Source organism: Equus asinus, chromosome X, assembly GCF_041296235.1.
Source record: "Equus asinus isolate D_3611 breed Donkey chromosome X, EquAss-T2T_v2, whole genome shotgun sequence".
Classification (NCBI taxonomy): Eukaryota; Metazoa; Chordata; class Mammalia; order Perissodactyla; family Equidae; genus Equus; species Equus asinus.
Window position 1 is genome coordinate 107,783,301 of NC_091820.1, and position 71,005 is coordinate 107,854,305.

The following is a 71,005-nucleotide window of genomic DNA, read 5'->3' on the forward strand; positions in this document are numbered from 1 at the left end:
AACAGAGGAAATCTGAAAGCCATTCTTCTGAGAACAGGAACAAGACAATGATGCCCACTGTCACTGCTCTTATTCAACATAGTACTGGAAGTTTTAGCCAGAGCAATTAGGCAAAAAAAAGAAATAAAAGGGATCCAAATTGGAAAGGATGAAGTGAAATTCTGCCTGTTTGCATATGATGTGCTTCTCTATATAGAAACACATAACGAATCCACCAAAATTTACAAGAAATAATCAATATATACAGTAAAGTTACAGGATACAAAATCAACATACAAAAATCAGTTGTATTACTGTACACTAATGACGAACAGTAAGAGAAGTCAAGAATACAATGCCATTTATGATCAAAACGAAAATAATAAAATACCTAGGAATAAATAGAACCACGGAGGTGGAAGACCTATACACTGTAAACTATGACGTTATTGAAAGAAATCGAAGAAGACATAAAGAAACAGAAAGATATTCCATGCTCATGGATTGAAAAAAATAAACATAGTTAAAATGTCCATATTACCTAAAGCAATCTACAGATTCAATGCAATCCCAATCAGAGTCCCAATGACATTCTTCAGGGAAATAGAACAAAGAATCCTAGTATTTATATGGAACAACAAAAGACCCCAAATAGCCAAAACAATCCCGAGAAAAAAGAACAAAGTTGGAGGTATCACAATCCCTGAATTCAGATTATGCTACAAAACTATAGTAATCTAAACAGCATGGTACTGGGACAAAAACAGACACACAGATCAATGGAACAGAACTGAAAGCCCAGAAATAAAGCCATACGTCTATGGACAGCTAATTTTTGACAAAAGAGCCAAAAACATACAATGGAGAAAGGAAAGTCTCTTCAATAAGCGATGTTGGGAAAACTGGACAGTCACATGCAAAAGAATGAAAATAGACCATTGTTTTAGACCAGACACAAAAATGAACCCAGAATGGATTAAAGACTTGCATGTAAGACCTGAACCCATGAAAGTCTTAGAAGAAAATATAAGCAGTACACTCTTTGAAATCAGGCTTAGCAGCATCTTTTCGAATACCATGTCTTCTCAGGCAAGGGAAACAAAAGAGAAAATAAACAAGTAGGACTAGATCAGATTAAAAAGCTTCTACACAGCACCGGAAACCATCAACAAAACAAAATGACAACACATCATTTGAGAGAAAATATTTGCAAATCACATATGCAGAAGGGGTTAACTTCCAAAACATATCAAGAACTCATACAACTCAACAGCAAAAAACTGAACAACCTGATCAAAAAAATGGGCAGAATATATGAACAGATATTTTTCCAAAGAAGATATACAGATGGCCAACAGACACATGAAAAGATGTTCAACATCACTAATTATTAGGGAAATGCAAATCAAAACCACAATGAGCTATCACCTCACACCCATCAGAAGGCTATAATTAACAAGACAAAAAACAATAAATGTTGGAGAGGGTGTGGAGAAAATGGAACCCTCATACACTGCTGGTGGGAATGAAAACTGGTGCAGCCACTATGGAAAACAGTAGAGAGATTTCTCCAAAAATTAAAATTAGAAATACCATATGATTCAGTTATCCCACTGCTTGGTATTCTTCCAAAGTATATGAAATCAACAATTCAAAGAGATTTATGCACCCCTTATGTTCATCACAGCCTTATTCACAGTAGCCAAGACGTGGAAGCAACCCAAGTGCCCATCAACAGATGAGTGGATAAAGAAGATGTGGTATATTAATACAATGGAATACCACTCAGCCATAAAAAAAGACATAAAAAAATCTTTCCATCAATCTTTTACCTAAATTTTATTAAATTGATGCACTGGTTTAGATTTTTATTATTGATATGCCATTCACATACCATATAATTCACCATATTAAACTGTGCAAGTCACTATTTTTTAGTATGTTCAGAAAATTGCAGACATGTGACCACAATAAATTTTAGAACATTTTCATCACCCAAAAAGGAAAGTCCATACTTCTATCAGTCATTCCCCATTCTCCTGATGGGACTGATAATCCACCTGAATGGTATAAAGATTACTTCAAAGTGAAAACATCTGAGCTACAACAGAGGCAGAAACAAGGCTTTTCTGAACTCCCCTTATCTGACTAAACCAGAGCTTTACAAAACACAGCTGCCACAACCCTCCCTCCCCCAGTTCAGGGGGTCTCTAATAATGGAAGCCTGATCTTGGCTATTAGAACATTCAAAAAGATTGTGTAAACAAGCCTCACCAGAACCTGCCAAACTTGGAAGTCCTGATCCACCTCCCCTCCTTATGAAGTTGGTGTATAAGCCCCCATCTCTAGCTGTTTAGGGAACCTCTTCATCTGACAGTTCCCACATAGTAAATAAACTTTTCTCCTGTTAATATACTGTTAATTAATTTTCAGGACCCTAGCTACTTGAACCTAAGATGGTAGAGGAAAACTTTTCCTCCCAACATCCTTCCTTCACTAGCCCCTGGCATCCACTAATTGACTTCCTATCTCTGTAGATTTGCCTGTTCTGGACATTTCATGTGAATGACATCTTACAGTGTGTGTTCTTTGGTGTCTAGCTTTTTTCATGTATCATAATTTCAACGTTAATCCATTTTGTATCATGTATCCATACTTCCTTTCATATTATGGCTAAATAAAAACCCAAGGTATGGATATAGCACATTTTATTTAAACATTCATCAGTTGATGGACATTTGGGTTCTTCCTTTTTGGCTGTATGAATAATTCTGCCATAAAGATTCATGTACAAGTTCTTGTTTGAATATCTGTCTTCAGTTCCCCAGGATATATGCCTAGGAGCGGAATTGCTGGTCACGTGGTCACTCTATGTTCAACTTATGGTGGAAAGGCCAAACCGCTTTCCACAGCGTCCTTACCATTTCATATTCTCACCAGCAGTGTATGAGGGTTCCAGTTTCTTCGCATCCTTATTACCCTTGTTGTTTTCCATCTTTTTATCATAGCTGTCCTAATAGGTGTAGAGTGGTATCTCCTGTGATTTTGATTTCCCTAATGACTAATGATGTCGGGCCTTTTTTGTGTGCTTATTGGCTATTTGCAAGGAGAGAGCAATGGCTTTGCAGCATGGGAGCCCCAAGTGTGTTAGTCCGTGCTGTGCAACCCTGGTTGACAATGGCAAAGCCATTTAGACCTCGGTTTCCTGGCACAATGAGTAGTTATTGAATCTGCGTCTGTCCAGGGGACGGGGACAGAAAAAAGTCTTTGACTTGGATCTCCACGTGAGGAAATGGGCACTACTCCCTAAAGTGAAGGAAAAGAAACACAGGGAGGAGCCAGAGGGGCTGAGATGCGGGGCCCAGGGAGCAGTCAGGTAATTCCACCTGGGGAGGAGGTGGACGCTCTCTCACTTTGCACCCTCTCCTAAGGTGGGGAAGTTGTGGCCCAACAGGCACCCTTCCCTTCACCCCCTAGCAGTTGAGGATGGCTGGGCTTTGAGAGATTTCCTGTGTTGACCTGAAATGCAAAAAGGCAGCTGCCTGGCCGGGACAAAGCACCTCAGGGTCCTCATTGTCCTCCTCCCTCCTGCCCTGGAAATCCCCCCACCCCTGCCCAAAGGGCAGAGAGAGAAAGGGGGTGAGAGAAAGGGGCTGTGAGTCAGAGCCCGAGCCCAAGGCTGGGAGTAGCCAGACAGCAGGTGGTCTCGGAGGGGCCTGAGCTTTCGCAGGTCCTCTGTGGGGGAGTGGAATGGTGGCGGGAAATTCTGAGGAGTTAGGGGCAGTCAGCAGTCAGCAGTCAGTTACGCTGCCCTGGGGCTGATGCAGAGCTCCTGGGTGTCTTTTAGAAGGGTTTCTTTTAAGGGTGGTTACACTGGGGAGTGGATGCGGGCAGGGGTAACTTCAGTTCTCCCTTGAAGCACTTCTGCATTCTGATGTTTTTTTCTTAAAAAATAAGCAAGTGTTACATTTGTCAAAGGAAACAATCAGCAAAAATATCTTCAGAGTTAATTGTTTTACTCACCAAACAGCTTGCAGTTTACCCCTGGGCCTAGGGAACTCCTCAGACTACTGTTTTTAAAGGATCTTTATTTGCATGTCTCCCTTGCTCTCTCTTTGTCCTTAGGGAACAACCTCCTGGGATGATACACGCCCCAATGTAACACCCCTCATCTCTATGCTGGGGTATCACCTGTTATCTTCCTTTTCCTCTCTAGACTACACGTGTCTCCATTAGCAGAGCATTATTTTGCAAGAGAAGCGTGTTCCTTTTCTCAATAGGAAGGAAGAAATAAATGAAGGCACCAGCCAGGCCGGAGAAACTTGCGAGTCGCTGTGACTGCTTCGGATCCAGCACACCCCACCCACCTCGGGCTGTGGACGCCACCTGCAGCAGCCCGGGGAAAACGGAGGAAGAGGCGCTGGCTGCGGAGCAGGTCCTTGGCAAGGAGCGGAAGGTGACGGGGCGCAGGGAGCGCCTGCTCTCAGGATCCTGCCTCTCAGCTGAGGAGGGACCAATTCAAGTTTTAATAATCTCAGGCATATGAATGATGCAAACTTGCAACAGCGTTTGAAAGTGCACTTATTTAAACTTCTTTTTCCTCTAAATAGCTTTGCGACTGTCGACCGGTAAATTTTCCTTTTTATTTCATCACATTCATCGTTTGCCCTCTTGCCAGCAGGGACCCCACAATGGCGACAAATGGGTTCTCCGGGGCAAATGGCAAAAGAGAGGAAGTTTCCCGTCCGACTTTCCCAAGCCCCCCTCTCCCCGCCCCTTCTTGCACCTGGACCTTCTGAGGCTGTCGCACCCCTCCCCTGGGCGGGGCCGGCACTAGGGATACTGGATTTCTCCTACTCTTCCCGCCCCTGGATTCTTTCAGCCCTCACCCCCTCCCAGGAAAGAGGAAGAGAAGCAGCGGTGATGAGGACAGGCGGTGGTTGCCTACCCAGGATCCGAGGTGAGGCGGTGCCTGGGGTGCCCCACGGCTACATGACGTGGTGCGGGCGGGTTTTTCCCGCGGGTGCGTGGCCTCAGCCGGTAGGTGCCTCGCCTGCCTTCCCCTGACGCGGGGCGCGGGGCTGGGGGCTGGGCTGGGGCGGCCTTTCTGGCCTCTGGCCCCGGCCCTGTCCTCCACGTGTGGGCAGCCTGTGCCCCGCGTGCGACCGAGGCCAGTGGTGGCCGCGGCGGCGGCTCGGGGGGCGGGCGGGGCTGGCTGTGCGCGGGCGCGGGCTCCGTACCGCCGCCTAAGGTCTGTGCCCTGGCGCGGGATGGGCGGGCCCCCGAGGAGAGCCCCTCCGGCCTTGCCCCGTCGGTGGGCCCGGAAGCGTTCCCCTGTGGCCAGAGGGTGGCCTGGGTTCCTCCTCCGTCCTCCCAGCCCTCCCCGTGTACGTGGCCGCAGGTGGGTCAACCGGGTCGGTTTGGATGGAGGGCGCTGCCGTCAGGGCCTGGGTCCCCGGAATCTGTCCCTAGAGAAGCAACATTTAATGAATTTTTAACCTAAGAAAATTACAGCTCCATTTCTGCGTATGCGTTTAACCACATGGAAGAACAAGCCTCCAAATTTTCAGGGGCTCTCCCTAAGTGATGGAAATACTGGTGGTTTATATCTTCATCTGTTTACACTTCTGTGAAATAGGAGGATCTGAAAGGAGGATGCCTCTTATTAATGAAAAAAATGGAGCTTTTTAAAGAAATGATTTTTGGGTATCAAAGATAAAAGTTATTGGTAATAATACAAAATATGAATAAGGTGAACAAATTGTATGTGGACAAAATGTCCAAAAGGAAAGAAAACCCAATTATGTTAGTTATTTTTCGATGACATTGTTAAGGGGGATGTGTGGTGCTTGCGTGCATGCTCGTTTCTTGTTAGATAGTGAGGCAGAATATTGGTTTTATTTCCAAAATTTAAGAAACTCAACTTCTGCAAAGAAGATTTGATTGCATGAAAGGGCAATCGAGATATAAGGGGCAGGCATTTTCATATAGAAGACTATACTTGGTTTACAGTGGGATTATAACCGTTTCATGGGTTAAGGGAACTTGGGGCCACTTGAAACAAATCAGACTCATAAGAGGTCAGGAAATGGCAGGTAATACAGGCCCTCAGCTGGGCACGTCTTGGTTGTGCATTCATAATATGTAAGAAATTATGCAATAGTGTAGTTTTTGTTTGTATTTCCCTTATATGAGTGGCTGGGGAATCTTTCTGTATATTTAAGAGCCTTTTGTGTTTCTTTTTCTGGGAACTGTTAATGTCTTTTTCTTTTGGGTTGCTACTCTTAAATGATATCTAGAAGCCCACACTATATATATATGTGTTGGGAAGACTAGTGATGTGAATTGAAAATACTTTTTCCCATTTATCACTGCTTTGCTAACTGTGTGGGTTTTTTGAACATGATGAATTTTATGTGTTCACATTTATCCATTTTTTTAAATGGGCTTTTGAGTCAAAGGTATGAAAGGCTTTTCCTGCTCTGAGGTTATAAAGGAATCTGCACATTATTTCTTCTGGTAGTTGTATGGTTCTGTTCATTGTACATTTAATTCTTGAATCCCTATAGAGTTTATCCTTGTTTATTGTGAGAGGTGTGAAACTAAGAGCCTATTGTAGATGGCTAGCCCTTTGTCCCAAGGCCATCCTTACTCTGCTGATGTGGAAGACTGCTTTGTTGTTTACTCAATTCTTTTTTTGTTTACTAAATTCTTTTGTGTGTGTCTGTGTGAGGAAGATTGGCCCTGAGCTAACATCTCTTGCCAGTCTTCCTCTACTTCATTAAGGATGCTGCCACAGAGTGGCTTGATGATTGGTGCTAGGTCTGTGCTTGTGATCCAAACCTGTGAACCCTGGGCCACCGAATCCTATTACAAGAACTTAACCACTACGCCAACGGGCTGGCCCCTGTTTGCTAAATTCTTGTATGTCTTCAGGTTTATTCTTGGACTTTCTGTTCTACTCTATATTTTCACATGTGTTAAGACTGGTTCTCTCACAACACTGCTGTTCATCGTCATAACTCTCTTAGGTATTCCTGGGTGTTTATTGTCCCTTATGAACAATGGAAAATAACAAAGCCTTCAAAAGCCTTTTGGATTTTCCTTGGGATTGCATTAGATTGACTAACTGATGAAGAATTGATATGTTCATGAGGTTAAGTATCTCTACTTGAGAATATAGTATATCTTTATTCTTAAGTCTGTTTTTCTGTCCTTCAGGACTTCTATAGATTCCCTCGTGTAGATTTCCTAGATTACTCCTAATCATGTAATCTTTCATTATTGATATTTTAAAATCCTGTTCATTTTATTTCTAACTGGATATTTATTCATAGAATTGGCTTGTAAAAAGTATTGGTAAACACTTTGATTGTCAAGAATCTCATTAACTTTCTCGGTATCACTGAATGGTAGATTTTCCATATTCTAAACAACTCTTCAAAAGGTCAAAAAAATTTGAAGCATACCCCTCTGCTTGTTGGATTTTTGAGCACTGAGTGGGTAAGATTGGAGGAAAAGAAGTGATAAATCAATGTCTCTGAAATTTTTTCCCTCTTACCTGCAGTGTTGCAAACAGAGATTAAATGTCACTACTTTTTTTAAACACCTCATTGGATGGGTGTGAAACCCTTGAACTTCCACACTTTTACACATTCTGAGATTCTAAGCATTGTGAAAGTTAGTAACTAGGAAAGATGCTGTCTGAGACCTTCTTATTTATTAAGTCAGCGGCTAGATCCTGATCCACACAAACTTGTGGGCCATACCCAAGGCTGTAAGCAAGGTGCTCACAGTGAGTCCTTTTGGCCAAAGCTCACACTGGACCATGATGAAAATAGACAAGCTAGACTACCTGCTTGAGGACCCAGGAGGCTTTCCAAACAAAAGGAACTTGAAATCAACTGGAAGTCAAGGAATTTAGGGGCTCAATCACTGTTTTAGACAAGAAATGTGGACAACAGACTTTGATCAGACGCCAGAAGATGATGAATATCTCAATTAATATATAATAAAAGGGTCACCCTTACTAAAACATAACAAGATGGGCTTAAGAAACTGCAGACTATGACCCAGACACTGTTAAAGAGCATCAAAAGAAAGCAAAATGTAATAGGCTTGTGTTACCCTTCATTTCCAAGGACTAGTAAGAGGGATAAACATTTCCACTGAGACGAAGGGTTACCAAATGCTGATCGTTTTCTTCTTGAAAGTCTTCCATTGATATTATTCATCCTTTGACATAACACAGACCCTTGACTGGTAAGTGAAATAAAATAAAATACATAAAATATTTTTAAAGGAGAGACTAGTTCAAGCATTGCCTAGAGAATAAGGCTTTTTACACTGATTTGGAGCTATTTATATTTGATTTCTGGACTTGTGTTAAAAGTAATAAACAGAGTGACCCTCCTTCACTTGCTAATTCCCTTTGGTATCTCTGGTAGGGAACCCGGTTCCATTCCAACTGAGAGGTTGCACTGACCCGTGTGTAACACTCATGCTGTTCTCTGGGTGACTCCTGAGAATATGCCCCGAAGGCCCAGGCGTTAGGGCTGCGCTGGCCTGCTCTGCGCAACAGTCAGGCAGATGCGCCTGGGTCCCTAGACTCCAGAGGACCATGTCCTTCTCGGGTTGCCGGTCCCGAGTGGTACCGACACCCTCTGTGTCACAGGTCATAAGACAGGTGGTAGGGGATACTATGGGGCCTGACCCCGAGAGCCCTGTGGCGCGGGGGCCGCGACCCCAATCCCAACCCGCTGGAGATCCGATGCGCCTGCGGCACCGTCCCTTGTCGAGGACGCGCGCCGTTCTCCAGGCAGCTGACCCCTCCTCCGGGGGTCTCCCGTTGCTCCCGCTTGTACTCTGAGGGCTAGACGTGGTCCTTGGCGTTGCGGTCAGAACCGAACCCAGAGGGATCGTGGCAGACCTTGGAGAACGGAGACTCCTGGTATCCGCGGGCGGGAATGCGCACTCTGTGAGCCTGCTTGCAAGTCCGGGCGGCTGAGAGTGTCCGGAATAAGCCTTTGGACCCGAGCCGGGCCAAGGCCTTCTCCGCTTCAGAAGGGAGCGCGAGGGCGCAGGCAACCCAGAGAGGGGCGGCGGACACTTGTACCTTCATGGGGGCGGGCCCGCGCAGCTGCACCTCCCTTCCCGGAGGCGCCCGAGGCTCGCGGACTGGCGAGCCTGGACTGGGAGAATCGCACCAAGTCCCCCCCGGCCCGGGGCCGGGCTGTCTCCGGGAGGACTCATCCCTTTGGGAACGCTGGGCAGTACCCATGTGGCAGTCCCGAGACCCGGGCCCTTTTGATGCGTGTTCTTGCACCTCCCCCCAGCAGTCAGGGAGCGACTGTCCCAGGTGAGCAGAGGAGAGTGTCCAGGGCGTTGTTGTGAATTCAGCCAGAGTTCGAAGGACTGAAGAGTGGGGAGGGAACAGAAGGACCCTGCAGAGGTGGTAACCTGAGGGTGGGAAGCATTGTCTTCCCGAGGTGGGACGGGATATTCTGGATATTTGTTCCCTGCGCTAGGAGGAGCCAGGTGGTGGGGCTCTCGCGCCTGAGTCCTTGGGAGAAGCGGGTCCGCTTTGGAGGGAAAAAAGAGGAAATGTTCTCTAGGAGTTGAAGTGGGAGGACTGTAACACAATAGGAAACCAGGGAGATGGGTCCCTCTGGCTGAGGTGCACACACGTCTCTGCCCTGGGGCGCACAGACGGGGGTTCAAAAGGACGTCCACCTTCCGCCTACACAGGCTCTTGCTTGGGTTTGCTCTTCGGCGCCGACCTCCTGTGGATGAAAAGGATGACATCCAACTGTGACCTACCTTTTCCCCAGCCTGGGTGTGTCTGTACATGCATGGGGGTGCATGTGTGTATGCGCGTGTCTGTGGCAAGGGTCCTGTGGGGGGAGAGTGAGCTCTCTTGAGGTTCACTTGATGCTTCTAGGCCAACACAAATGTGTTCTAGCGGCTTCCCGGGGCCTCCATGGGACTTGTGGGGCGACACGTTCACAGTTAGCCTGGCAGGGAAAAGAATGAAAAACCCAACTGACTCCGTCCCCCCCCCCCCCCAACAGGAAAGAAAGCACAGTTTTGCCGGTTCTCCCAAAAGGGCAGTTTTGGAGGTGGGCGTGGCACCAGTGCCCATGGAGGCAAGGGTGGCGGCCTGCCTACTCTTGTTGTCTGAATCACACCACATTAACTGGTCAGTCAGTGGGTTCTTGCCACGCATGTGGGGCTGTTGGGGCGGGGGGTGGATGCACTTCTTCTCCCTTGGAATTCGCCCTGAGCTTTGGGGGCATGTTCTCAGGGGGTCCTTGTTTTGACGGTAAGGTGCTCCTCATAGCAGCTGGGCAAGAAGACCACAGGCCCTGTGCGCTGGCCCTCCCCCGCTCTGCCACCAAGTGCACGTCTCCACCCGCAGAAGCCCACCGAGTCATTTCCCACCCTGAACCTTCCCAAGGCGGCCCAGCTGTCAGGAGATGGACCCTGGGCCAGGCGCAAGGACGCCTTGGACTCTCTGGGGCAGGCTGCCAGCTGCCCTCCCGACTGAGCCGCGAGTGCCACAGTCCATATCTAAACTCTGGGGTCCCGTGGGAGAAGAGCCAGGTCCCTCGGGGGCCGGCAGCAGATGCACCTCACTCGATGCGACCTGCCCGGGACCTGTTGGCCGCCGCCTTTTGTGTGCGGCTGCTCGAGCCATCGAGGTAAGGCTGGCCCTGGGGGCCTCGTGAGAATGCCGTGGGGAGAGTGAGCCCCGACGGGGCAGCGGCTGGGGCTGGTGGGGACCCTGCACCTGCCCTCAGTTCATCTCTAGAGGTCTCCTGCGGGCCTGCAGGGCAAAGATGTGGCTAGGACGGAGAGGTGCGCCTCCACTGTTGGGTGCCTCGACCAGGAGCCCTTGCTTTCTGACCGCAGAGGCAGGCGGAGAGGACCCACCAGGGACCAGTGCTCTGCCCTGCGAAGCGCTCGACGGGGAGGTGCTCCCGGAAAGCGGACAAGTTGGGGAGCCGCCATGTTGGAGGCACAGGCCAGCTCCACATGGGTTGGCGTTTTTTCGCCAGCAAAGGGCGGAGGAAGAGGACTCTAAGTGAAGGCAGGCTGACATTTCTAGTGCAATACTGCCATCCAGAGGAAGGCGTTGGCGAATCCCGCGCGCCATGCTTGCTGGCTTCCCGCGGAGGAGCGGCTGAGGAGTAAAGGCTGGGTCCAGGGCAGCTGGAGGGACAGGCCATGGCCTGGGTCTGGTCTCAGGCCCTGGCAGCTCGAGAGCCAGGCACTGGGAGGAGGCGCGCGGCTCGGGCGCCTGGTGGGACGGGTCCAGGAGGCCAAGGCTCGTGGACCTGGAGGCCGCCATGTCTGTTCTGGCCTGGCGGAAGCTGCTCCGAAGGCGCTCAGTGTCGCGGAGTTGTGGCTTTTGGTTCGCATGATACTTCCCCTCGGAGCAAGAGCAAGTTCCGCCTGGGGGCGCCCGGGGCCTTGAATACCCCTGGTTGGCCACAGGGCAGCCCAGCCAGACCGCAGCTGGCACTGTAGGTTGGCCGTCATTGGCGCAGGGGGGACCCGAGATGTCTCCTTGGCCGGCTCTGAGGATCGGGTGTTGTGAAGCCTGGCCGCCCAGCATCAAGGAGACTTGGAGTGGTTGCTGGGTGCGGGAGGCCGGTCTGGGGCGGCGTGGGATTGGGGGTTCCTGTGAGCAGGGTCCCAAAGGTACAGGCCCTCATGGGGTGAGCCGGTGCAGAAGCAGCAACAGCCCCCTCCTCCAAGGCCTGAGCTGAAGAAGCAGTAACTAAGAGAGACGAGGCGGCCGTGGTGCCCTCGCACGGGGTTTCGGAGACTCGGTCTCCTCAGTGCTCCCGAACTCCAGTCCAGGCGGACTGGTCCCCCACCGCGTGCTGCGTTGACAGCATTTGGCTTCCCGGGCCACCTTTTCCAAGGTCCCGTGAGAGTCTAGGGGCCACGGAAGGAATGGCCCTGGCTGCTGTGCCAGAGTCTCACGATCCCTTAAGACCTGGTCTCTCATGATCCCTTCAGACCTGGTCGTCGAGGTACCTGTGTGGAGAGAGCAACATCGAGGATCAGGCCAGTTGGACAAAGGCTGCTCGCTCCCCACGCCCCCTACCCGACCCTACACTTTCCATACATCCTCCAACCATGCAGCACTGACCCTGGGCCATGGGCTCCCAAAGAGGCTCCCATTCCTGGACTCATAGATCAGATGTGGAGACCCAGGCTGTCCTGATAGCCCCCTTGTGGAAGAAGCTCTGGGGCACATAGTGCCTTGCTCCCCACCCCCACGCACCAGCCTGCCCCAGTCCAGTGGGAGCTGCCTGGGGCAGTGCTTCCTGCTCGTGTGCTCACCTCCGCCCTGCCCCTGCGTCCTCCAATGCTGAGTCCTCATGAGGGCCCCTCAGGGATGGGCGTTCCATCCCCTTCTGTAGACCTCCTGGAAGGGTGCCAATTGCAGCCCCTGTCACTCTCCAGAGAGCCCTCCTGGGGGAAGAGGCTTTAGAAGGGGATGGAGTAGGGGAGCAGTGGGAGAAGAGGCTTTGGATGCCTGCCAGCCTCCTTTCGGATCCCCAGGGCATGGTGTCGACTCCTGGGTCTCCTGGTTCCCAGTGCCTATCCCGAGAGCCTGGCAGCCTCCCGCCTTTTGGGCCTTGGCACAAACAGCAGCCCCCACAGAAGGTGCACCCCTTAACGCCTCCATAACCGTTGACCGCCCTGCTTGAAGTCCCAGGTGCCTTCCAGAAAGAGAGGACCTGGGTCACACTGCCCAGGAGGCCTGGGGTTAGGTCTGCGCTGGCCTACTCCTGGCAGGAGTCAGCGAGATGCGCCTGGATCCCGTGACTCCAGAGGACCATGTCCTTCTTGGGTTGCTGGTGCCCAGCGGGGACCAACACCCTCCGTGTCATAGGTCACGAGATGGGCGGTAGGATATACCGTGGGGCCCGACCCCCGGAGCCATGTGGCGCAGGGGCCACAACCCCAAGCCCAACCCACTGTGGATCCGGTGCAACTCCTGCACCCTCCCCTTGTTGCGGCCATGTATGGGCCAACGCAGGCCATTCTCTTGGGGCTAGGCTGTTCCCCAGGAGGCTCACCCCTCCTCTGGGGGTCTCCCATCGCTCCCACTTGTGCTCTGAGGGCTAGACGCGGGCCTTGGCGTTGCGGTCAGAACTGAACCCAGAGGGATGGTGGCAGACCTAGGAGAACGGAGACTCTGGGTTTCAGCCGGGCAGGAAGGCGCGCTGTCTGTGAGCCTGGCTTGAAGTCCCGGCGGCCGAGAGTGTCCGGAATGAGCCTTTGGACCCGAGCCGGGCCAAGGACTTCTGCGCCTCAGAAGGGACCGCGAGGGCGCAGGCAACCCAGAGAGGGGTGGCGGACACTCGTGCCTTCACGGGGTGTGATCGCGCACGGCTCCGCCTCCCTTCCCGTGGGCCCCCGAGGCACACGGACGGCTGAGACTGCACTGGGAGAATCAGACGAAGTTCCACGTGGCCCTGGGGTTGGGCGGTTTCTGGGAGGACGCATCCATTTGGGAACGCTGGTAGTACCCATGTGGCAGTTCCGAGGCCAGGGCCCTTTCGGTGCGTGTTCTTGCACCTCCCCCTAGCACTCAGGGAGCAACTGTCCCAAGTGAGAAGAGGAGGGTGTCCAGGGCAGCGTGGTTCAGCCAGGGTTCGAGGACTGAAGAGTTGGAAGGGACCGGAATGACCCTGCAGAGGTGGCGACCTGAGGGTAAGACGCGTTGCTTTTCGGAGATAGGACGGGATATTCGCTCCCTGTGCTAGGAAGAACGAGGTGGTAGAACTCTCGGGCTTGAGTCCTTGGGAGAAGCGTGTCCACTTTGGAGGGAAAAATGCTGAAAGGTTCTCTAGGGATTGAAGTGGGAGTTGTGTAACACAATAGGAAACCAGGGAGGTGGGTCCCCGTAGCTGGCACACACACAGGTCTCTGCCCTGGGGCGCACAGACCGGGTTCAAAAGGGCGTCTACCTTCTGCGTACACAGGCGCTTGCTTGGGGATGTTCCTCTGCGGGGCAGACCTCCTGCGCACACAAAGGATGCCATCCAACTGTATACCTTTTCCCCAGCCTGTGTGCGTTTGTGTGTGCGCGTGCTTTCGTGTGTGTCTTTCTGTCTGTGGGAGGGGTCATGAGGTGCGGGCGGGACAGTGGGTACTCTTTCTCTCGAAGTTACCTGGACATTTCTCAGGCTACAGGAACGCGCTCTAAGCTGCCTCCCCGGTTTAGGGGCCTGATTGGTACTTGTGGCACGTTCTCGGGTAGCAGGCAGGGAAAAGAATGAACCCAACTGACTGTCACCCCCTCCCCATCAGAAGGAAAGAAAGCTGAGTTCTGCAAGTTCTCGCCAAAGGGGAGCATTTGGGGCATGGGGCTGAGCAGCGACATTGCGCACTGAGGCCAAGGTGGCGGCCTGTGTCCCCTTCTTGTCTTCAGACTACTTTACCCGGTCAACCAGTGGGTTTCTGCCACGCGTGGGGGCAGAGGTAGGTGACCTTCTCCTCCCTTGGGATTCGCCCGGAGTGGCAGAGGCGAGTTTTCAAGGGGCTGTTGATGTGACCCTGAGGTGTTCCGCGATGCAGATGGGCTGATCCGTGTGCAAGAAGACCACAAGCCCTGTGCGCTCACCCTCTCTCGCTTCACCACCAAACACGCATGTCTTCACCCGCGAAGCCCACTGCGGCTTTTCCCACCCCAAGCCTTCCCACAGTGGCTCAGCTATCAGGAGATGGACCCTGGACCAGGCGCAAGGACTCTTTGGCATCTCTGAGGCGGCCACCCAGCTACCTTAGCAGCTGAGGCATGTGTGCCAACATCCATGCCTAAACTCTGGGAGAAGAGCCAGGTCCCTTGGGGCCCGCCAGGACATGGACCTCACTCTTGATGCCCCTGCGGGGCCGTAGGCTGCCGTTCTTTGTGTGCGGAGGCTCGAGGCCTCGCGGTGTGGCTGGCCTCCAGGGCCCCCGAGAGAACGCCCCGGGGAGTGTGCCCCAACGGGCACCGGCCAGGGCTGGTGGGGACCCTGCCCCCGTGCTCAGTGCGTTTCCTGAGGTCTCTTGCTGACCTGCAGGGCTAAAGATGTGGCGAGGACGGAGAGGTGCGGCTCCACTGCTGGGTGCCTTAATGAGGAGCCCTTGCTTTCTGACCGCGAAGGCAGGCCAGAAGCCCCACCAGGGACCACTGCTCTGCCCCAAGAGGCGATCAGCATGGCGGTGTTTCCCAAAGCTGGCCAAAGTTGGAGGCAGAGGGCGGCTCCACACGGCTTGGCGTTTTTTCGCGAGCAAAGGGCGGAGGGAGAGGAAGCTGGGCAAGGGCAGGCTGGCATTTCTGGTGCAATACTGCCATCCAGAGGAAGGTGTTTATGGATCCCGTGCGCCTTACATGCTGGCTTCTGGGGAGGAATGGCCCAGGAATGAAGGTAGCATCCTGTGTAAGACAAAGGACAGACCCCTGAGCCCAGGTCGGGGGTCGGATCTCAGGCCCTGGCATCTCCAGAGCCAGGCACCTGGAGGAGGGACGCGGCCCAGGCTCCTGGTGGGATGGGCCCAGGAGGCCAAGGCTCCAGGCCCCGGTGGCCGCCATGTCTGGTCTGGTCAGGGCTGGCCTGGCGGAAGGTGCTCAGGAGGAGCTTGGGGCTGGCGTTAGCCCATTGGGCCACGTGCCCCTTCCCCTCGGAGCTACAGCAGGTTCTGCTCGGGCGGCCCAGGACCTTGGACGCATCCCCTTGGCCACAGGGCAGCCCAGCGACAGATTGGCACAGGCACTTTTGAGAGTGGCCACTGTTGGCTGAGGCAGAACCCCTGATGTCCCCTTGTCCAGCTCTGGGGATCAGGTGCGGAGCCCGGCCATGCAGAGTCAGGGCAACTTGAGAGGGTTGCTGGGGGTGGGAGGCCAGTGGAGTCTAGGGTCGGGGGCAGGAATGGGGGTTTCCACGACCAGGGTCTGAAAGGGACAGGCCCTCAGTGGGTGAGCTGGTGTGGAAGCAGCGGCAGCTGGCTCCTCCGAGGCCGGGACTAAGAAGCAGTGCCTAACAGACATGTGATGGCCGCAGTGCCATCTCACAGGGTTTTGGCTCATCGATCTGTCCCGAGCGCTCCCGGACTCCATTCCAGGCAGAGCAGTCCCCTACACGTGTTGCGTTGACAGCCTGCGGCTTTCCGGGCCACCTTCTGCAAGTCCCATAAGAGTCTCAGGGACCAGGGGAAGGATAGCGCTGGCTGCTGTGCCCCAGTCTCATGCTCGCTTTACACCTGGTCCTCAAGGGATTGGTGTGGAGAGCCTGCCAAAAGGGCTCAGGTCTGTTGGACCGCGGCCGCTTGCCCCCCCCCCCCCACCCTTCCACAGATCCAAGGTCAATGGAGCCCGTTGGCCAATGCTCCAAGGAAGGCTCCCGGTCCGGGGCACAAGGATCCCATATGGAGACGCCTGCTGTCCCCATAGCCCACTTGTGGAAGCAGCTCTGGGATAAGTCGTGCCTTGCCCTACCCACCCACGCGCTCAGCCCACCCCAGTCCAGTCGGAGCTGCCTGGGGCAATGCTGACTGCTTGGCTGCTCACTGCCACCCTGCCCCACGTCCTCTAACACTGAGTCCTCCTGTGTTCCATCCCCTTGTCTCGGACCTCCTGGAACGGTGCCGACTGTAGCCCGTGTCAGTTTCTGGAGAGGTCTCACGTGGGAAGAGGCATGGGATGGGGGTGGGGAGGCGAGGTGGGGGGGTTGGTGAGAGGCTTTGGTCGCCCACCTCCCTCATTGCCGAGCCCCGGGGTACGGCATCAAACTGTAGGATCCCCTGGTTGCCCGTTCCTAGCCAGAGAGCCTGGCGGCCTCATGGTGCCCTTTGGCCTCAGCACAAACAGGGGCCCCCACAGAAGGCACGCCCTCCCACCCTTTTCCACAAGCATAGACTACCCTGTTAGAAGTCCCAGGTGCCTTCACCAACAAGAGGACCTGGGTCACACTGCCCTGGAGGCCTAGGGGTTAGGACCGCACTTGCACATTACTCCCGCCTGTGCTCTGAATACTAGACACGGGCCTTGGCATTGTGGTCGGAACCCAACCAAGAGGGATGGTGCAGACGTCGGAGAACGGAGAGTCTGGGTTTCAGCCAGGCGGTAAGGTGCGCTCTCTGTGAGCCTGCTTGGAAGTCCGGGGGGCTAAGAGTGTCTGGAATGAGCCTTTGGAGTGGAGCCGGGCCAAGGCCTTCTGCCCTTCAGAAGGGACTGTGAGGGTGCAGGCAATCCACAGATGGGTAGTGGACACTTGTTCCTTCACAAGAGGGAGTGAACGCACGCACGCAGCTCCACCTCCCTTCCCGTGGGTCCCGAAGGCACGCGGACAGGCGAGCTTGGACTGGGAGAATCAGACTAAGTCCCGCTTGGCCTGGGCCAGGCTGTCTCTGGAGGATGCATCCCTTTGGAGGATGGGGACTGCCAGTGCTTGGCAGTACCCACGTGGCAGTTCCAAGGCCAGGGCTCTTTCTGTGCATTTTCTTGCACCTCCCTCCGCACTCACTGGGCGACTGTCTCAAGTGAGCTGAGCAGTGTGTCCAGGGCGATGTCCTTCAGCCAGTGTTCGAAGGCCTGAAGAGTGGAAAGGACCTGGAAGGACCCTGCAGAGCTGGCGACTGGAGAGTTGGACGCATGGGTTTTCGGAGGTGGGACGGGATATACGCTCCCTGCAATATTAAGAACGAGGTGGTGGAACTCTCAGGCCTGAGTCTTTGGGAAAAGCTGGTACACTTTGGAGGGAAAAAAGTGGAAAGGTTCTTGAAGGGTTGAAGTGGGAGGAGTGTAACACAATAGGAAACCAGGGCGATGGGTCAGCCTGGAGGACGTGCACACGTCCATGCCCTTGGGCACACCGACGGGGCTTCAAAAGGACTTCCACCTTCTGCTTACACAGGTGCTTGCTTGGGCTTGCTCCTCAGGGGCCAACCTCCTGAAGATGAACAGGATGACATCCAACTGTGACCTATCTTTTCCCCAGCGTGTGTGTTTGTGTGTGTGCGTGCACGCGAGTGCGTGCATGTGTGTGTCTGTCTGTGGCAGGGGTCGTGTGGTATGGGCGGGGCAGGGCGTGCCCTCTCTCGAAGTTCGCTTGATGCTTCTAGGCTGACAGGAACAGGTTCTAAAGTCCTTCCCAGGCCTCCCTGGTATTTGTGGAGCGATATGGTCACGGGAAGCACGGCAGGAAAAAGAATGAAAAACCCAAATGACCACCACCATCACCACCACCCCTGCAAAGAGGAAAGAAACCAGGGTTTTGCAGGTTATTGCCAAAGGGTTATATTTGGGGGTGCCACGGTGATGGTCAGCATGGAGGCCAGGGTGGTAGCCTGCAATCCCTTCTTGTCTTCAAACCACTTCACCTGGTCAGCAGCTGGGTTCCTGCTACAGGTAGGGGTGCTGAGGGAGATGGGTACGCTTCTTCTCCCTTGGGATTTGCCCTGAGCTTTGAGGGCAGGTTCTCAAGGGGCCATTGAGGTGACAGTGAGGTGTACCTCATAGCAGGTGGGCAAGAAGACGACAGACCCTGTGTGCTCACCCTCTCCCACTTACCACCAAACGCATGCATCTCCACCCGCAGAAGGTCACTGAGGTGTTTCTCACCCCGAGCCTTCCCACTGTGGCTCAGCTGTCAGGAGGTGGACCCTGGGCCAGGTGCCAGGACGCTATGACATCTCTGGGGCAGGCACCTGGCTGCCTTCCCGACTGAGGAGGGTGTGCCACTGCCCATGCCTAAACTCTGGGGGCCCTGTGGGAGAAGAGCCAGGTCTCTCAGGAGATGGACCTCACTCTTTGATGCCCCTGACTTGCCCGTGGGCCACCGACCTTTGTATGCAGCTGCTCAAGTCCTTGTGGTAAGGCTGGTCCCTGAGGCCCTGTGAGCACGCCCTAGGGAGATTGAGCCCCGATGGGCACTAGCCGGGGCTGGTGGGGACCCTGTGCCTGCGCTCAGTGCCAGTTCCCAAGCTCTCCTGCTGGCCTGCAGGGCAAAGATGCGGCTAGGATGGAGAGGTGCGGCTCCACTGCTGGGTGCCTTGATGAGGAGCCCTTGCTTTCTGATCGCAGAGGCAGGCGGAAGGGACCCACTCACCCAGGACGACTGCTCTGCCCCACTGATACTCAACAAGAGGGTGCTCCCCAAATCGGCCCAGACCGGAGCCGCCAGGTTGGAGACAAAGGCGGGCTCCACACTGGTTGGCGTTTTTTCGCCAGCAAAGGGCGGAGGGAGAGGACTCCTGGCAAGGGAGCTTGGCGTTCCTGGTGCAATGCTGCCATCCAGAGGATGGCGTTTGCGGATCCCGTGCGCCCTGCACGCTGGGTTCCCGTGCAGCAGCGGCCCGGGAGTGAAGGCTGGGTCCCCGGCAGGACACGGGACAGGCCACTGGACCCAGTCCGGGGAACGGGTCTCAGGCCTTGGCAGCTCCTGAGCCCGCTACCCGGAGGAAGTGGGTGGCCGGGTCTTCTGGTGGGAAGGGTCCAGTAGGCCAAGGCTCAGGGCCCCAGTGGCCGCCATGTCTGATTTTGTCAGGGCTGGCCCGGTGGAAGCTGCTCAGAAGGAGCTTGGGGCCGGGGGCCGTGGACATTGGGCCGCGTGCCCCCTCCCCTCAGAGAAAGAGCCGGTTTGGCCTGGTCGGCCCAAGGCCTGGGACGTATCCCCTTGGCCACGGGGCAGCCCAGGAACAGACCTGAACAAGCACCGGAGGATGGCTGTGGCTGGCGGAGGCAGGACCGGAGATCTCCCCTTGTCCGGTTCTGGGGATCGGGTGTTGCAGAGCTCGGCCACCCAGCATCAGGGGGGCTTGAGTGGGTTGCTGGGGCAGAAGGCCGGTGGAGTCTAGGGTGGGGGGGATTTGGGGTTTCCATGAACAGGGTCCGGAAGGGACAGGCCCTCACAGGGTGAGCTGGTGTGGAAGCAGCGGCAGCCCCCTCCTCCATGGCCCGGGACTATGAAGTAGTGCATAACAGACACCTGGTGCCCGTGGTGCCATCTCACAGGGTTTCGGCTCCTCGGTCCGTCCCAAGCGCTCCCAAACTCCAGTCCAGGTAGAGCGGTCTGCCGCTGCGTGCTGCGTTAACAGCCATTGGCTTTCCGAAACACGTTCGGCAAGGTCCCGTGAAAGTCTCCGGGACCAGGGGAAGGAATGGCGTGGGCTGCTGCGCCTCCGTTTTACACTTGCTTCAGACCAGGTCCTCAAGGGTCCAGTGTGGAGAGGACTCCGAAAGTGCTCAGGCCTGTTGCACATCTGCTGATCGCTCCCTAGTCCTCTCTCACCCCGCCCCCTTTCCGCAGATCCACCCACTGTGGAGCATGTTGGCCAAGGATCCAAAGGAAGCTCCCGGTCCAGGAAATACCGACCTGATGTGGTTACCCCGGCAGTCCCAACAGCCCACTTGTGGAAGAAGCTCTGGGTCAAGTGTGCCTTCCCCTAGACGCACCCCCAACCCAGGCATCTAGCCCACCCCAGTCCAGTTCGAGCTGCCTGGGGCAGTGCTTCCTGCTGGGCTGCTCACCTCCGCCCTGCCCTGGGGCCTCTAACCCCTAGTCCTCATGAGGGCGCCTCAGGAATGTGCTTTCCATCCCCTTCTGTGGGACCTCTTGGAAGGGTGCGGATTGCAGCCAGTGTCACTTTCCGGAGAACTCTCCTGGGAGAAGAGGCTTTGGAAGGGCACGGGGTGGGGGCGAGGCTTTGGACGCCTGCCTCCCTCTTTGCTGATCCCCAGGGCACGGTCAACCTCCCGGATCCCCTGGTTCCCAGGGCCTAGCTCAAGAGCCTGGCGGCCTCCCGGCACCTTTTGGGCCTCGGCACAAACAGCGGCCCCCACAAAAGGCGTGCCCCCAACCCCCCTCTGCAACTATAGGCTGCCCTGCTTGAAGTCCCAGGTGTTTCCCAAGTGAGAGGACCTGGGTCACACTGCCCCAGGAGCCCAGGGTTTAGGGCTGCGCTGGCCTACTCCCAGCAGGAGTCCAGGAGATGCGCATGGATCCCGTGACTCAAGGACAATGTCCTTCTCGGGTTGCCTGTCCCTAGCACGTACCGACACCCTCCGTGTCACAGGTCACAGATGGGCGGTAGGGGATACCGTGGTACATGACCCTGGGAGCCTTGTGGCGGGATGCCTGCGATCCCAAGCCCAACTCACTGGAGATCCGGTGCTGCTGCGTCGCCCTGACTTGTCACAGTCAGGTCCTGGCCGATGCGGGCCGTTCTCTTGGCGCTTGGCCATTTCCCAGCCGATTCACCCCTCCTCCTGGGGTCTGTAGTCACAACTGCTTGTGCTGTGAGGGTTAGACGTGGGCCTTGGCGTTGCGGTCAGAACCGAACCCAGAGGGATTTTGGGAGACGTTGGAGAACGGAGACTCTGGGTTTCAGCCAGGCGGGAAGGCGCGCTCTCTGTGAGCTTACTTGGAAGTCCGGCAGCTGAGTGTCTGGAAAGAGTCTTTGGGGCGGAGCCAGGCCAAGGCCTTCTGCGCATAAGAAGTGACATCGAGGGCGCAGGCAACCTAGAGAGGGGCGGTGGACACCGAGCTTGCCTGGCTTTACCTCCCTTCTCATGGGCCCCGAGGCTCGCAGACGGGTGAGCCTGGACTGGGAGAATCGCCCCAAGTCCCATTTGGTCCGAGCTGGGCTGTATCGGGGAGGACTCATCCCTTTGGAAACGCTTGGTAGCACCCATGCGGCAGTTCTGGGGCCAGGGACCTTTTTGGTGCCTGTTCTTGCGTCTCCCCCCAGCACTCGGGAGTGACCTTCCTAAGTGAACAGAGGAACCTGTCCAGGGCCGGGTCATTCAGCCAGGGTTCTAAGAACTGAAGAGTGGTAAGGGCACAGAAGGACCCTGCAGAGGTGGCGACCTGAGGGTAGGAAGCGTTTCCTTTCAGAGGTGGGGTAGGTTAGGTGGGCCTCTGGGGCCTGAGTCCTTGGGAGAAGTGGTCCGCTTTGGAGGGAAAAAGCGGAAATACTCTCGAAGGGTTGAAGTGGGAGGAGTGTAAAACAATAGGAAACCAGGGAGTTGGGTCCGCCAGGATGACAGGCACACACATATGTGCCCTGGGGTGCACAGACGGGTGTTCAAAAGGACATCCACCTTCCGCCTACACAGGCTCTTGCTTGGGTTTGCTCCTCGGGGGGCCGACCTCCTGTGGAGAAAGAGGATGACATCCAATTGTGACCTACCTTTTCCCTAGTGTGTGTGTGTGTGGGTGTGTGTGGGTGTGTGTGTGTATCTGGCTGTCTGTGGCAAGGGTTGTGGGGGTGGCCGGGTTGTGGGGGCGCTTTCTGGAAGTTCACTTGATGCTTCTCCACTGACACAAACACGTGTTCTACCGGCCTCTCAGGGCCTTGGTGGTAGTTGTGGAGCAACACCATCATGGGTAGCCCCGGCAGAGAAAAGAATTAAAATCCCAACTGATCGCCCATGCCCGAAACAGGACAGAAAGCAGGGTTTTACAGGTTCTCGCCTAAGGGGCCGCAGGGACAGTGCGTACTGAGGCCGGGTGGCAGCCGCGTCCCCTTCTTGTCTTAAAACCACTTTACATGGTCAGCCAGTGGGTTCCTGCCATGTGTGTGTGGTGGTGGTGGTAGGGTGTGGCGTGCTGGGTGGGCCCCTTGGGATTCGCCCCAAGCTGCAGAGGCAAGTTCTCACGGGGCCCTTCAAGTGTGAGCGACGTGCTCCTCATAGCAGGTGAACCGATCCGTGCGTAAGAAGACCACAGGCGCTCTGCGCTTGCCTGCTCCGCCACCCAATGCGCGCATCTCCACCCGCAGAAGCCCACCTAGGTGTTTCCCACCCGGAGTCTTCCCGTGGCGGCGCAGCTGTCAGGTGATGGAGCCTGAGCTGGGCGCGACGACGCTTTGGCGGCTCTGGGGCGGGCACCTGGCCGCCTTCCCGAGTGAGTCGCGTGTGCCACCGTCCATGCCTAAACTCTGGGTCCCCGTGGGAGTAGAGCCAGGTCCCTCGGTGCCCGTCGGGAGGTGGACCTCACTCTTGATGCCGCTGCTGGGGCCCGTGGGCCGCCGCAATTTGTATGCGGCTGCTCGAGGCCTCGCTGTCAGGCTGGCCTCCCGGGGCCCCATGACAACGCCCTGGTGAGACTGTGCCCCAACGTGCACCACCCGGGGCTGGTGGGGACCCTGCGCCCGCTGTCAGTGCGTTTTTCAAGATCTGCTACCGACCCCCACGGCTAAAGATGTGGCTAGGATGGAGAGGTGCGGCTCCACTGCTGGGTGCCTCGACGAGGACCCCTTGCTTTCTGACTGCGAAGGCAGGCCGAGAGGACCCACTGGGGACCAGTGCTCTGCCCCATGGGGCGCTCGGCGTGCCGGTGCTCCCCGAAAGCGGCCGAGTCCGGAGCCGCCATGTTGGAGGCAGAGGCCCGCTTCACATGGGTTGGCGTTTTTTCGCCAGCAAAGGGCGGAGGTAGAGGAATCTGGGCAAGGGCAGCCTGGCAATCCTGGCGCAATACTGCCATCCAGAGGAAGCCGTTTGCGGATCCCGTGCACTCTGCTCGCTGGCTTCCGGGGAGGAAGGGCCCGGGAGTGAAGGCAGGGTCCAGAGCGGCTCAAGGAACGAGGCACTGGGCCTTGGCCGTCGGTCGGTTCTCTGGCCTTGGCAGCTCCAGAGCCAGGCACCGAGAGGAGGCGTGCTACCCGGGCGCTCAACGGGACAGGCCCAGGAGGCCAAGGCTCGGGGACCCAGTAGCCGCCATGTCTGGTCTGGTCAGGGCTGGCCTGGCGGAAGCAGCTCCAAAGGAGCTCGGGGCTGGGTGCTGTGCGCATTGGGCCGTGTACCCCTTCCCCTCTTAGCAAGACCAGGCCGGGCCTGGATGGGCCTGGGGCCTTGGACGCATCTCACTGGACACGGGACAGCCCTGCCACAGACCGCCGTGGGCACAGGAGCATGTCTGGCATTGATGCAGGCGGGACCCGAGATGTCCCCGTGTCGGGTTCCGGGGATCGGGTGTTGTGAGGCCCGGCACCCAAACGTCCAAGAGGCTTGAGGCGGTCCTTGAGAACGCGAGGCGGGTGGAGTCTGGCGGGGCACTGTATCAGCAGTTCCCACCAGCGACGGGCCCTCATGGGGTCAGCTGGTACGGAAGCAGCGGCAGCCCCCTCCTCCGAAGCCTGGGTCTGAGAAGCAATGCCTAACAGAGTTGAGGTAGCTGCGGTGCCATCCCCTGGGGTTTCAGTTACTCGGTTGGTCCCGAGTGGCCTCCAGTCCCAGAGGAGCAGTCCCCCGCTGCGTGCTGCTGCGTTGATAGCCTTTGGCTTTCAGTGCCACCTTCTCCAAGGTCCCATCAGAGTCTCTGGGACCACGGGAAGGAATAGCCCTGGCTGCTGTGTCCCAGTCCCCTGCTTGCTTCAGACCAGGTTGTCAAGGGACCGGCGTGGAGAGTGCACCAAAAGGGGTCAGCCCTGTTGGACGGTGGACACTTGCTCCACACCCCCAACCCCACTCCGCAGACCCAGTGCCAATTCAGCACTTTGTCCAAGGCTCCAAAGGAGCCTGGTTCCGGACACACGGACTCAACGTGGAGACCCTGGCTGTCCCCATAGCCCACTTGTGGAATAAGCTCTGGGTCGGGTTGGGTCCTCCCTTCTCCTACACACACCCTCACCCTCAGGCACCCAGCCCACCACGCTCGGTGCTGCATGGGGCAGTGCTCCCTGCTTGGATGTTCACCTCTGCCCTGCCCTGCTTCCTCTAACTCGAATCCTCATGATGGTGCCTCAGGGCTGAGCGTTCCATCCCCTTCTGTGGGACCTCCTGGAATGGTGCCCACTGCAGCCCGTGTCACTTTCTGTAGAGCTCTCCTTGGGGAAGAGGCTTTGGACACAGGGTCTGGTGGGGGAGCCGGGGGAAGGGGGTGGCGGGAGAGGCTTTGGACGCCGCCTTAGTTGTTGCCGAGAAACAGGGCGCGCTGTCGACCTCCAGGGGTGGTCTGCAGCGCCTAGCTCAAGAGCCTGGGGGCCTCCCGGCACCCTTTGGGCCTCGGCACAAACAGCGGCCCCCAACCCCCTCCACAAGTGTAAAACGCCCTGCTTGAAGTCCCAGGTGCCTTCCCAAATGAAAGGACCTGGGTCACATTGCCCTGGGGGCCCAGGGGTTAGGGCTGCGCTGGCCTACTCCCAGCAGGAGTCGGGGAGATGCGCCTGGATTCCGTGGCTCCAGAGGACAATGTCCTTTTCTGCTTGCTGGTCACGAGCGGTTACGGACACCCTCTGTGTCTACAGGTCATGAGATAGGAGGTAAGGGATACTGTGGGGCCCGACCCACAGAGCCATGTGGTGGGACTTATGCGACCCCAAGCCCAACCTGCTGGAGATCCGGTGCGCTTGCGTTGCCCTGCTTTGTCGTGGCCAGGTCCCAGCCAGCTCTAGGCCATTCCTCAGGAGGCTCAGCCCTCCTCCGGGGATCTCCTGTCGCTCCCGCTTGTGCTCTGAGGACTAGACGCGGGCCTTGGCGTTTGGTCAGAACCGAACCCAGAGGGATGGTGGCAGACCTTGGAGAATGGAGACTCCTGGTATCGGCAGGCGGGAAGGGGTGCTCTCTGTGAGCCTGCTTGGAAGTCCTGGTGGCTGAGAGTGTCCGGAATGAGCCTTTGGACCCGAGCTGGGCCAAGGACTTCTGCGCCTCAGAAGGGACCGCCACGGCGCAGGCAACCCAGAGAGGCGTGGTAGACACTCGTGCCTTCACGGGGGCGAGCCCGCGCAGCTGCACCTCCCTTCCCGGAGGCGCCCGAGGCTCTTGGACTGGTGAGCCTGGACTGGGAGAATCGCACCCAGTCCCACTTGGTCCGGCCCGGGCTGTCTCCGGGAGGATGCGTCCCTTTGGGAACGCTGGGCAGTACCCATGTGGCAGTTCCGAGGCCCGGGCCCTTTTGGTGTCTGTTCTTGCACCTCCCCCCAGCAGTCAGGGAACAACTGTCCCAAGTGAGCAGAGGAGCGTCTCCAGGATGGTGTCGTTCCCCCACGGTTCGAAGGACCAAAGGGTCATGAGGGAACAGAAGGACCCTGCAGAGGTGGTAACCTGAGGGTGGGAAGCGTTGCCTTTCGGAGGTGGGACGGGATATTCTGGATATTTGTTCCCTGCGCTAGGAGGAGCAAGGTGGTGGGCCCCTTGGGCCTGAGTCCTTGGGAGAAGTGGGTCCGCTTTGGAGGGAAAAAGGCGGAAATGTTCTCTAAGGGTTGAAGTGGGAGGAGTATAACACAATAGGAAACCAAGGAGGTGGGTCCCCCAGGCTGACGGGCACACACGTCTATGCCCCCAGCACACAGACCGGAGTTCAATCCGATGTCCTCCTTTTGCCTACACAGACGGTTGCTCTAGGGGGGGCAACCTCCTGTGGATGAAAAGGATGACATCCAACTGTGACCTACCTTTTCCTCAGCCTGTGTGTGTAGCCCCGTGTGTGGGTGTGTGTCTGTCTGAGGCAAGGGTTGTGAGATGCTGTCGGGTTGGGGGCGTGCTTTCTCGAAGTTCTCTTGATGCTTCTCAGGCATCGTGAGTGTGTTCTAACAGCCTCCCGTGGCCTCTGTGGTACTTGTCGAGCGACACGGTCAGGGGTAGCCCGGCAGGAAAAAGAATTAAAAACCCAACTGACTAGGACCACCACCTCCGCAGCAAACGGGACAGAAAGCAGGGTTTTGCCAGTTCTCGCCAAAGGGGAGTATTTGGGGGGCCGTGGGGGTGGTGCGCATGGAGGCCAGGGTGGCAGCCTACGTTCCCCTCTTGTCTGTACCAGACCACTTTACCTGGTCAGCCAGTGGGTTCCTGCCACATGTGGGGGTAAGTGGGCTTCTTCTCCCTTGGGATTCTCCCCGAGCTTCAGAGCCAAGTTCTCAAGGGGCCCTTGATGTGACGGTGAGGTGTTCCTCTTAGCAGGTGGGCAAGACCACATGCCCTGTGCACTCCCATCTCCCGCTCTGCCACCAAATGTGCATGTCTCCACCCTCAGAAGCCCACAGAGGCGTTTCCCACCCCGAGCCTTCCCACGGCGGCTCAGCTGTCAGGAGATGGACCCTGGGCCAGGCGCAAGGATGCTTTGGATTCTCTGGGGCAGGCTGCCAGCTGTCCTCCCGACTGAGCCGCGTGTGCCACCGTTCATGTGTAAACTCTGGGGCCCCATGGGAGAAGAGCCCGGTCTCTCGGGGCCCGCCAGCAGATGGACCTCACTCTTGGCGCCCCTGCCCGGACTGTGGGCTGCCGCCCTTTGTGTGCGGCTGCTCGAGGCCTCACGGTCAGGCCGTACCCGGGGTCCCCGTGAGGACGCCCTGGGGAGAGTGTGCCCGCATGGGACCGGCCAGGGTTGGTGAGGACCCTGCGCGCACGCTCAGTGCATTTCCCGAGGTCTGCTTCCGACATGCAGGGCAAAGATGTGACTAGGACGGAAAGGTGTGGCTCCACTGCTGGGTGCCTCGACGAGGAGCCCTTGCTTTCTGACTGCAGAGGCAGGCGGAGAGGACCCACCGGAGACCACTATTCTGCCCCACGTGGCACTCCACGTGAGGGTGCTCCCCAAAGCGGCCCAGACCGGGAGCCGCCATGTTGGAGGCAAAAACCCGCTCCACAGGGTTTGGCGTTTTTTCCGCAGCAAAGGGCGGAGGGAGAGGACTCTGGGCAAGGGCAGCCTGGCATTTCTGGTGCAATGCTGCCATCCAGAGGAAGCCGTTTGCGGATCCCGTGCACCCTGCACGCTGGCTTCCGGGGAGGAGTGGCCCTTGCGTGAAGGCAGGGTCCGGGGCAGGAGGAGGGATGGCCGCTGGGCCCAGGGCGGGGTTCGGGCCTTGGGCCCTGGTATCTCCAGAGCCAGGCACCCGGAGGAGTGGCGCGGCCCGGGCACCTGGCAGGACGGGCCCAGGAGGCCAAGGCTCGTGACCCCCGGTGGCCGCCATGTATGGTCTGGTCAGGTCAGGGATGGCCAGGCGGAAGCTGCCCGGAAGGAGCTCGAGACCTGGGAGCTGTGCGCATTTGGCTACGTGTCTCTGGAAGAAAAACAGGTTTTACTTGCACAGGCAATTTCCCCAATAGCTTATCTATTTCATGGTGCAGAGCATCCTATGAGCGTTGCATGTAGTGCGGGTGGTTGTCTTTATTGGAAAAGGTGGAGGCGTAATGGGAGTTGTCCTTCTGTCCAGCTTAGCACATCCGACCAGGAGCCTTGGTATTTCATTTCCAAGTGGGCTTGAGGAGGAAGCTCCTGTAAGTTCCACGTGACATGTGCATCATCTTGTAGAGGATCTGCGGTCTCAGTTTTTGCTTTTTATCCTTAAAATTGTTCTTTTCACAGTGTAAATAAGGCTCAGTTCATTTTGGGGAAATTCATGACATCCCGATTGGTCAAACATGCCATCAAATCTTCACTGTAGAAATTCCATTTGGGAGCCGGCAGGTGGCATAGTGGTTAAGTTCATGCGCTCTGCTTTGGCAGCCCAGGGTCCCCCATTGGGCTCCCGGTGTGGACCTTCGGACCACTTATCAAGCGCTGCTGTGGCGGCATCCCACATGTAAAGTAGAGGAAGATGGGCACAGATGTTGGCACAGATATTAGCTCAGGGCCAACCTTCCTCGGCATAGAAATGAGGATTGGCAGTGTATATTAGGTCAGGGCTAATCTTCTTCAAAAAATAAATAAATAAAAATAAACAAAATCTTTTTTTAAATTTTCATTTGTAGTTTTAAATTTTAGGGAAAAAATCCAAAGTTCTCATTATTAGTAACTAGAAACAAAGCACATATAGAGCCCTCCTTCACACCCAGAGAACCTTAATCTTGTTGGTTAGTAAGAAATAAGTAACATTTCATTTTTTTTTCCTTTGTGGAATTTTTTCTCAGCATAATTAGTTTACCTTGTAGCAAGTTTTGAATTATTTCACCATGTTTTATTATGTTTTAAAATCTACATTAAAAATTTGTGTTGCTGTTGTTGAAAAAAATAAAATAAATTTTACTGTGTAACCAGTCTTTAGAGTACTGGTTAGCACTGTTAAGTATATTGTTATGGAATAGATCTCTAGAACTTTTCCATCTTGGAAAACTGAACTCTGTACCCTTTAAATGACAAATTCCTATTTTTCCTTCCCCCAGCCACTGGTATCCACCATTCTACTTTGTTTTTCTATGAATTTGACCACTTTACATACCACATATATGTGGAATCTTAAAGTATTTTTTTCTGTGACTGTCTTATTTCACTTGCATATCGTCTGCAAGCTTCATCCATTGTGGCATGTGACGGGACTTCCTTCCCTTCAAGGGCTGAATAGTATTCCCTTGTGTGTATATACCATATTTTGTTTATCCATTCATCTGAAGATCAATGTTTGGGGTGTTTCCACTTCTTCACTATTGTGAATAGTGCTGCTATGACCATGAGTTTTCAAATATCTCTAAGACTCTGCTTTCAGTTATTTTGGATTTGTTCCTAGAATTTCAAGCAGTAGGTCATATGGTAGTTCTATGTCAATTTTTTGAGGATCGGCCACACTGTTTTCCATAGTGGTTGCTCCATTTTATAATCCTAGCAACAGTGCACAAGGGTTTGAATTTCTCCAAATCCTCACCAACAGTTGTTACTTTCTGTATTTTTTTAAATAGTAGGTCTATGTTAATCTGTGTGAGGTGCTCTCATTTTGGTTTCCATTTGCATCTCTAAAGATTAGTGATGTTAAGAACCTTTTCATATTCTGGTTGTCCATTTGTATACCATCTTTAGAGAAATGTCAAGTCCTGAGCTCATTTGTTAATCAGGTCGTTTTTTAAGTTGTAGGAATTGCTTATATATTTTAGATATTAATACCTTATCATCTATGTCATTTGCAAGTATTTTCTCTTATTCTGTAGGTTATCTTTTCACCGTTGATTTGTCCTTTGACTCACAGCAGTTTTTAGATGGATGTAGTCTCATTTGTCTATTTTTGCTTTTGTTGCTTGTGCTTTCATGTCATATCCAAGAAATCACTGCCAAATCCAATGTCCAGAATTTTCACTTATGTTTTCTTCTAGGATTTTTATAATTTTGCATCCTACATTTAGGTATTTGATATATTTTGAGTTAATTTTTGTATATGGTGTAACATACGGGTCCAACTTCTTTCTTGTATATGTGGATATCCAATTGGCCCAATGGGATTTGTTGAAGAGCCTGCCTTTCACCATTGAGAGCTATTGGCACCCCTGTCAAAAACCACTTGATCAGATATGCGATTGTGTATTTTGGGGCTCGCTAGTCTTCTCCGTTGGTCTATATGTCTGTTTTTATGCCATTACCATGCTGTTTTGATTAGTGTAGTAATTTTTTGTAATAAGTTTTGAAATCAGGAAGTGTGAGACCTCCACCTTTGTTCTTTTTCAAGATTGTTGTGAGTATTTGAGGGCCCCTTAAAATTCCTTATGAATTGTAGGATGGATTTTTCTATTTCCACAAAAAATATTGTTGGAATTTTGATATGGATTGCACCGAGTCTGTAGATAGCTTTGGGTAGTCCTGACATTTTAACAATATTAAGTCCTTAAATCCATGAATACAGGATGTCTTTCCATATATTTGTGTCTTCTTTAATGGTTTTCATCAATGTTTTCTAGGGTTTTTTAAAAATGTTTTTTATTGCTTTTTCCTCCACAAATTCCCCCAGCACATAGTTGTATATTTTAGTTGTGGGTCCTCCTAGTTGTGTCATGTGGGATGCTGCCCCAGCATGGCTGGATGAGCGGTGCCATGTCCAAGCCCAGGACTCGAACCAGCGAAACCCCGGGCCGCAGAATCAGAGCACGCGAACTTAACCACTTGGCCACGGGCCGGCCCCTGTTTTCTAGTTTTTAGCGTACAAGTCTTTCACTTCCCTGGTTAGGTTTGTTGCTCAGTATTTTATTCTTTTTGATGATATTGTAAATGGAATTCTTTTCTTTCATTTCTAGATTCTTCATTTAACCTAAATTTTTACTTGTTTAAAAAGCGTCATTGTTTCATTAATTTAAAAGGCATCCTCATTTTAGATCCTCCTATTTCATAGATCCGTAAAAAGATGAAAACATAAACCACTATTATTCCCATCACTTGCAGAAAGACCCTGAAAATTTGGAGTTTTGTTTTTTCATGTTATTACATGCACACATGGAAATGGAATTATAATTATCTTAGGTTGAAAATTCATTTCTACACTCTATGCTGTTAAGCAACCATCAATTCTTGCAGAAAATTCTTTCCACATTTAAAAATCACAATTCAAATTCCTGGTTTATTTAAAAGAAAAAAATCCTAGCACAAGTATGATTGAAAGTGCCTCCAAATTCCGCTGCCCAGTAGTAAACATAATGAATAGCCTGGTCAATTAATCTGTTTTTGTTTTTCACCATGTATAAATGACGAACAGGACATGTGGGTTTGGATATATATGCAACAAACAAATGCATGTGTATATAGCGGACTTTTGTCTTTTGTTAATTTGTATAAATGTAATGACCTAACCTACGTTTTCTTCAGATTTCTCATAAATAACCAAAAATAAACAGAATGGATTTGTGAAGGGTGGCAGAATATACCACCCAAAAGTGTGCCACTTTGACATAAGACTTATTTTGAGCTGAAGGCACTTAAGCAGCAGCAGATGTGACAAAAGCTCCCTGACCTCCCCCTATTTGCCTAAAATAGATTGTAAAATTTCAAAGGTGTCCCTCTTCCTTTCTCTACCGGGAAGGAGAGAAGTTAATCCCTGGAGAAACCATTAGGCCCTTATCAGCCTAGAGATGGCATCAGAGAAATCTGCATAGCAAGCTGTACTAACTAGTCCTTATCTACTATTAGTTTCCCATCTATTTACCTTCTCATAATTTTCTGCCCTAGACTCAAGGTACTTTTCCTTTGTCTTGTCATTTCTCTAAAAATTTGTTCCTTTGCTAAAATACTATGTGTGCTCAAATTCTAACCAAACGTTTGAGTTACTCATCTCTGGGGACTCCCATGTGACATAGGCGTGATACGCATTAATAAACTTTGGTTTGTTTTCCTCCTGTTAATCTGTCTTTTTTTTATAGTGGTACCAGCTAAAAACTTTGAAAAGTAAAAGGAATATTATTTTCCTCTCTTACAGTGGGCAAATGATGTCTGCCATGAAACAGTAAAGTGACAAATTTACTGTTCACCATTCACAAAACTACTTAGAGATAAAAGAATTTTAAACAAGAACACTTTCAAAAGATGTTATAAGTTAGTATCATTCACAAGCCTGAGGTTAGGACAGCCTTTGCTGCCCCCTTCCCAGGTGAGAAGCCGGATCCCGAGGGCAGGCCCGTCACCTCCTGCTCTTTGCCAAGGACCTGCTCGGGAGCCAGCGCCTCTTCCTCCATCTTCCCGGGGCTGCTGCAGGTGGTGTCCACAGCCCGAGGTGGGTGGGGTGTGCTGGGTCACAGTGACTTGCAGGTTTTTCCGGCCTGACTGGTGCCTTTATTTATATTTTCCTTCATTTTGAAAAAAAGAACATGCTCTTTTTGCAAGGTAAGGTTCGTAGGATACCCTGTACCTTAGAGAGGAAAAGGAAGATAACAGGTGATGCCCCCAGCGCAGAGATGAGGGCTGTTACATTGGGGCGTGTATCATCCCGGGAGGTTGTTCCCTAAGGACAGAGAGAGAAAGGGAGAGATGCAAATAAAGATCCTTTAAAAACAATAGTCTAAGGAGCTCCCTAGGCCCATGGATAACCTGCAGGCTATTTGGTGAATGAAATAATTGACTTAAAAGAAACACTTCTAAAAGAAACCCAGGGGCTCTGCATCAGCCCCAGGGCAGCGCAACTGACTGCTGACTGCCCCTAACTCCCCAGAATTTCCTGCCTCCATTCCACTCCCCAACAGAGGACCTGCGAAGGCTCAGGCCCCCCGGAGACCACCTGCTGTCTGGCTACTCCCAGCCTTGGCTCTGACTCATGGCCCCTTTCTCTCACCCCCTTTCTCTCTGCCCTTTGGGCAGGGATGGGGGGATTTCCAGGGCAGGAGGGAGGAGGACAATGAGGACCCTGAGGTGCTTTGTCCTGGCCAGGCAGCTGCCTTTTTGCAGTTCAGGTCAACACAGGAAATCACAAAACCCTAGCTACCTTCAACTGAGGGGGAGCATTTTGGGTGGAAATATTAATGCTCTGCCACAATCTCCTCACCTGTGAACAATGGAAAGTGAAAGGTCTTCCCCCGCTTCCCCAGGTGGAATTATAGGACAAGACCTTCCACCATGAGCCTAAGCTGCCCCTCTCTGGATTCCTCCCAATTTTTCTTGTCCTTCACTTTTGGGAGTAATGGCTATTCCCCCAGGCAGGGAACGAGGTCAACACTCTTTCTTTTCTGTCCCTGTTCCCTGGATAGACAGAGATTCAGTAAGTAATCATTGTGCTAAGAAACTGAGGTCCCCAGAGACTAAGTGGCTTTGCCAAGGTGAATCATGGTGGCACAGAATGGATTCACACATGTGGCTCCCAGGACTACAAATCCATTAATCTTGTAGGGGAGGGAAAATATCTTTTTCTTCTACTCTTCTAAGTTCTCCACTGGGATCCCGGTAACAAAAGACAGATTAACTAGAGAAAAGCATACAAATTTATTTAATATAAATTTACATGACTTGGGAGCCTTCACAAGTAAATGAAGGCCCGAAGAAATGATTAAACCTGAGTGTTTTTATGCTAGGTTTGATGAAGACTGGAAAGTCATGGAAAGATTGTCAAGTTACAAAAACAGAAACCAGTTTAAAAGGCAAAGTGTTTATTTGGGATCAAAGAATTGCAATTCAGTGAGCACAGACTCAAACCCAAATAGTGTCCCACTAAGAAGTAAAAAGTCAGGGATTTTTAAAGGCAAAGAAGGGAGGTTGTATTGCAACGAATTTTAATTGGAGTTGGAGGCGGAGAGCAAGTCTTGGCTGAACATTGATTGACTATTGATTGTAGCTTCAGAAAGTCCACAATCCTCAGTCTTTGTGATCAGGGTGCCTGTTCTCCTGCTGACTTCTCACACAACTGCTTGTAAGACAATTGCTGTTTTGGTCCAGTCAAAGCAGTGTGTCTGGAAAGGCGGCTCCTACTCCATTTTAAAATGGCTCCGCTATAGTCAGTTTTGAAATATGATAGGACAGAGTATGAGCTAAGTGTATTAAAATGGGGAAACTTACCGAGTCCTGTTCATTCAGATTCCTCTCTGTGTCCCTTCTAATCCAGAGGTAAGAATGCTCCTTTCCTTCAGGTATAGGGAGGGCACCTCTCACACGAGGGTTTTATGCCCTGCTTCAGGGGAAGGTCAGAAAGTCCTTCCTAGTACATGCCATTTCTGAAATTTCTTCAGCTTAAAATAATCAATATGCCAAGGGTAGCATGTCCTGAACCTCATTACTATCTCCATGTAAATGACCAACAAGTACAAGAAAAGTACATTAAACATCATTAGTCATTAAAGAAGTAGAAATTAAGACCACAAGGAGATACCACTTCATACCTACTAAAAAGGGTATAATAAAATTAAATGGGACATGGTTGTTTTCATGTGGCATTAGGGAGTAACTGTAATTTTTATTAGGTGCAAGGATGGTATTGGTTTTTTTGTTGTTGTTGTTGTTTGCTTTTTAAATTTTTTTTTCCTTTTTCTCCCCAAAGCCCCCCGGTACATAGCTGTATATTCTTCTCTGTGGGTCCTTCTAGTTGTGGTATGTGGAACGCTGCCTCAGCGTGGTTTGATGAGCAGTGCCATGTCCTTGCCCAGGATTCGAGCCAACGAAACACTGGGCCTCCTGCAGCGGAGCGCGTGAACTTAACCACTCGGCCACAGGGCCAGACCCCGGTATTTTGGTTTTTTAAAGACCTTATCTGTTAGAGTGAGTGTATGATATATTAGATCACATGGAATGTATCACTTATGATTTATGGGTGAAGTCAATATGCTTTGAAATACTGCAGCAAAAAAAAAAAGCCAAAACATAATGAGAAAAATGTTGATTATTGTTGAAGCTGTTGGTGGTGAAGGGCTTTAGAATGTGCACCCTGAAACATGCCTCTTTGGCATATGGATTATTTTGAGTTTAAAGGTGACCAAATCCAGCAAAGGTAAGAAAAACTCTTTACCTCTTCTAAAGGAAATTTACCTTTATAAAGGAAAATCCCATTAGTAAAAGTATTTGTACCAAGAAGAGCACCACTCCCAGAGTGGTTTTCCCAGAGACAACTTTTATGAAACTTCCCTTCCTATGTATGGAATTCAAACAGTTTTTTCCCTCCTGTTAATTTCTCTTATTTCAATTTAATTCTTAGGCCAGCCACAGAACTTAGAAAGACAGAAGGAAGTTTTTCTTCTCCTAGAGTGTAAATGGAATTTTTCTTATGTTTTTCGATCTGTTTTGCTTAAAATTATCCGTAATTTTCCCCTAAGTGGAAGAATGACAAGAACAACTCTGCCAGGCAAAACTGATAAGGAAATCAGTTTGAGTATGTTTTTGAAAATATGGGAGAAAATATCTAAAATAAGAGTTGATTATGGTTACATTAACAGAGCTGTAATTGGTTGTGTCTCCAGTTAGGACTAGAGACAGGTGAGTTTTGTTTAATGTATTGTAGAAATAGTCAAGGGCTTAATCGATGTGAAGGTATCTATTTTTAATGGGCCCTTGTATGAGAATGTAAATAGTGGGAGGAAATTCTGAAAGATGCACCCTATACAGTTAACAGGGTCACCTTGGGAAATGGCGTGAACATTGGGACTGGTGGCCAAAGGTGACTTTCATTATTGGCTGAGCACCTGCTGTGTGCTAGACCCTGTTCTTCCGGCTGAAATACAGCCATGAAAGAGACAAAAAGGTCCCCGCTCACAGGGGTGGAATTTGCCTGAGAGAGAATGAAAAAATGGGATCAATATGACACATATATACCACAACAGGTGGTGGTGGGTGCTACACAGCTCCCTAAAGCAGGGAAGCGGAAGGGGGTGTGCAGAGGGTGTAGGGATCTGCACCTTCCTGAAGGTTCTGCAGCCAAGTCCTCACTGAGAAAGTGACATAGAGACCTGAAGGAAGTGAGGGGGGAGCCTGGTGGAGATCTGGGGGATGCAAGTGGCAATGAGAGGGACTATCCCGGGCCTCTTACTCACGTGACTCTTAAATGACTTAGCCACTGAGAAACTGTCATTTTCCCTCCAGTTTTGATGCAAGAGGTGCTGTGTTGTTGTATCTTGGCAGTAGGAGATTGGTGAGCTTGGGGCTAGAATTACCTTGATGGTTTACTTGATTGGGACATGGTTTAGGACCTTTGCCACTGAATAAACTGAGGCTCTAGCCATGCATACTAAGCGTGTGTGCTTGTATAAAGTGGATCTTTTGTGATACTTGTATAAATTGCTCCTTGAATAGCATCTTACTTAAGTGGCTCAGTCCCATTTTGTAAGCTGTTTATAGCTACTGGAGTGACAGTGCTGTACAAAACCCAAACTGTCGCATGCCACCTAGTGCCAGGATACTCATCCCTCATGGAATCAATAAGTTACAGATGGGAGAACATTTCCTTCTCCGTGGATGTAGGGCTCACAGGTTATTTATTTCATTAACCTCAGGGATAGTAGTTTAAGCAAGTAGAAAGGCAGATCGTTGTCCTTGACCACAGGGCTGGATCCCAACAAGTTACTTTGCAAAGTCACTAAGAGGTCAGAGGTGACTACATGACAGTGGGTTTGCAGTATAAAGTCCAGGCCATCTTTAGGCTCAGGCTGATTTCTCCCGAGGGTGTGTAGTGGCTGGAAGGGTTTCTCTTGCAAAGCTAGAAAAAGACTGGCTTGTTTGTTTCATGCTGAATCTTTCCTTAGGGAAATTGATTTGTGTCCATTGCAAAGGTATTAAACACTGGTCTTTTCCTTTCAGGTCACACTTTTGTAAGAGACTTGAAGAGCGTGGTCTACAGCTTGTGCTGCGCCGCAGGGGTGTAGACCCAGAGTGCAAGCACAGGCAAGGATCAGACACTCATTTCACACTTCTGATAGGTAGGTAATACAACTCTCAGTTGCAGCGTGATGGTGTGTTACGCCCTGTTCTGTACAAGAGGCTTGTCTCTCAAGGTGGGTCTCTCACTGAACTCCCTCTGTTAGCATCTGGTTAGCACTGTGTCCATGCACCCAGTCACCATAATTGTTCATTATGAGGATCATGAGAGGTCTGCCTGTGTGAGTGGAAATATTAACCTATTTGGTAAGTCCCAACACCCCTGAACTCAGTTTGAACTCAAAGCCTCCAAAAGGCCATTATATGACTGGAACTGATTTCACGTCCCTGGGAGGAATGGACTACAACTCTCAGTGTACTTTGTGTCTTACCCCTTGAGTTTTACCAGCATGACTTTCTGAAGTGTTTTAATCCAGTTTATCCTGGTGCCATGGAGGTTTCGTAGAAGTCGTGAGTATATCAGGCTCCATTTAGTGTTATAGCTATGTTCTTGTGCTCAAGATGGGGGAAAGATAACAGGCATATTTCGGCAACCTGGGACCTTTTATAGCTGTCAGAGTAGCCTGATATTGTCATAAACCCTAGAGCGAGGAAAGAATTTGAGGCGATCCTGTGTGTCCCCCTGGATGCTGAGGAAAGGTCCTTCTGTCATCCTACATTGGAATCTCTGAAGGGTGATGTGAAACTTCCCTTGGGAAGTGTACTTTGCTACAGGGCCTTCTAGATAAGCAGTTTTATTTATAGCTAATTGAAATCGCTATTGGGACGGATCAAGCGTGAACTCATCTGTCATTCTTTACAGGAAGTAAACTACAACCATTCAATGCCAATTCTGTATTATTCTTCTGGTGTATAGCACAGGACAGGCTCAGAGTAATACTGAAAGATCAATAGGTTATTATTACTTATGATGTATTTTTTTGTGATTTTAATACAAATACATATGTGTTATAAGTGAAGTTTGATGAGGGCGTCATAAGGGACAATTTTGTAGCAGTTGTACTGGCTCATCACCTCTTGTGGACCACATCGTTGGCACACTCTCCTGCTGACGTGGGTGAGCAAGTCAGGGTTCAGCAGACATCGGCTTCGCACGCTGTGTGCCAGCCCCTTGTCACTGTGTTCTGTGCATCAGCACCTGGGGCAAGGGAGAAATGAGGAGACCAGGGGAGAGAGGGTAGTCAGCAGCATAAACACTTATGACCACATCAACCTGCCACCTCTGATTTTGAACAAATCATTTTTCTTCTCAAGGTTTCGCTCTTCAACTAATTATGTGAGTCAAATCAATAAGAGGCTCTTAAAAATTTATGGTCAAGGACCGTTTTGAGAATCTAATGAATGTTTTGGAAATTAATTTTAAAAAACGCACATGTGCACATGCATACACAGATTAACAGATACTTCAGGAACATTAAGGAAACCTATGGACCTCTTTCTTAAGAGCACCTGGACTTAGAGAGCTTGTTGTCTCTCCCAGTTTCACACCTCTGCTGTCTGCCATCACTCAGATCATATCAGGCCCCTGACTGAAAGTCTCCAACAATTTCCTATTGAAATTGGGCTGAAAATAATGCCCAAGCATGTCCAGCAATCACTTAACCACTTTCCTCCTTGGTTGCTTTGCCCCAGACACAGAGGTTTGTTTTTTGTTTATGGAGTTCATATTAGTTTACATCATTGTGAACTTTCAGTTGTACATTATTTCTTGTTCATCACCATATAAGTGCTCCCCTTCACCCCTCTTCCCCTGGTGGCCACTGAACTGTTCCCTTTGTCCATGTGTTTATCTTCCACATATGATTGAATTCATATGGTGTTTGTCTTTCTCTGTCTGGCTTATTTCGCTTAACATAATACTCTCCAGGTCCTTCCATGTTGTTGCCAGTGGGATGAATTTGTCCTTTTTTATGGCTGAATAGTATTCCATTGTATAGATATACCACATCTTCTTTATCCAATCGTTGGTCCATGGGCACTTTGGTTGCTTCCATGTCTTGGCTATTGTGAATAATGCTTCAATGAACATAGGGGTGCATAAGTCTCTTTGGATTGTTGATTTCAAGTTCTTTGGACAAATACCCAGTAGTGGGATAGCTGGGTCATATGATATTTCTATTTTTAGTTTTTTGAGGAATCTCCATAGTGTTTTCCATAGTGGCTGCAACAGTTTGCATTCCCATCAGCAGTGGATGAGGGTTCCCTTTTCTCCACACCCTCTCCAACATTAGTTATTTTTAGTCTTAGTTATGATAGCCATTTTAACAGGTGTAAGGTGGTATCTTAGTGTAGTTTTGATTTACATCTCCCTGATGATTAGTGATGTTGAACATCTTTTCATGTGCTTATTGGCCATCTGTATATCTTCTTTGGAAAAATGTCTGTTCATATCCTCTGCCCATTTTTTGATTGGGCTGTTTGTTTTTTTGTTGTTCAGTTGTTTGAGTTCTTTAAATATTATGGAGATTAACCCCTTGTCAGATATATGATTTGCAAATATTGTTTTTTAAGCTTTATTAAGAGAAGTATAATCAACAGAAGATAAACTGCTCTATTTTAAGAGTACAGTTGGATAAATATTGACATGTTACTCCTGATAAATGATAACCACAATCAAAATAACAAACACATCCATTACACCCAAAGTTTCAGGTTCTCCTCCAGGGCATATAGTAATGAGAACTAATGTTGCTCCAAAGAGGTTGTTTAGTTATTTATTTCATGCTTAACAAGGAAAAATTCATTGTTAGGGAAATTTCATATGTATTAAGAAACATGTACCTCAAGTGTCTGAATGTTCCTGAGAAGTTCCGTTCTTATGTACTTGATATTTCCTGCCCCAGATCAAACGTTACTTAAGTAAAATTTTTCACAGGAATCCTGAATTATTAGTGTTATTGTACATCCTCCTATTGCTGCTTTTGGTTGCAGCATCATTTTGAGTCTTAATCATTATTAACATAGAGTCTTTGGTACATTTCCACCCATAACAAATCATGAAAGAAATTTATAAGCCTTCTATAACAATAAAAGTTGAAAAATATTTGGAATCCTTTAGAAATGGTAAGAATGTGGTCAAAATATATTCATAGCTGCTTGCTTATGGTCCTTGACAAGCCTATTGTTAGAAAAAAGTTTTCCTCAACCCTCTTAGGGTCTCTGGCTGGGTCTGAAAGTTAAACTGACAAAGACATTAACAGGAAAAAGGCACACTAATTGATTTGATATAAGTTTCATGTGACACAGGAGCCTTCATAAGGAAATGAAGACCCAAAGAAATGGTTAGACCTGTGTAATTTTATGCTAGGTTTGGTGAAGAGTGGACAGTCATGAAGAAATATGGTAAGTTAAGGAGTATAAGGTAATTGTCATAAACTAGGGTAATCTTAGCAAAGCCTGTTTGTTTGGACTCTTCTTGTCGTCCCTTCTAATCCAGAGATAAGGATGCTTCTTTCCTCCCGGTACAGAGGAAGGGCACCTGTCACATAAGGGTTTTATGACTTGCTTAGGGAAGAAAGGCAGGGTGGGAAGGTCAAAGGGACCAACCTGTTTCTGCCATTTTATCAAACTCCTTCAGCTTAAAATATTCAATATGTCATGGTACCATATTTTGAGGTAGCATCAGTATACTTTACCACAATGAAATAAATGATACCCTGCATAGAATTATAGTATGGCAGCCACCTATTGGGTAAGATCTGATGTGATAATTTCTAATCACTGTTGTTTAATTTTAATGAATTTTTGTGTGGACTAGGCAAAAACAGAAGAAAGTAACCAAAAATAGCAGTTAGAATTTCAAAATGATAAGACTCATTAAATGTTAGAGATAGTAGTTTTAATTTAATCAGATATCCTCTACTTTCTGTTTTGCAAAACTTTTAAAATATTGTTTCAGTTATACAGTTCTTCATACTTCTAGACCTAAAACATAACCTCTGAATATTAGTTTTCCCTAATTAAAATAAGCTTACTATAATTTACCATTTCTTCCTCATCACTTTTAATACATATAGAAAAAAACAACCACTAGCCTTATTATACTAAAGTGATAAATGGGATGAAATCGAATTAGGTTGCTGAAAGGGTGTGGTTGGGTGCGGTCAACCTCAGTCAGCCCCCAGGGCATCCTGCAGCTTTCCCCTCCCTACAACAGGGGGTCCCTTGGAGGACTGTGAGATGTCACCTAGTTCCATGTTCTGTGGTCTCTAGAGTCAGTCTCCCTGATAGCAACCAAACCAAACCGCGATACCCCCGCCCGCTCTGCTGGGAGTCAGCTCAGTTAGCTTCTTTGAAAAATCTAATTCACTTTAAGAAAATGAGACTCCTAATTCATGGAGGTTTAGCGAAATATGAGGTTGCCTTTTCATACCATGTTAATGTCTTACATAAATGGCTTTGAGGACATGCCAGCCTTATGACTATCTTAATGCTATTTATATTTAGATCTTCTTTTGTTTGTTTCATAACTGCATCGCTGCAATTGTGAGGTTCTACCTAAAGTTTTATTCTTTTTCATTCTAGATTCTATGAAAACTTTAATATAGTTATTTCTCTCCTTTTGGTGGGAGGGAGAAGGACTGAAGTATGAACCAAAAACTCTCTAACTTTCAGGGTTTTGACAGGAAGATGAAGTACTTATATACATACAGGAAGATAAAATACTGTCTCCTCAAAATTGACTTTTCATCGAGATTAGATAATCACATTTCCTATATCACCCCAGACATTACAGAGCATCACAGAATTTACTTCAGGGATCCTAAAGAAATGTCTTAGCTCTTCCTGTTACTAGAATAGATTCTAAGAGCTTGAGCATAGCATGTTTATATGAAGCTATCAGTTTCACTAGTGAAAAAAGTAAATAATATTCAAAATTTCTTTTGAGAATCTTAGAATCCACTTAATTTTGGACTGGCACTTTCACCAGACACACAAAAGTAGATCAAATTGTGATTATCTATCTGATGCCAAAGCTTTCTGTAAATATATATTTTGGGACCAGCAGCACTAAAAATAATAAAGACGTTTCAATGTTCGATGCTTTACTTTCCTCACCAACATTTCTTTTTTATTGAGGTCACATTGGTTTATAAGATTATATAAATTTCAGGTGTACATCATTATATTTCGATTTCTGTGTAGACTACATCATGTTCACCACCCAAAGAGTAATTACCATCCATGAGCATACACGTGTCCTGTCACCCCTTTTGCCTCCCTCCCCACTTCCCCTCTGGTAACTACCAATCTAATCTCTAATCTATGTGTGATTTTCTTTTTTATCTTCCACATATGAGTGAAATCATATGGTATTTTGCTTTCTCCATCTGACTTATTTCTCTTAGCATAATACCCTCAAGTTCCATTTATGTTGTCACAAATGGCAAGATTTCACCTTTCTTATGGCTGAGTAGTATTCCATTGTATATATATACCACATCTTTTTTATCCATTCATCTGTTGATGGGTATTTAGGTTGTTTTCAAGTCTTGGCAATTGTGAATAATGCTACAATGAACATAGGGGCACAAATACATTTTTGAATTAGTGTTTTCGTATTCTTTGGATAAATACCCAGAAGTGGAATAGCTGGATCACATGGTAGTTCTATTCTTAATTTTTTGAAGAATCTCCATACCGTTTTCCATAGCATCTGCACCAGTTTACATTCCCACTAGCAGTGTATGAGAGTTCCCTTTTCTCCACATCCTCTACAACACTCGTTATTTCTTGTCTTTTTATTAGTAGCCATTCTGACAGGCATGAGGTGATATCTCATCGTGGATTTTACTTGCATTTCCCTAATAATTAGTGATGTTGAGCACCTTTTCATGTGTCTATTGGCCATCTGTGTATAACTTCTTTGGAAAAATGTCTCTTCAGATCCTTTGCTCATTTTTCACTTGGGCTGTTTGTTCTTTTTGTTGTTCAGTTGTGTGAGTTCTTTATACATTTTGGATATTAACCCCTTATCACATGTATGATTTGCAACTATCATCTTCCAATTATTAGGTTGTCTTTTCGTTTTGTTGATGGTTTCCTTTGCTGTGCAGAAGCTTTTTAGTTTGATGTAGTCCCACTTGTTTATTTTTTCTTTCGTTTTCCTTGCCTGGGGAGACATGGTATTTGAAAGATACTGCTAAGACGGATGTTGAAGAGTGTACTGCCTATGTTTTCTTCTAGAAGTTTTATAGTTTCAGGTCTTACATTCAAGTCTTTAATCCATTTTGAGTTAAGTTTTGTGTATGGTGTAAGATAATGGTCTACTTTCATTCTCTTGCATGTGGTTGTCCAGTTTTCCCAACACTGTTTATTTATTTACTTATTTACTTAATTTATTTTGACCAGTTAGCTCCCAGGCATAGGATCTTTTTTTCCCCCCACAGGATTTACAAAGTATTTTTAAAATTATTTTATTGAGTTCATATTGGCTTACAACATTGTGTAAATTTCATGTGTACATTATTATATTTCAGTTTATAGACTGCATTGTGTTCACCATCAATAGTCTAGTTTTTATCTGTCACCATACACTATGTGCCCTTTTACCCCTTTTGCCCTCCCCCTACTCCCTTCCCTTCTGGTAACCACTAATCTGTTCTTCTTACCTATGTGTTTGTTTATCTTCCACATATGAGCCCAACACCATTTATTGAAGAGACTTTCCTTTTTCCATTGTATGTTCTTGGCTCCCTTGTCGACAATTAGCTGTCCATAGATGTGTGGGTTTATTTCTCTGCTCTCAGTTCTGTTCCACTGATCTGTGTGTCTGTTTTTGTGCCAGTACCATGCAGTTTTGATTACTAGAGCTTTGCAGTATATCTTGAAATCAGAGAGTGTGACATCTCTGGCTTTGTTCTGTTTTCTAAGGATTGCTTTGGCTACTCAGAGTCTTTTGTTGTTCCATATAAATTTTAGAATTCTTTTTTCTGTTTACACGAAAAATGTCATTGAGACTTTGCAGGGATTGCATTGAATCTGTAGGTTGCTTTAGGGAATATGGATATGTTAACTATGTTAATTCTTCCAATCCATAAGCATGGAATATCTTTCCATTTCTTTGTGTCCTCTTTCAACAATGTTTTATAGTTTTCAGTGTAGAGGTGTTCCACCTCTTTAGTTAAATTTATTCCTAGGTATTCTTTTTGTTGTGATTGTAAATGGTATTGTATTTTTTATTTCTTTCAGTTTTGTTGTTGTTAGTGTGTAGAAATGCAACTCATTTTTTTTTCTGGAGGAAGATTAGCCCTGAGCTAACATCTGCCACCAATCCTCCTCTCTTGCTGAGGAAGACTGACCCTGAGCTAACATCCGTGCTCATCTTCCTCTACTTTATAGGTGGGACACCTGCCACAGCATGGCTTGACAAGCGGTGCGTAGGTCCGCTCCTGGGATCCAAACCGGTGAACCCCAGGCTGCTGAAGTGGAATGTGCAATCTTACCCACTGCACCACTGGGCCAGCCCCAGCAACTGATTTTTGAAGTTGATTTTGTACCCTGCAATTTTACTGTATTCATTTATTATTTATAATAGTTTTTTGGTGGATTCTTTAGGGTTCTCTTTATATAAAATCATGTCATCTGCAAATAGTGACAATTTTACTTCTTCCTTTCCAATTTGTATCCCTTTTATTTCTTTTTCTTGCCTAATTGCTCTGGCTAGGACTTCCAATACCATGTTAAGTAACATTCCTCACCAACATTTAGAATGAAAGAATGTATGTTTTTCCAACGACTATTTCTATGCCTTCTCTTGTTCTGAGTCCTTTTAAGAGGCAATATAAAGTAAAAAAGAAGTCATAAAATGATAGGCATTTGTTGTAAGATCTGATTTCATCTTTGCCATCAATTGGCTCAGGTTTTTAAGTCACTTTTTCTCCTTGGATCTTAGCCTCATTATTAAAAGGAGAGAATAAGATAAGTGGACTTCTAAGAAGGCCTCTTCCTGCTCACATACTTCAGACTTGTGTGATCCTGATTCTTTGTGTGGTTAATTTTAAATTACAAGCAGAAAGATTGTGTGCTTCTCTGCAAACGTGGCAATGAACCATTTACAGAAGGAAATTGTGGACGGTGTGCTTGTGTGGGCTCTATGCTCAAACCACATGAGAAGCTGATTTTAAGAGAGGAGATGGGAGTGTGGATTCAGAGAAATCTTAACATGGATAGTAGTGAAGTCAAACAAGCTTCCATCTTCTCAGTGACCTAGGAAACCAGGTTATTGATTGTTCATGAAGGCTTTAGGGAGAGTTTGAAATTTAAAGAAACTAGAGAAGATTTGGATCAGCCACTGTGGGACAGTTTCCAGAGGCTCAGATATGAATAGATAAAACAGTTATTAAGTAGTATTTCAGGTTTGACCCCAACCATTATTATTATCATCCATATTGTTCACCTGCTCTTTCTTTAGAATTAGATCTAAATAACTTTTTCCAATTTCCAAAGGCCAGATTACTCTGAGAATGAATATTTACTAAGAGTTAAAATGATTTTTATTCCACAGACTCTACAGATAATTCTAGTCAGGAAGATACATCACTTTTAGGAACAGAAATCACGTCATTGGGATGCATGTACAGCCTTCTAAAATGACTCAAGGTGATTATTTGCAACAAAGGGCAAAGAAGATGGATTAAGCTGTGTTCACTCTAAATACTCAGGCTTGTTTGAATCTATTTAGAGGCCCCATGAGGTAGGGCTGGGACAGGATGCACCAGATGAATGTGCCTTGTAAGGAAGGAAAAAAATCCTGTCCTCTACCCATCTTAGGTTCTAAACCTGGAGCCCTGTAAATGAGTGTGGCAAAAGACAGATTACTAAGAGAAAAAACAAATAGAAGTTTACCAACATGTGTCACACAGCATCCAGCAATGAATAACCCAAAGAAGTGGTTAGAACTTGGGCTTATATAAAGCATTTTAGGCTAAACGAGGAAAAGAAGTTTTGGGCTTCTGGGCAGGGGAGGCAAGTTATGGGAAGATGACTAGGAAAAGTATGGTAAACAAGGGTTGGTTAGTAAGTTTTGTTATGCAGATTTAAGCCATGCCTTCTCCATTGATAAGAGTTGGTAAAAGACAACAGATAATAAGAAAAGAGAACCTTTGTACATTGTTGGTAGAAGTATAGATTAGTATAGCCACTATGGAGAACAGTATGGAGGTTCCTCAAAAAAATTAAAAATAAAACTACCATATGATCCAGCAATCCCACTTCCAGGTATTTATCTGAAGGAAATAAAATCACTATCTCAAAGAAATATTTGCATCTCCATGTTCATTGGAACATTATTCACAATAGTCAAGACAGAGAAACAACCTGAGTGTCCATCAATAGAGGAATGGATAAAGAAAATGTGGTGTGTGTGTGTATACACACACACACACACAATAAAATAGTATTTAGTCAAGAAGATGTGGTATATATACACAATGGAATACTACTCAGCCATAAAAAAAGACAAAATTGGCCCATTCACAGCAACGTGGATGGACCTCGAGGGTATTATGTTAAGCGAAATAAGCCAGTCAGAGAAAGACGAACTCTATATGACTCCACTCATAGGTGGAAGTTAGTATATTGATAAGGAGATCTGATCGGTGGTTACCAGGGAAAAGGGGGGGTGGGGGGAGGGCACAAAGGGGGAAGTGGTGTACCCACAACATGACTAACAAAAATGTACAACTGAAATCTCACAAGGTTGTAATCTATCATAACATTAATAAAAAAAAAATAGTATTTAGTCACAGAAAAGGAAATCCATGGGGCCAGCCCGGTGGCACAGTGGTTAAGTTTGCACATTCTGCTTTGGCGGCCCCGGGGTTTGCTGGTTCGGATCCCAGGTGAGGATTTATGCAGCACTTGTCAAGCCATGCTGTGGCAGATGTCCCACATATAAAGTAGAGGAAGATGGGCAAGGATGTTAGCTCAGGGCCACTCTTCCTCAGCAAAAAGAGGAGGATTGGCAGCAGATGTTAGCTCAGGGCTAATGTTCCTCAAAAAAAAAAGAAAAGGAAAGGAAATTCTGCCACTTGTAACAACATGGATGAACCTTGAGGGTATTATCTAAGTGAAATAAGTCAGACAGAAAAAGATAAGTACTATATATTCTCACTTCTATATGGAATCTAAAACACTAAACTCATAGAAACAGAGTAGATTGGTGGTTGGCAGGGGTGGGGAAATGAATGAAAGTGGTTCAAGGGTGCAAACTTTTAGTTATAAAATGACTAAGTTCTGGGGATCTAATGTACGGCATGGTGACTATAGTTAACAATACTCTAAAAGTTGCTAAGAGAGTAGATCTTAAAAGTTCTCACCATGCCCAAGAAAAAGTAACTATGTGAGCTGGAGGATGTGTTAAATAACCTTATTGTGGTAATTATTTCACAAGATATATGTATATCAAATCACGTTGCACACCTTTAACTTACACAATGTTATGTCAATTATATCTCAAAAAAACTGGGGGAAAAAATAAAAGAGATAGTAAAAGCCTTCCTCCTCCTGGGAGAGAGAGAGACACTTTTTACAAATGGAAATTTCCTTTACAAAAGGAAGTCTTGTGCCCTGTTTTTGGAGCTTCTCCTACATTGGCTGGTTCTCAGTGGCCTTTAGCTCAGAATAATCCCTGTTGCAAAAAGGCCTGCTTTGGGATGGCATATTCTGGTACCATTCACCCCCATTTAGACAGCCTCTTTGGCTTAACCGTATTTTACCCTCTCACCTTCACTCTCGTAACATTTTATTTAAAAGGTTTTGGTTATTCACCTCAAAAGGCATATATCATTCTACACTCAGATTTTGTGGAGCACCTCTTTTTGGATGCTAGACAATTAAGGTTGTAGTAGATTCTAATTTGTATTAATGTACATTCATTTGAGCATTCTTTTTTTTCCCAAATACTACAGTTTTTTTTGTTAAAGATTGGCACGTGCACTAACATCTATTGCCAATCTTTTTTTTTCTTCTTCTTCTTCTTCTTCTTCTCCCCAAAGCCTCCCGGTACATAGTTGTGAGTGCCTCTGCTTGTGCTATGTGGGAGGCCGCTTCAGCATGGCCTGATGAGCAGTGCCAGGTCCACGCCCAGGATTCGAACCTGAGAAACCCTGGGCCGCCGAAGCGGTGCACGAGAACTTAATCATTCAGCCATGGAGCCAGGCCCCTCATTTGAGCATTCTATCAGTGCAATCTCTTTTCAAGGTTATCCAGTTAACAATTGAACTGCTTGATAGGTTTTCTAAAAATTAATAAACTTTACTGAGTTGTTTTAGGTTTACAGAAAAATAAGTAGAAAGCACAGAGAGTTCCCATACAATCCCTTGCCTACATCCCCCTCCAGCTTCTCCTATTATTAACAATTTGCATTAGTGTGGTACATTCGTTACAACTGGTATTAAAATCCATAGTTTACATTAGGGGTCAATATTTGTGTTGGACTTCTATGGGTTTTGACAGATATATAATGCTAAGTATCCACCGTTACAGGATCACACAGAAGAGTTTTACTGCCCTAAAAAATCTGGGGGCCTGCCCGGTGGCATAGTGGTTAAGTTTAGCATGTGCAGCTTCATGGCCCAGGGTTCATAGGTTTGGATCCCAGGCACGGACCTACATCACTCATCAAAGCCATGCTGTGACGGTGACCCACATACAAAATAGAGGAAGACTGGCACAGATGTTAGCTCAGAGCTAATCTTCCTCACCAAAAAAGAAGAAGAAAAATCCTCTGTACTCCACCTATTCATCTCTCCATCCCTTGTGTGGAATTCCTGGGAACCACTGATCTCGTTACTGTCTCCATAGTTTTTGCCTTTTCCTGAATGTCCCAGAGTTGGAATCCTACAGAATGTGTTTTTTCGGGGTGGCTTCTCTCACTTATCAATATGCATTTAAGGTTCCTCCATGTCTTTCTGTAGCTTGATAGCTCATTTCTTTTATTTGATTTATATTCCATTTTCTAGATGTACCACAGTTTATTCATCCATTCACCTATTGAAGGACCTCTTGGTTGCTTCGAAGTTTTGGCAGTTATGAATAAAGCTGCTATGAACATTTGTGTGCAGGTTTCTGTGTAGATATATGTTTTCAATTCATTCAGGTAAATACAAACAAGCATGGACTACTGGATGTTATGGTAAGAGTATGATTACTTTTGTACAAAAGTGCCAAGCTGTCTTCTAGAGTAGCTAGAACATTTTGCATTTCCACTGGCAATGACTGAGAGCTCCTGTGGCTCTGCACCTTCAACGGCATTTCGTATTAATGGTTTATTCTTAGGGTTCACTTTCTCGTTGGTTTTACTTAACGTCTAAGACTTAATTTTCAACAGGAAAACAATAAATGTGTCCATCATATATGACGGGAAACTACTCGGTCCTCTCATTTGTTTGTTTTCCAGAAGTGGGAATGGGATTTTTACCTTAGGTCAGGGGCGTATTTCACCTACCACCAGCCCTGCCCCAACACTTCCACAGGGGCACTTAATCATCGTGAAAATAATCAAGAACTCTTAGAATTTCTGAGTGTCTGAGACTTCAACAGGCAAAAAACGCTCCATTTATGTAATAGAAAATATTATTTAAAGTTTTCCTGAAATTATATGTACATTTATAGTGGTGATCATTGCAGAAAAATGAAGAATTCAGAACCTGACTGTAAGCTCAAGACAAGATGCAACAAAAGGAATAAAAACTCAAAGATCTTGGAAAAGAATTCCAGCAACATCAAACCAAGGTAATCAAACTACAGACTCTTTTTGTCCCGTCACAGTGAGGTCAATGATAGAAAATTATCTTGTCCAAAGGAAGAAAATGTGACCAAAAGGAGACTTACTGGCAATTACACATTTTAGTTTAAATAACTATAGATATGATTTTCCAAAATAATGTATCATTGATTTTCAAGTGGGAGAAAAAACTCATTGGGTTTTTCTTTTTTTGACAATGGCCATTCTAATGGCTGTGGGATGATATCTCCTTGTAGATTTTTGTTTTTTGTTATTTTGAGGAAGATTAGCCCTGAGCTAACATTTGCCACCAATCTTCCTCTTTTTGCTGAGGAAGGCTGGCCCTGAGCCAACATCTGTGCCCAACTTCCTCTACTTTATATGTGGGACACCTGCCACAGCATGGCTTGATAAGCAGTGCGTAGCTCCATGCCCAGGATCCAAACTGGCAAACCCCAGGCCACCGAAGCAGAGTGGGCGAACTTCACCGCTACGCCAGGGGGCTGGCGCCCTCATTGGTTTTTTTAAATTGCCCTGAATGTTGTGACAGAATATGTAATAGAAGCAAAACTGTTGAGAGGAGATTTTCATGATGATTAAAAAAATCAGGGCACAGCATTTCCTTTCCAAAAAATCCCCAGTAATTTTAATAATTCCAAAAGCTTTTTATATCTCTTTAAATTTCGACTACCATCATTTGAAAAAAGGAAACTTTACATACCCACTTACATTATCTATGACAAAAAGATCCCATTATACACTTGAAATATTCTAATAAATATTTTTATTTTAAACTTTAAAACTTGGGGCCAGCTCCATGGCCGAGTGGCTAAGTTCGCATGCTCCGCTGCGGCGGCCCAGGGTTCGGATCCTGGGTGCGGACATGGCACTGCTCGTCAGGCCATGTTGAGGCGGCGTCCCACATCCCACAACTAGAAGGACATGCAACTAAGATATACAACTATGTATTGGGGGGGGGGGGTTGGGGAGATAAAGCAGGAAAAAAAAACTTTAGAACTGATTAAGTACTCTTCTCAAAACATTTGTCTTGATGGAATATGAAGAAAGTAGCAATTACTTCTTTTGTATACCTCTGCAGTCTTGACTACCATCATTTTGAAACCCATAAACTTTACATTCCCACCTACATTCTTTGACAAAAGCTCCCACGGATACTTAAAAAAGCAGATGGTTTGATCCTTTACAACTGATTAAGTGCCCTCCTCAAGACAACTCATGTTTGGAAGGAATGTGCAGAATGTGAAGAGTGTATTTTAACATAGTAAATGCTCACTAAGTGTTTGTTTCTTAAATTGGTCTGTATCCACCATTCTACTAAAAAGTTATGTTAAAAGTCAATAGTGAGGGGCAGGCCCGGTGGCGTAGTGGTTGGGTTTGCTTGTTCTGCTTTGGCAGCCCAGGGTTCCTGGGTTCAGATCCTGGGTGCAGACCTACACATCACTCATCAAGCCATGCTGTGGCGGCATCCCACATATAAAATAGAGGAAGATTGGCACAGATGTTAGCTCAGTGACAATCTTCCTCAAGCAAAAAGAAGAAGATTGGCAACAGATGTTAGCTCAGGGCCAATCTTCCTCACCAAGAAAAAAACCGTCAATAGTGAACTAGAAGTGACCCAATCTGGTGGCCTATCCCTAGCTTCATTCTGCCTCACTATATCTATAATATTGGATGATTTCCTTTCAATAATGCTTTCATTTTTTAAATCGTCCCATTTTTACATCTCAGAACTAAGCCAGGCTCTCTCCCCTTTGTCAGCCCCCAATGGAGCTTTCCCCACAGTTCTGTTGTCAGCTCATGATACATGGCATACATTTATGAGGAGTTAGTCTGCTACATCAGAAAGGGAACTGAATTAGGTGTGAGAAGAACTGCATTCAAATCCTAATCATGCTTCAAATGAACTAGGTGACATTTGATCAGTCACTTAAACTTTTGGAGTTTGTTTCTTCTTCTATAAGTAGTGAGATGAAACTACTTACCCTACCTACATTACAGGGTTATAAAGAGGATCAAAAATAAGGATAAAATTTTGATAAGCATTATTCCTATGCAAATGGATATTATTATTAATTATTGGTATCGGAAAACAGCTCCGTCAATGCTGCTATAAGACAGACTCTTTGTCCCTTAGGGATCAAACCATGACATGGGACTATCCATATTTGATACTAGTCCACCAGGCCCAAGCCATATAGAGTAATTCTTCTTTGCATATGTTTATCATGAAATCTAAGTTTTCATTATTTTGGAGTAGTGTTTCACAAGGCCTTTGATAAGGATGCCAACTCTCCTAGCATTAGAGGGTTAACAGAAGTAGTCATGGTGCAGTGTTTAAAATGCTCATCAAATATACAAGTTCTTTGCATGGATTGTTAAGTCCCTGAATGCTGATAAATCAATAAGCAGTGTATAATCTATAAGAAACTACAAACGCCTATTGCTATGTATTCTGGGCTGCATATTCTACTGCAAGCATTTAAACATTGGATTATTTATATTACAGGAGCACGGACTTGCAGGTTGCTCATAAATTCCAGGACCTCTACCGCATCCACAGGCAGGTGGAGGGCCGTCCCCATCACCAGCTCTACCAGTGGCACCTCTACCGGCAGGAATTGGTCCTTCTCCTCCTCCAACTCCTTTACCTCGACTAAGTGATATACCACATCCACCACTATCACCTTTGTTTGGGGACCTCCTACAAGGATTACTTCCTGCTCTAACTTAAGAAATAAATGTATAAACCTGAACTCCATGTATTGATTCTTGAACTGCATGACTTGATTCTCCATGAAGAGAATCAAATGGTCAAAGGCAAAATTTTGACTAGAGGTTTTTGGCACCTTCTAGCCACCAATAGTCATTAATATGCAAATAACTGCATAGCTGTGGACAAGTATGGTATAATATTACAGAATACGACCGCTGACTCTTGCTTTCCTTTGTGAACTCACCATCTTATGTTTCTCTTTCAGTTCAGTATCTCAGTAATTGGAAACTCCATAGACAATATCAAATTTATGTAGATGGCAAAGGAGAATTAAAGTGGTGTAAAGATAATTGTGTTAGTTTCCTAAGGCTGCCATAACGATTCCCACAAGCTGGGTGGTTTATAAAAAACAGAAATTTCTCTCTCACAGTTGTGGAGGGCAGAAGTCCACAATAACAGTGTAGGTAGTGCCACACTCCCTGAAGGCTCTAGGGGACAATCTCTTTCTTGCCTTTTCCAGCTTCCAGCATTTTTGGCATTCCTTGGTTCATGGAATATCTCTGTTCTGTCTTCACACTGCCTTCTCCCAGTGTCTGTGTATAAACTTCCCTCTTCCAGGAGTGAATACATGTGGTTGCATTTATGACCCACCGAACTGACTATTACATGTTGATCTTTTACTCTGCACCATTATTACATTTGTTTATTAGTGCTAGTATCTTTTTGAGGATTCTTTGGCATACTAGATGTATTAGTATCATGTCATCTGCAAAAAGATTTTCCAATTTGAATGCCTTTTATTTCATGTTCTGGCCTATCTGCTATGGCTACAACTTCCAGTAAAATCTTGAACTGGCGATAACTGACATCCTTGTCTTCTTCCTGATTTTAACGGGAAAGACTTCAGTCTTTCAGCACTGAGTATGACATTAGCTGTGGGTTTTTCACATGTGCCCTTTATTATGTTGAAGAAGTTCCTTTCTATTCCTTTTCTATTGAGCATTATCATAAAAGGGTACTGGATTTTGTCAAGTGGTTATTCTGCATCAATTAAGATGATCATGTGGTTTTTCACCTTCATTATATTTATAGGTATATTACATTGATTAATTTCCCTATGTTTATCCAGCCTTGCATTCCTGGAATAAATCTCACTTGTTCCTGGTCTATAATCTTTTAATATGCTGTTGGATTAGGTTTGCCAGTATATTGTTGAGGATTTTTATGTGTATATTCATACAAGATATTGATCTATAGTTTTCTTGTGTTATTGTTGCCCTGCTTTTGGTATCAGGGTAATGCTGGTCACAAAGAATGACACAGGATGCTGTATTACTTTTATGTGTCAACATGTCTAAGCCATACCACCTAGATATTTGGTCAAACACCAGTCTAAATGCTGAAGTGAAGGTATTGTTTAGATGAGATTAACATTTCAATAATTAAAGCAGGTTACTATTTATAATGTGGGTGGGCTTCATCCAATCAATTCAGGGCCTTAAAACAAAAAAGACAGAGGTCCTCCAAGGAAGGGGAAACTCGAACTCCACACTGACTGCAGTTGCAACGTGAACTTTTTCATGGGTCTCTAGCATGCCAGCCTAATAAGCAGATTTTGTACTTCTCAACCTCCAATATCACATGAGCCAATTCCATAAAATAAACCTCTCTCACTCTGTATATGGCTCCATTTCTCTGGAGAACCCTAACTAATACAGATGTATTCCCTGATCCTTTGTTTTCTGGAAGATTTGAGGAGGACTGATGTTAATTCCTCTTTAAATGATTGGTACAAGGAAAGAGATGTCGTCCAGGGTTTACACTTGTTGAAATGATTCTGATTGCATACTTAATTCCTTTACTTATTATAGTTCAGTTTAAATTTTCTATATTTCCTTGAGTTACCTTTGGTAATTTTTGTGTTTCTGGTAATTTCACCTAACTATATAATTTGTTGTGCATAATTATTCATAATATAATTGTATCACCCTTCTAATTTCTGTTGGATCATGAGTGACATCGCACTTGCATTACTAATTTTAGTTTATTGCATTTTCTCTATTCAGTCTAGTTAAAGATATGACAATTTTATTACCTTTCCAAAGAACCAACGTTTAGTTTCCTTCATTCTTTTGTTCTCTATTTCATTTATCACAGCCTTAATCTTTATTATTTTCTTGTTTCTGCTACCTTTGGGTTTAGTTGGCTGATCTTTTTCTGATTTCTAAGTGGTTGTTGATTTAAGCAGTTTCTTCTTAAAACTCCATCTGAATATGGCATTCTCTGCAAAACATTCTGTAAAATTCACTTCTTTGAAGTGAAAACTTCAATGGTTTTTAGTATATTCACAGAGTTCTGCACCTATTAGCAATTTTAGCAATTTTAGAACATTTTCATCACAACAAAAAGATATCCCAGATGATTACCAATCATTCCCACATCCCACCAACCCAGTTTCATCGCAAGCAATATGGACTCCTCCTGCCCTGAACATTGGCTCATAATGACAAGGACCATTTTCTATTGGAATTATCTGGCAAGCTCCATTTGAGCCGAAGGCTTTTACTTCTAGGTACTACTCTAAAAGCTCATGTAGGAGCTGAACAGAGCAAAACAAAACCTGCTGCCACCACCACCAATGGTATCATCCTGACCCCAAGAATTCAGGATGGCAATCCACTAGGGTTCCACCAAACAGGAAAACTTCTGAAGACACATGGCCAAACAAGATCAATGCACTGTTGGCCACAAGAAGGGGTACGTAGTAAGAGATAAAAGCCCATGATCAGGCTACTCATCCATACTTCTGTAACTATGGTGAGATATAAACGACTATCTTGAAAAACCCATTACTTTCTTGGCAGAAAGGGAAACAGGTCATCAAAGGAGCAGCAGCTCCTTTGATTCTTGGGTAAGCAGAGACAGAATATCACTTCTCTGGCCAAACACAGATTACCCAACATGTAATTTCCTGAGATAAGGGTATTGGTGCTCCAATGTGGCAAAGTTAGGCATATGCCAAAAGGGGGAGAGGCCTTTGGGTTACTTTCTGGTAAACACAAAAGCATGGTGGGGACACATGCCCCTGCCATTAACTGGCCACACTCTGGCTGTTTGCTCTGACTAAGGCCGAGACTTGGGAAACTAGCCTTTCCAGCACAGATTGGCTGAAGCAACAGAGTCGCGATGCCAAGTGATCTCACGAGGCTGTAGAAATGTTGGGAGGAGATCGTACACGACAGAAGGGAAGAGAACATGACACGATTGCTTCTCTCCTTTGTCATCGATTTCTCTGAGCATGCATTCCTCTCTTTCTCTAACACAGGAATTGTCCAACGTACACTGAGTATGCAAAGGTGAGGGCTTAGTACTGGGATCAGGAGAAATTTCTATCCAAAATGGCATATAGAAGGCAGTTCCAGGGAAGTTTACAGGGGAAGGGAAATAATAACTGTATACGAACATACATCTATACATGCACACAAACAGATACATACATACACATGAATGTGTGTGTACACGGACAACCATGTCTGTTGAACACTGAATGAAAAAAGAATGAAAGAATGACCAAAGGAAGGAAGAAATGGGTAGGGGCAGGGGAGAGGAAGGGGGAGGGTACAGGAGAGACAGGCTCCAGGACAGCTCAAACAGAAGGGGCTGCCGCACAAAGGGGGCCTCACCGGGGTCAGCTGCCTGTGGGATGTCCACCTGTCCCACGGACTCCTCTCCCCAGCTCCCCACCAGAAACCCCCTGGGGCGCTCAGGGACACAGAGTGACTGGCTGAGGTGCTCTGCGGGGAGCACGGGCAGTCCGCCTGCCCGTCTTGCCACCTGCCGGGGTCCCTGTCGCTTCCACCTGCTGCCTCAGCGGCCTACTCCTTCTGGGGCCTGCTCCTGAGCCCCGAGGCCAGCTGAGGCAGCTGGAGGAGAGCGGGAGAAGCAAGGAGGCCAGGAGCAGAGAGAGGGGTAGTGCCGGGCCTCGGGCCACGAATCCAGTTTTCTGGGATTCTAGGATTTCTAGGCTTCTGCCCGAGAAGACCCTCATGGAGGGACGTCCACGGGCAAGTGTGCAGGGGACGCGGGGTCCGCGTTGCCGCCAGGAGAGGCGGCCTTAAAGCTCCCAGAGAGATGGGGAGGTGGGTCCACAGCGGCATGGAGGCCTCTGGACGTCTTTCTCCGTACCATCCTCCTCCCGACAAGAAGCCCGGAAAGGAAAGAGGGGTGCCCCCCGCGCCCCCCGCAATCCCCCAAGGACGGCCAACCCCACTGGGAGGGCTGGGAGGGCTTCGGGGCCTTCGCTGGCGTTTTTTGACGCGCAAAGGGCGGAGGGAGCGGCCGGGCGCCCAAGGGTGGCTGGCATCCGTGGAGCAACAGTGCCATCAAGCGGGAGCGTTTTGAGCACGGGCCTCAAGGCCCCGGCCGTGGCTCGCGTGGGCAAAGCCCGAGATGGGAGGAAGGGCGGGCTCGTTCGGGGCGCTCGGAGGACTCCGGGGCTGGATGCGGGTGTCATCCCGCTGGGGCCGGGCTCGCCCACCGACGAGCCCCGGGGGCCGGGAGGCCAGGCCCGCGGGGCTGCCCGGGCCGCGGGGGGCGGGGCCCGCGGGGCTCCCCGGGCCGCGGGGGGCGTGGCCTCGGCGGCCGCCATGTTCACGTTCCAGCCCGCGGGGCGGAAGCTCGCGCCCGGGGGGGCGTCTGGCCCGCGGCTCGTCGCCCACTCCGCGGGCGCGAGCGACGTGGGCCCGCGGGGGGCCCGCGGGGCCAGGGACACGGGGAACGCGGGACCCCAGGCCACGTCGGAGGCCCCAGGCCCGGCCACCAAGAAAACCGGTGGGGGGTGGGGGTGGGGGTGGGGGTGGGGGTGGGGCGTGGGGAAAGGCAAGGCCGCAGCGGCCACCCGGTCAGGGGCAGCAGCTGGCAGACAGGAGGGCGAATGTCCCCGGGATGGGGTACGGGAGCCGGGCGAGGAAGAGGGACGCTGGGGCCTCGCCTCGCCGCAGGGCAGAGTCAGAGCTGGGGTTCGTTGTCCTTGGCTCCCGCCGAACAGAGTCTGGGCCCCAGGCCCCGCGGCATCCCGGCGGGCCCCTCTCGTGCCAAGGATCAGAGGGGCTCCATGCCCACTCGGCGTCGGTTCTGATCCCACGGGCCCGGCATCGGTCCCTCGACAGGGCCATCCTCCTCCGGACAGAGGGGACCGAGGCCTGTTTTCCGCCCTTCTCCCCGGGAACCTGGCGGCCCGGGGACGCCCTGTTCCTCGGCCTCCCTCCCCGCTGGACGGGTCCTCCTGTGTGCAGAGACAGGCCCCGGGGCCTTCCCGCACGGGGTCCCTGGGCTGCGGGCCACAGGGCTCCACCGAGACCACCTGGGGCTGGGGACCGCTCAGACCTTGTAGGTCGGGACCTGGCCCCAAGGTTGGGCCAACAAGGGCGGCCCCGAAAGGCTCGGCCCACACGAGGCAGACCCCCTGGCAACATTGCCGGCGACTCCCCAAGTGGGAAATTCGAAAGGGGCAGGGAGTGGGACTCGGCACCCTTCCGGGAGTGGGGAAAGCAAGGGCTGTGTGCGCAGCAGGGACGGGTTGAGCCTGGACACTTGCTCCCAGGTCCCCGACACTCCACCCCCCCACACACCCCCCAAGCCCCAACATCCCACCCCCGCGGCAAGTGGGAGCCTGGCCAGAGGCACGAAGGAGCCAACCCGGAGGCTCTTCTTCCAGAAGCGAGCTATGGGGACAGTCAGGGTCTAGCAGGAAGGGCCGGCCTGGTGCCCAGGATCAGGCACCTGCTCCCTGGCCTGAGCAGCAAGCCCCGTGGGGGTTGCGTTGGCCGGGCGGCCTCTCTCAACCTGACAGTGGTGAGCTTTAGGCAGAGCCTTCAGAGCCGGTGGCCCGGCCCCAGCTGCCGAGAGGCAAGCATGGGGTCGAGACCTAGACAGCCAGGGGGGAGCGGGCGCCAGGGCCACTCATTCGCATGGCCCAGGGGAGGCTCAGGGCCTCTTGGGGCAGGTGGCCAAGAGGGCCAGGGTCGGCAAAGGCCCGGCCTGGGCATCCGCTGGGCTGGGCTCTGCTCGCTCCGCTCCTCCTCTGTCCTCCTCGCCACTCAGGGAGGGAGATGGGTGCCGGAGCCCTCGGGACAGGCCTGTGCCAGAAGCCTGGACGCCCCCGGGGAGGGCACGGCAACGGCCAACTGCCGACTAGCTTCCCCTGCCGCCCTGGCTCCCCCGTGCCGGGGAGGGCCGTCCCCTTCGGAACTGCGGCTGCGGGCCCTGGCTGGGCCCCAGGCCCCCTGGGCACCGCACCGGGTAGCCAGGCTGCCACGCCGCCACCTCTGAGCTGCATGCACAGAAGAACCGCCCTGGGCCCGCCTCTAAGGCCGCCCGTGGCAACGCGACTCCAGCGCCCCGCCGTGGTCGTCGGCAGGGCTGCCCCGTGGCCCAGAGGGCCTTCGGGGGCCCTGGGCCCGCCCAGGCCGAACCCGATCTTGCTCCGAGGGGAAGGGGCCCACTGCCCAAGGCCCAGGGCCCCGGGCTCCTCGCAGCGCCTTCCGCTAGTCCCGCCCAGACATGGCGGCCACCAGGGCGCCGAGCCTGGGCTTCCTGTGCCTGGCCCGCCAGGCGCCCGGGCCCGGTGCCTCGTCCCGCTGCCCCTCTCTGCAGGTGCCAGGGCCCGAGACCCTCCCCGCCGTGCCTGGCGCGGCTTGGAATCCCTAGGGGTCCCCCGGCCCTGGTCCCCGACTTCACTCCCTGGCTCAGTCCTCCCCAGGAGGCGACCGTGCAGGGTCCGCGGGACCGCGAAAGCCTTTCCTCTTGATGGCAGCATTGCACCAGAAATGCCAACCCGGCACCCGCCAGGGCCTCTCCCTCCGCCCTTTGCCGAAGAAAAAAAAACAGCGAGCCGTGTCCAACCTGGCTAAGGCAAGGCGGCTGGCCCTCCTGGCCACTTTGGGGCTGCGGGCGCCCGCCTCGAAGGCTGGCGCTCCATCCTGCAGGGCCCCGGACTCTGTCGGGTCCTCTTAGCCTGCCTTCGCGACCACAAGGCCACCACACCCCAACGCAGCGCCCTGGCGGCCGGACCCCAACGGGTCCCTAGCCGCGTACCCTCGGCTCTCCAGGTCTGCCCGAGACCTTGGCAGACTCGCCGAGTGTTGGCACGGGACCCAGGCCATCCCCCCCACACCACGGCAGGGCACGTTCTCCCAAGTCACCGAGGGGCCAGCTTGACCGCGAGGCCAAAGGGCCGCGGCCCACAGGCACCGTTGGGTCAGGGACAGTGTTGGCCGGGTAGTGGTGGTGGTGGTGCTGGTGGTGGTGGTGGTGGTGGTGGGGGGGGGGGGGGTGGGTGTGTGTGTGCGTGGTGGGTGGCGGAGGCGGGGGGGTGGGGAGTCAAGAGAGGGGACCTGGCTCTTCTCTCCCACGGCCCCCCACCCCCACCCCCGGGGTTCAGGCGCGGACGCTCGGCCACACGGGTCACTCGGGAGGGCAGCCGGCCGCCGCCCCAGAGGCCTCCCGCCTGGCTCAGGGTCCGTCTCCCGACAACTCCCACACGGGAAGGCCGGCCACGGGAAACACCCGGCTGTGCGGAGGCTCCCCAGGATTCGGGGGGATCAGCCCTCGGAGCGTCTGGCAGCCACTGGAGAGGCCTTCCGCTTTCCTTCTGGGACACCCGGGCGCGTGGCGGGGACACGTGCCGCTGCCATCAAGTGGCCTCTCGGCGCCGGTCAGCTCTGAGCAGAGCCGAGACCGGGCAGAGTCGCCGTCGCCGCACACAGTGGCTGAAGGAACACACTCCCGATGCCCAGCGGTCCGGGCACGAGGCCGAGGAAAGAGATGAGACGAGACCAGAGGGCCGGGATGCTGTCCTCTTCCCTCCCCGCCCCTCGGGTTCTCTGAGCGCGAGCGCGCGCGGTCCTCTCTTTCTCTAGCTCTGAAACGGTGGCGCGGCCGGGCTCTGGCAACACTTTCCAGCTCACCGAGGGACAGAAAGGAAAGCCCCAAAGGGCCTCCGAGCGTGGAGCGGAGGTCGAGCGCACCCAGGCTCCAGGAGAGATGGGTGTGCGGGTCAGGGGCGATGCTCCTGTGCCCACCGCCCCCCGGGCACGCTCAGGCACGCAGCTGGACACGTTTCCACACGGACCGGACGTTTCCACGCAGATTCCTGCGGCACGGGGCTCCGGGAACCTCGACTCTCGACAGACCACCTCCTTTTGGTCACCGGCCACGGGCCATCCGACGGGACTGGAGCCACGAATCAGACCGGAGGGTGCCATCGCCTCCTTTTCCTCGCGGCACAGAGAGGGAGAGGGGGAGGATCCCGTCCCTGTCCCTGGGTGGTTGTCCAGGAAAGCCATGCCCCGCGGCGAGGGAGTTGGGGGGTTGCGAGTCACGGCCGGCCGAAGGCTCCTTTGTGGGGGCGGCGGGGGGGGGGGGGGTAACGCGAGCCGGCGGGGCGGCCACCTAGAGCCTAGAACGAGGACTCGACTCAATGCCCAGCCTTCCCCCGGATTTGACCGCGAGGGCCTCTTGGGATTGCCCAACAAAGTTCCTCTTGAAGGCAGAGTTGCCGCAGGAAAGCCACCCTGGCTGCCCTTGCTGCGGGGACCCTGCGTCCGCCCTTCGCTGACCAAGAAACGCCCACCAGCGTCTGCCCTCCCCAGTCCACGGCGCCGCACGGCCGCCAGCCCGCCTGGAGACGCCTTCAGTGGTGCTGAGCCAGGACGGGAGGCGTCCTTCCTCATGGCAAGATCGTTTCAAGAAGACACGGGAGGAAGAAGAAAGGAAGACAGGAAGAGAGAAAACACCTGCGGCTTCGGGTCACACACACGTGCGTGCGACGTTCGCACACGGAAGAAGGGAAGTACCCGTCTTGGAGACTCCACCCTTTCACGTTCCTCGGCTGGTCAAGAGACAGACTTGGGGAGCACGGAGATCCACGGCGGGCTGCCCCGAGGCTCAACCCCCCCCGCCCCACGTCACCCCCCGACCCCCAGCACGCGCACCTGCCCCGCATTCCAGCAAGAGCGGGTTCCCAAGTCCTCCCTGGGCTGGTGGCGGGCGGGTCTCGCAGCAGCGAGCTGGGCCCAAGAGCAATCAGGGGATGACGGCAGGAAGAGCTCGGGAGGGCTCCACTCAAAGCCAAGGAGGCAAAAGGCCTTACAGGCCGGGTTCGCCCCAAAGGGTCTCCAAGGACCTTTCTCCACGTGCAGCTGGGACTGCTGCTTCTCGGGGGGGAGTGGAATGGGCAAATCACCGGCAGTGGGCTTCCCAGGGCCTAGGGCCCAGCAGGCGCGGGTCCGGGCGCCGGTCCGGGCGCTAGGCCCCGGCTAGGCCCAAGTCCAGGCCCTCATGCAGATGCAGGTGCAGGTGCCAGGTGCAGGTGCAGGTGCAGGCCCAGGCGAAGGTCCGGGTGTAGGCCCCGGCCCGGGCCCGGGCCCGGACCCGGGCCCAGGGCCAGGTGTAGGTGCAGCTCATGCTCCAGGCCCGAGCCCAATCCCTCTGCACTCTCTCTGGTCCCGGAGGACAGCGCCCTCACGTTCCACGGACCGATCCATCGCCTTAAGCAATAGACACACACGATCTACGCGCTGGCCCGCGCCAACGTTTTCTTCCGCTTCCACAACCGGGACCTCGCTCGACGCCCTTTTCTAGTGCGGCCGAAAACTGCGCAAGGGCACGCCCGTGTCCCCGTGCCACCGGCCTACCTTGGGAGCCTTTCCTCCTGGAGGCTTGCTGAGATACCAGAATGACGGCCTTTTGGCTAGGACGGAATAACCGGTTGGGGAAAGGGCCAAGGAAGAGAAGAAAGAGCACGCACTCACCCAGAACAGCAGCGCCCGCGGGTGACCGGCGTCTCCGTCGTCCTTGCCCTTGCCCTTGCCCTTGCCCTTGCCCTTCCTTTCCTTCCGGTCGGCCTCCTCTGCAACGAGAGAGCCGAGCGCCCTTCACTCGGTGTGGGACCACCCACCCGGCCCCGGCAACCTCCAGCGTCTTGTCCGTCACCCCTCACCCCAGCTCTCGGGTCGACCAAAGCCCCGGAGAGGAGCGTTAGCGTGGACACAACCAGCCTCCGCTCGTCTTTGGGAGATGGCGCGGATCTCACTCAGAAAGCAGCAGCCCTCGCAGAGCCCAGAACCGTGCCGGGGGCACCCCGAGGATGCCTTCCCCCGCCGTCTGTCTTGCGCGGGAACCACGGCCTTGGCGCCTTGGCGCCTTGGCGCCTGGGCGCTCGTGCTCGCAGAGCCTTCCTCCTCGGCTCCGGACCCGTGTGGGACTCCGGCGGGCTGTCGACGGACATCCCGGCAAGCCCACGTCGTCGTCCACCGCAAACGGAAACACAGAGCCTGACCACGAGCTCGTCTGACTCGCGGGCACACGGGCCCTAGCTGTCTCCTCTCTGGTCCCACACAGATCCAGCGCACGGGCCCGACTTCCCATGCACCCCACCGCTTTCCTCCTCGGGGTGGACACGGATGCTGGCAAACGTACCCCGGTCACGCACGCTCGCACTTTTGGGGAGCCACGACGCCGCAGGCCGCCTCACGGCCAGTTCGGTCCAAGAGAGGAGAGCAGAGGAGAGGAGGAAAGAAAAGAGCTACCCGGCGTCCAAAGAGAGGGGACACGGGAGATGACCCAGGCCCCTGCCCCCAGGCAGACACACGGGCACCCCACCCACCCCGGGGAGCTGTCAGAGGAGAAACGGAGAGGCTGGAGCAGAACAGGGCGTCTACTCCCCAGGCAGGGGCCGAGCCCCGGGGACACACGAGCTGTGAGAGCGGCCAAATGCCACAGAGGGTCTGTGACTACGCCCTTGTGAGCCTCGGGGGTCCGAGGGGCCCTCCGTGTCTGTCCGCTTTCATCTGCATTCAGCCCCGGAAGCACACGCAAGCCCAGAGGACACGGGGTTCCCACGGCGGCCAGGGAGCGAGAAGGCAGAGGGGCACCCTGGGAGCGGTCAGCGCGCTAAGCTGAGGGCTTCGGCTTGGACTGGGAGGGATTTCCATCCACAGTGGCATCCCCGAGGCGGCTCCGGGGAAAAGGGCAGGGGAAGGGAAATTATACACATGCGTGTTACGGACCCACACAGGCGCGCGTGCACACCCACACGTGCATACGGACACACGTATGCGTGTACACCCACCCACCCACCCACACCTCCCCATGCACAGACACACCCCTCCCTGTGTGTACGCGTTTAAGAACCAATGAACGAACGAAGGAACGAGGGGCGGTGGGCGGGGAGGGTAGAGGAGGCACACAGGCTCCCGGAGAGCTTCCCAGAAGGGGCTGCCGCACAAAGGGGGCCTCACCGGGGTCAGCTGCCTGTGGGATGTCCACCTGTCCCACGGACTCCTCTCCCCAGCTCCCCACCAGAAACCCCCTGGGGCGCTCGGGGACACAGAGTGACTGGCTGAGGTGCTCTGCGGGGAGCACGGGCAGTCCGCCTGCCCGTCTTGCCACCTGCCGGGGTCCCTGTCGCTTCCACCTGCTGCCTCAGCGGCCTACTCCTTCTGGGGCCTGCTCCTGAGCCCCGAGGCCAGCTGAGGCAGCTGGAGGAGAGCGGGAGAAGCAAGGAGGCCAGGAGCAGAGAGAGGGGTAGTGCCGGGCCTCGGGCCACGAATCCAGTTTTCTGGGATTCTAGGATTTCTAGGCTTCAGCCCGAGAAGACCCTCATGGAGGGACGTCCACGGGCAAGTGTGCAGGGGACGCGGGGTCCGCGTTGCCGCCAGGAGAGGCGGCCTTAAAGCTCCCAGAGAGATGGGGAGGTGGGTCCACAGCGGCATGGAGGCCTCTGGACGTCTTTCTCCGTACCATCCTCCTCCCGACAAGAAGCCCCGAAAGGAAAGAGGGGTGCCCCCCGCGCCCCCCGCAATCCCCCAAGGACGGCCAACCCCACTGGGAGGGCTGGGAGGGCTTCGGGGCCTTCGCTGGCGTTTTTTGACGCGCAAAGGGCGGAGGGAGCGGCCGGGCGCCCAAGGGTGGCTGGCATCCGTGGAGCAACAGTGCCATCAAGCGGGAGCGTTTTGAGCACGGGCCTCAAGGCCCCGGCCGTGGCTCGCGTGGGCAAAGCCCGAGATGGGAGGAAGGGCGGGCTCGTTCGGGGCGCTCGGAGGACTCCGGGGCTGGATGCGGGTGTCATCCCGCTGGGGCCGGGCTCGCCCACCGACGAGCCCCGGGGGCCGGGAGGCCAGGCCCGCGGGGCTGCCCGGGCCGCGGGGGGCGGGGCCCGCGGGGCTCCCCGGGCCGCGGGGGGCGTGGCCTCGGCGGCCGCCATGTTCACGTTCCAGCCCGCGGGGCGGAAGCTCGCGCCCGGGGGGGCGTCTGGCCCGCGGCTCGTCGCCCACTCCGCGGGCGCGAGCGACGTGGGCCCGCGGGGGGCCCGCGGGGCCAGGGACACGGGGAACGCGGGACCCCAGGCCACGTCGGAGGCCCCAGGCCCGGCCACCAAGAAAACCGGTGGGGGGTGGGGGTGGGGGTGGGGGTGGGGGTGGGGCGTGGGGAAAGGCAAGGCCGCAGCGGCCACCCGGTCAGGGGCAGCAGCTGGCAGACAGGAGGGCGAATGTCCCCGGGATGGGGTACGGGAGCCGGGCGAGGAAGAGGGACGCTGGGGCCTCGCCTCGCCGCAGGGCAGAGTCAGAGCTGGGGTTCGTTGTCCTTGGCTCCCGCCGAACAGAGTCTGGGCCCCAGGCCCCGCGGCATCCCGGCGGGCCCCTCTCGTGCCAAGGATCAGAGGGGCTCCATGCCCACTCGGCGTCGGTTCTGATCCCACGGGCCCGGCATCGGTCCCTCGACAGGGCCATCCTCCTCCGGACAGAGGGGACCGAGGCCTGTTTTCCGCCCTTCTCCCCGGGAACCTGGCGGCCCGGGGACGCCCTGTTCCTCGGCCTCCCTCCCCGCTGGACGGGTCCTCCTGTGTGCAGAGACAGGCCCCGGGGCCTTCCCGCACGGGGTCCCTGGGCTGCGGGCCACAGGGCTCCACCGAGACCACCTGGGGCTGGGGACCGCTCAGACCTTGTAGGTCGGGACCTGGCCCCAAGGTTGGGCCAACAAGGGCGGCCCCGAAAGGCTCGGCCCACACGAGGCAGACCCCCTGGCAACATTGCCGGCGACTCCCCAAGTGGGAAATTCGAAAGGGGCAGGGAGTGGGACTCGGCACCCTTCCGGGAGTGGGGAAAGCAAGGGCTGTGTGCGCAGCAGGGACGGGTTGAGCCTGGACACTTGCTCCCAGGTCCCCGACACTCCACCCCCCCACACACCCCCCAAGCCCCAACATCCCACCCCCGCGGCAAGTGGGAGCCTGGCCAGAGGCACGAAGGAGCCAACCCGGAGGCTCTTCTTCCAGAAGCGAGCTATGGGGACAGTCAGGGTCTAGCAGGAAGGGCCGGCCTGGTGCCCAGGATCAGGCACCTGCTCCCTGGCCTGAGCAGCAAGCCCCGTGGGGGTTGCGTTGGCCGGGCGGCCTCTCTCAACCTGACAGTGGTGAGCTTTAGGCAGAGCCTTCAGAGCCGGTGGCCCGGCCCCAGCTGCCGAGAGGCAAGCATGGGGTCGAGACCTAGACAGCCAGGGGGGAGCGGGCGCCAGGGCCACTCATTCGCATGGCCCAGGGGAGGCTCAGGGCCTCTTGGGGCAGGTGGCCAAGAGGGCCAGGGTCGGCAAAGGCCCGGCCTGGGCATCCGCTGGGCTGGGCTCTGCTCGCTCCGCTCCTCCTCTGTCCTCCTCGCCACTCAGGGAGGGAGATGGGTGCCGGAGCCCTCGGGACAGGCCTGTGCCAGAAGCCTGGACGCCCCCGGGGAGGGCACGGCAACGGCCAACTGCCGACTAGCTTCCCCTGCCGCCCTGGCTCCCCCGTGCCGGGGAGGGCCGTCCCCTTCGGAACTGCGGCTGCGGGCCCTGGCTGGGCCCCAGGCCCCCTGGGCACCGCACCGGGTAGCCAGGCTGCCACGCCGCCACCTCTGAGCTGCATGCACAGAAGAACCGCCCTGGGCCCGCCTCTAAGGCCGCCCGTGGCAACGCGACTCCAGCGCCCCGCCGTGGTCGTCGGCAGGGCTGCCCCGTGGCCCAGAGGGCCTTCGGGGGCCCTGGGCCCGCCCAGGCCGAACCCGATCTTGCTCCGAGGGGAAGGGGCCCACTGCCCAAGGCCCAGGGCCCCGGGCTCCTCGCAGCGCCTTCCGCTAGTCCCGCCCAGACATGGCGGCCACCAGGGCGCCGAGCCTGGGCTTCCTGTGCCTGGCCCGCCAGGCGCCCGGGCCCGGTGCCTCGTCCCGCTGCCCCTCTCTGCAGGTGCCAGGGCCCGAGACCCTCCCCGCCGTGCCTGGCGCGGCTTGGAATCCCTAGGGGTCCCCCGGCCCTGGTCCCCGACTTCACTCCCTGGCTCAGTCCTCCCCAGGAGGCGACCGTGCAGGGTCCGCGGGACCGCGAAAGCCTTTCCTCTTGATGGCAGCATTGCACCAGAAATGCCAACCCGGCACCCGCCAGGGCCTCTCCCTCCGCCCTTTGCCGAAGAAAAAAAAACAGCGAGCCGTGTCCAACCTGGCTAAGGCAAGGCGGCTGGCCCTCCTGGCCACTTTGGGGCTGCGGGCGCCCGCCTCGAAGGCTGGCGCTCCATCCTGCAGGGCCCCGGACTCTGTCGGGTCCTCTTAGCCTGCCTTCGCGACCACAAGGCCACCACACCCCAACGCAGCGCCCTGGCGGCCGGACCCCAACGGGTCCCTAGCCGCGTACCCTCGGCTCTCCAGGTCTGCCCGAGACCTTGGCAGACTCGCCGAGTGTTGGCACGGGACCCAGGCCATCCCCCCCACACCACGGCAGGGCACGTTCTCCCAAGTCACCGAGGGGCCAGCTTGACCGCGAGGCCAAAGGGCCGCGGCCCACAGGCACCGTTGGGTCAGGGACAGTGTTGGCCGGGTAGTGGTGGTGGTGGTGCTGGTGGTGGTGGTGGTGGTGGTGGTGGGGGGGGGGTGGGTGTGTGTGTGCGTGGTGGGTGGCGGAGGCGGGGGGGTGGGGAGTCAAGAGAGGGGACCTGGCTCTTCTCTCCCACGGCCCCCCACCCCCACCCCCGGGGTTCAGGCGCGGACGCTCGGCCACACGGGTCACTCGGGAGGGCAGCCGGCCGCCGCCCCAGAGGCCTCCCGCCTGGCTCAGGGTCCGTCTCCCGACAACTCCCACACGGGAAGGCCGGCCACGGGAAACACCCGGCTGTGCGGAGGCTCCCCAGGATTCGGGGGGATCAGCCCTCGGAGCGTCTGGCAGCCACTGGAGAGGCCTTCCGCTTTCCTTCTGGGACACCCGGGCGCGTGGCGGGGACACGTGCCGCTGCCATCAAGTGGCCTCTCGGCGCCGGTCAGCTCTGAGCAGAGCCGAGACCGGGCAGAGTCGCCGTCGCCGCACACAGTGGCTGAAGGAACACACTCCCGATGCCCAGCGGTCCGGGCACGAGGCCGAGGAAAGAGATGAGACGAGACCAGAGGGCCGGGATGCTGTCCTCTTCCCTCCCCGCCCCTCGGGTTCTCTGAGCGCGAGCGCGCGCGGTCCTCTCTTTCTCTAGCTCTGAAACGGTGGCGCGGCCGGGCTCTGGCAACACTTTCCAGCTCACCGAGGGACAGAAAGGAAAGCCCCAAAGGGCCTCCGAGCGTGGAGCGGAGGTCGAGCGCACCCAGGCTCCAGGAGAGATGGGTGTGCGGGTCAGGGGCGATGCTCCTGTGCCCACCGCCCCCCGGGCACGCTCAGGCACGCAGCTGGACACGTTTCCACACGGACCGGACGTTTCCACGCAGATTCCTGCGGCACGGGGCTCCGGGAACCTCGACTCTCGACAGACCACCTCCTTTTGGTCACCGGCCACGGGCCATCCGACGGGACTGGAGCCACGAATCAGACCGGAGGGTGCCATCGCCTCCTTTTCCTCGCGGCACAGAGAGGGAGAGGGGGAGGATCCCGTCCCTGTCCCTGGGTGGTTGTCCAGGAAAGCCATGCCCCGCGGCGAGGGAGTTGGGGGGTTGCGAGTCACGGCCGGCCGAAGGCTCCTTTGTGGGGGCGGCGGGGGGGGGGGGGGGTAACGCGAGCCGGCGGGGCGGCCACCTAGAGCCTAGAACGAGGACTCGACTCAATGCCCAGCCTTCCCCCGGATTTGACCGCGAGGGCCTCTTGGGATTGCCCAACAAAGTTCCTCTTGAAGGCAGAGTTGCCGCAGGAAAGCCACCCTGGCTGCCCTTGCTGCGGGGACCCTGCGTCCGCCCTTCGCTGACCAAGAAACGCCCACCAGCGTCTGCCCTCCCCAGTCCACGGCGCCGCACGGCCGCCAGCCCGCCTGGAGACGCCTTCAGTGGTGCTGAGCCAGGACGGGAGGCGTCCTTCCTCATGGCAAGATCGTTTCAAGAAGACACGGGAGGAAGAAGAAAGGAAGACAGGAAGAGAGAAAACACCTGCGGCTTCGGGTCACACACACGTGCGTGCGACGTTCGCACACGGAAGAAGGGAAGTACCCGTCTTGGAGACTCCACCCTTTCACGTTCCTCGGCTGGTCAAGAGACAGACTTGGGGAGCACGGAGATCCACGGCGGGCTGCCCCGAGGCTCAACCCCCCCCGCCCCACGTCACCCCCCGACCCCCAGCACGCGCACCTGCCCCGCATTCCAGCAAGAGCGGGTTCCCAAGTCCTCCCTGGGCTGGTGGCGGGCGGGTCTCGCAGCAGCGAGCTGGGCCCAAGAGCAATCAGGGGATGACGGCAGGAAGAGCTCGGGAGGGCTCCACTCAAAGCCAAGGAGGCAAAAGGCCTTACAGGCCGGGTTCGCCCCAAAGGGTCTCCAAGGACCTTTCTCCACGTGCAGCTGGGACTGCTGCTTCTCGGGGGGGAGTGGAATGGGCAAATCACCGGCAGTGGGCTTCCCAGGGCCTAGGGCCCAGCAGGCGCGGGTCCGGGCGCCGGTCCGGGCGCTAGGCCCCGGCTAGGCCCAAGTCCAGGCCCTCATGCAGATGCAGGTGCAGGTGCCAGGTGCAGGTGCAGGTGCAGGCCCAGGCGAAGGTCCGGGTGTAGGCCCCGGCCCGGGCCCGGGCCCGGACCCGGGCCCAGGGCCAGGTGTAGGTGCAGCTCATGCTCCAGGCCCGAGCCCAATCCCTCTGCACTCTCTCTGGTCCCGGAGGACAGCGCCCTCACGTTCCACGGACCGATCCATCGCCTTAAGCAATAGACACACACGATCTACGCGCTGGCCCGCGCCAACGTTTTCTTCCGCTTCCACAACCGGGACCTCGCTCGACGCCCTTTTCTAGTGCGGCCGAAAACTGCGCAAGGGCACGCCCGTGTCCCCGTGCCACCGGCCTACCTTGGGAGCCTTTCCTCCTGGAGGCTTGCTGAGATACCAGAATGACGGCCTTTTGGCTAGGACGGAATAACCGGTTGGGGAAAGGGCCAAGGAAGAGAAGAAAGAGCACGCACTCACCCAGAACAGCAGCGCCCGCGGGTGACCGGCGTCTCCGTCGTCCTTGCCCTTGCCCTTGCCCTTGCCCTTGCCCTTCCTTTCCTTCCGGTCGGCCTCCTCTGCAACGAGAGAGCCGAGCGCCCTTCACTCGGTGTGGGACCACCCACCCGGCCCCGGCAACCTCCAGCGTCTTGTCCGTCACCCCTCACCCCAGCTCTCGGGTCGACCAAAGCCCCGGAGAGGAGCGTTAGCGTGGACACAACCAGCCTCCGCTCGTCTTTGGGAGATGGCGCGGATCTCACTCAGAAAGCAGCAGCCCTCGCAGAGCCCAGAACCGTGCCGGGGGCACCCCGAGGATGCCTTCCCCCGCCGTCTGTCTTGCGCGGGAACCACGGCCTTGGCGCCTTGGCGCCTTGGCGCCTGGGCGCTCGTGCTCGCAGAGCCTTCCTCCTCGGCTCCGGACCCGTGTGGGACTCCGGCGGGCTGTCGACGGACATCCCGGCAAGCCCACGTCGTCGTCCACCGCAAACGGAAACACAGAGCCTGACCACGAGCTCGTCTGACTCGCGGGCACACGGGCCCTAGCTGTCTCCTCTCTGGTCCCACACAGATCCAGCGCACGGGCCCGACTTCCCATGCACCCCACCGCTTTCCTCCTCGGGGTGGACACGGATGCTGGCAAACGTACCCCGGTCACGCACGCTCGCACTTTTGGGGAGCCACGACGCCGCAGGCCGCCTCACGGCCAGTTCGGTCCAAGAGAGGAGAGCAGAGGAGAGGAGGAAAGAAAAGAGCTACCCGGCGTCCAAAGAGAGGGGACACGGGAGATGACCCAGGCCCCTGCCCCCAGGCAGACACACGGGCACCCCACCCACCCCGGGGAGCTGTCAGAGGAGAAACGGAGAGGCTGGAGCAGAACAGGGCGTCTACTCCCCAGGCAGGGGCCGAGCCCCGGGGACACACGAGCTGTGAGAGCGGCCAAATGCCACAGAGGGTCTGTGACTACGCCCTTGTGAGCCTCGGGGGTCCGAGGGGCCCTCCGTGTCTGTCCGCTTTCATCTGCATTCAGCCCCGGAAGCACACGCAAGCCCAGAGGACACGGGGTTCCCACGGCGGCCAGGGAGCGAGAAGGCAGAGGGGCACCCTGGGAGCGGTCAGCGCGCTAAGCTGAGGGCTTCGGCTT

General features: G+C 52.3%; 1 long non-coding RNA gene across 8 annotated transcripts; it reads left to right on the forward strand.

The window, feature by feature from the left end:
• Positions 1 to 4,788: 4,788 nt before the first annotated feature.
• Positions 4,789 to 53,581, forward strand: LOC123282622 (uncharacterized). 8 transcript variants are annotated; one of them, XR_011499759.1, is made up of 5 exons: positions 4,790 to 4,939; positions 34,630 to 34,813; positions 36,876 to 36,994; positions 49,584 to 49,688; positions 52,208 to 53,507. It is a non-coding gene; the product is annotated as an uncharacterized lncRNA (long non-coding RNA). The 8 variants fall into 8 exon arrangements; XR_011499758.1 differs by lacking the exon at positions 4,790 to 4,939 and adding an exon at positions 27,044 to 27,999; XR_011499761.1 differs by lacking the exon at positions 34,630 to 34,813 and having other exon boundaries at positions 4,789 to 4,939; positions 52,208 to 53,506.
• The last annotated feature ends 17,424 nt before the right edge of the window (positions 53,582 to 71,005 follow it).